Source organism: Scyliorhinus torazame, chromosome 20 (assembly GCF_047496885.1).
Source record: "Scyliorhinus torazame isolate Kashiwa2021f chromosome 20, sScyTor2.1, whole genome shotgun sequence".
NCBI classification, from domain to species: domain Eukaryota; kingdom Metazoa; phylum Chordata; class Chondrichthyes; order Carcharhiniformes; family Scyliorhinidae; genus Scyliorhinus; species Scyliorhinus torazame.
Genome location: NC_092726.1, coordinates 134585801 through 134657889, shown reverse-complemented (window position 1 = coordinate 134657889; position 72089 = coordinate 134585801).

The window sequence follows — 72089 nt, the reverse complement described above, 5'->3', positions numbered from 1 at the left end:
TCCCACCTGTGATCCAGCTGTATCATTACCCAAGACAAACTGTATTCCTGGACAAGATACTTTCTCTATTACTCCTACTACCACTTCACCACTCTTCACTGGACTTTCCAACATTACCTTATACAATTGACTACTCCTCTCACCCTGAATTACACATATTACCACCTTTTCTGGCAACATTCTTCCCAAACTACATAACTCCTCATTTCTTCCTATTAAAGATTGTCTAGCTCCCGTATCTCTTAAATTTGTGAATTCTATACCTCCTCCTCCTGATACACATGAGTAAACTTTACCCACGCAAGTAAATTCTTTCAAGTGACCTGGCATCTCTTTCATCAATCACCTCTTGATCAGGCTGTACAATCTTTTGCACCTCCTTCGCTTCACTTGGGCTTTCCTTTACCACTTTAACAAACACCACTGTCTTATCCTGTTTTACCACATCAGTCTTCCCAGTGCTTTTCTTCAACCACCAACACTGTGACTTAATATGGCTTTGTTTATTACAGTGAAAACATTTGAAACTCTTCATTTCGTTTCCACCCTACTGGATTTCTTTTTTAATCTGAGGTACACTCTCCTTTATATCGCCCATCAGATCACCTTTACTTTTACCACTTGAGTATTTCTCATGTCCCCAGTTTCTCTCTCTCACAGGCTGAAACTGATGTCGGAAACCAAGCTTTGATTTATGAACTAATTCTGCTTTTCTGCTGCTAATCTCTCAGTTTTAACCGTCTGTTCTTCCAGATGAGTCCTCACTACATCAGGAATTGAATTTTTAAATTCCTCCAAAAGTATAATTTCTCCGAGAGCTTCAAACGTTTTGTCTATTTTCAAAGCCCTGATCCACCTATCAAAATTACTCTGTTTGAACCTTTGAAACTCCATGCACGTTTGACCAAATTCTTTCCTTAAAATTCTAAACCTTTGTCTGGAGGCTTCAGGCATTAGTTCATATGCACCCAAGATGGGCATTTTCACCTCAAACGGCCCAGATACCTCCTCCGGTATTGATGCAAACACTTCACTAGCTTTGTTTGATTCAGTAATACCCGCATGTGCTGTGACCATTTTATTTGTACAGCCACCTTCTCAAATGAACTGAAAAAGGCTTCTACCTCCTTCTCTTCAATCCTTGGCAATGCTTGGATATATTTAAATAGATCCCCACAAAACCTCCAACTATGACGCTCTTTCTCACCATCCTCATCACTATCATCCAACTGTACGTTTCCCTTTACGATTGCTAATTTTAACTGAGTATCATGTTTCATGGCCATTTTCTGAAGTTCAACCTCTATCTCTTTAACTTTTTGCCTGATCTGTATCTCCCTTTCTCTTTCTTTTTCCTCTCTATCTCTTTCGTATTCAATCTGCTTTAATTCTTTCTCATGTTCCATTTGTTTAATTTGCAACTGCATTTGTGCCATTTCCAATGAGTCAAACTGTATCTCAGGCAACTTTCCAATGCTTAGCCACCGCAGTAGTTCCCTCATCTTTTCGCATTTTCATAGATTATCATAGATTATCATAGAATTTACAGTGCAGAAGGAGGCCATTCGGCCCTTCGAGTCTGCACCGGCTCTTGGAAAGAGCACCATACCCAAGGTCAACATCTGCAACCTATCCCAGTAACCCCACTCAACACTAAGGGCAATTTTGGACACGAAGAGCAATTTGCCATGGCCAACCCACCTAACCTGCACATCTTTGGACTGTAGGAGGAAACCGGAGCACCCGGAGGAAACCCTCGCACAAACGGGGAGGATGTGCAGGCTCCGCATAGACAGTGACTCAAGCCGGAATCGTACCTAGGACCCTGGAGCTGTGAAGCAATTATGTTATCCACAATGCTACCGTGCTGCCCCATTTAGTCAGGAAATGTTAACTGCAATGTTTTTGCCAAATCTAACAGTCTGCTTTTAGTCTCTGTCCGTAAGGTACTGTGTGTGACCGTCGCCACCCCCAAAGACGCCAGGGCCTCTGAAAGAGCCATTGTCCACAACACACTCCACAAAAAACTAGAATACCACCCTTGATAAGCAACCACAATATGCTCACCCCTCACTGTGTTTAAGTTCACTAAACCAATCCAATAAGCAGACTTTTATTGCGGACGAGCCCCCAATTTGTTTTGCCCCCAAAGTATATCGTGGAGTTCACCTGAACCCACAATTTTACTAATGGTGGTATGGAGAGCACACGGCCCTCGACAGGAGTGGTACAGCAGGAATGGGAAAGTATTTCTTAAAGCTAGACAATGTTTATTCAATGAACTCAAGTTAACCTTTTTAAAACAAACATTGAACATCTGAGCAACCATTAATTCAAATACAACCCCCAAAGAATTCAACACTGAGTAATCCATAAGCTGTCTTTTTAACATCCTGAAGGTTAAGGCACCTTTTACCAGAAGCACCTTCAGTTGACATTCACTACTGAGAACATTTATAATTCTGAATTCACCAAATGATCAAGAGATAGTCTTTTGATGGCAGAGAGAACAGCAGTACACCAGCTTGGTCTGGCGTCAGCTCCAACAATGAAAACGAAACTAAAACACACCCTGCAGAAAGCAGCCAAAAACGAAAGTAAAATGCTGACACAGCCCAGCCCCACCCACTCTCTGGCATCACTGCAGTAATACGCACCCATTTCTTAAAGGTACTCTCACCACATATATTTACAAACACACACATTTATAAACACCCATTTCTTAAAGGTACTCTCAAATTACAATATACTGCCCAGGGACCAGAGTATTTTAATGATAAACTACCCAAGAACCACTGTAAATAATGGTCTCCTGCCCAGGGCTCAGTGTATTATAATAATATACTACCGAGGAACCACGGTAAATAATGATAAACAGCTTAGTGTCCACTGTACCTAATGATAAACTACAAAGGGAAAACTGGAAATAATGGTATCATGCCCAGGGACTTCAGTAAAGAATGACATTCTATCGAGGGAACAATGTAAATACTGATACGCTATCCAGGACCACGCCAACACGTAATATACTGCAGAGGTACACCTACAAATATAGATAGACAATCAAGGAACCACTGTGAATAATGATATACTACACAGGGACCACTGTAAAGAATGATGTACTCCACACAGAACACTGACAATAAAGATATATAACTTAGGAACCACTGTAAATAACGATATACGACCAAGGGAGCACTGTAAATAAATATATACTACCCAGTGAGCACGGTAAATTATGAATATGGTCGACAGAAACCACTGAAAACGATGCTACCCATTTTAGGAACCACTGTAAAAAATTATACATTGCCCAGGCACCACTGTAAACAATGAAATAGTAGCAAGGAACCACTATAAACAATGATATACTGCAAAGGGACCACTGTAAGTAACAATGTACTATCCTGCGACCACTGTAAATAATGGCGGACTATCCAGGGATAAATAATGATATACTGCACAGGGAATAATGTAAATAATGATATAAAATAAAAGGGCCACTGTAAATAATAGTATCCTACACAGGGTCCATTGTAAATAATGATATAATACCCAGGGAAGATTCTAAGTAATATTATACTATACAGGGGACACTGTAAATAATGATATATCATCCAGCAACCACTGTAAAAAGTGAAACACTGCCCAGGGCCACTATGAATAATAATATATAACGCAACGACCTCTGTAAATAATGATATACTGCACAGGGATCACTGTAAATAATGATATACTAACCAGGGACCACTGCAAATAATGGTAAACTACAGAGGGGCCACTGTAAATAATGATATACTACCCAGGGATCACAGTAAATAATGATAGATTGCAAGGGACCGCTGTAAATAGTGATATAATGCCAGGGACCACTGTTAATAATAACATACCACATAGGGACAACTGTAAATAAAAATATATTACTCAAGGACCACTGTAAATAATAGCATACTACCCAGGGTCCCCTGTAAATAATGGCATACTACCTAGGGACCACTGTAAGTCATGAAATTCCACTCTGGGATCGTTGTAAATAATTATGTATTACCCAGGGACCACAGTAAAACATAATATACTGCCCAGGGAACACTGTAAATAATGACATACTGCCCAAGGACCACTGTAAAAAATGATATACTACCGAGGGACCACTATAATTGATATACTACACAGGGACCACTGTAAATAGTGACATGCTGCCAGGGACTAGTGTAAATAATGATATACTGCACAGGGACCACTGTAAATAATGATATTCCACCCAGCAAAAACTGTAAATATTGATATACTACCCAGGGCCACTGTAAATAATGATATACAATCCAGGGACTACTGTGAATAATGAAATTCCACCCTGGGACCGTTGCAAATAATCGTCCACTACATCGGGACCACTGTAAATAATGACGTACTGCACAGGGAACTCTGCAAATAATAATTTACTACCAAGGGACCACTGTAAATAATCATAAACTACCCAGGGACCACTGTAAATAATGATAAATTACCCAGGGACCACTTTAAATAACGATATACGACCAAGGGATCACTGCAAATAATGATATACTAGCCAGTGAGCACAATAAATTATGATATACGACCCAGGGACCACTGTAAATCATGATACACTATTCAGGGACCACTGTAAAATAAGATGACCTCTGCAAAGACCACTGTAAATAATGATATTCCACCCAGCAAAAACTGTAAATATTGATAGACTACCCAGGGCCACTGTAAATAATGATATACAATCCAGGGACTACTGTGAATAATGAAATTCCACCCTGGGACCGTTGTAAATAATAGTGCACTACATCGGGACCACTGTAAATAATGACGTACTGCACAGGGATCTCTGCAAATAATAATTTACTACCAAGGGACCACTGTAAATACTTATATGCGAGTCAGGGACGACTGTCAATAAGGGCTTACCATCCAGAGCCAACTGGAAATAAAGATATACTACCCAGGGACGACTGTAAATGATGACATGCTACACAGGGACAAATGTAAATAATGATATACTATCCAGGGACCTCTGTTAATAGTGACATTTCACCCTAGGACCGATCAAAATAATGATATACTACCCAAGGTCCATTGATAATAATGATGTACTGCATAGGGGTCACTGGAAATAATGAAATTGCACCCTGGGACCGTTGCAAATAATGAGGTACTGCACAGGGACAACTGAAAATAATCACATACTCCCCAGGGACGACTGTAAATAGTGATATACTATCCCGGAACCACTGTAAATAATGATATACTACCCAGAAACAACTGTAAATAATGAAATTCCACCCTGGGACCGTTGTAAATAATGATGTACTACCCAGGGACCGCTGTAAATAATTGGTAACTGCCAAAGGACCACTGTAAATAATGACATTCTACACTGGGACCGTTGTAAATAATATTGTACTGCACAGGGCCCACTGAAAATAATGACATACAACCTAGGGACCACTGTAAATATTGATAAACTACCCACGAACCCCTGTAAATAATGATATTCTACCCAGGGACCACTGTAAATAATGATATATTCCCCAGGGACCACTGTAAATAATGATATACTATCCAGGGACTACTGTAAATATTGCAATTCCACCCTGGGACCGATGTAAATAATGACGTACTACACAGGGAACACTGTAAATGACATTCTGCCCAGCGACCACTGTAAATAATGATATACTATCCAGGAACTACTGTAAATAATGATATACTATCCAGGAACTACTGTAAATATTGCAATTCCACCCTGGGACCGTTGTAAATAATGATGTACTACGCAGGGAACACTGTAAATGACATTCTGCCCAGCGACCACTGTAAATAATGATATACTACACAGGGACCACGGTACAGAATGATATACTATCCAGGGCCAATGTAAATAATGAAATGAAATACCACCCTGGGACCGTTGTAAATAATGATGTACTACCCAGGGACCACTGTAAATAATCATAAACTACCCAGGGATACCTGTAAGTAATGACAAATTACCAAGGGACCACTGTAAATAAAGATGAACTCTCCAGGGACCACTGTAAATAATGAAATTCTCCGCATGGAGCGTTGTAAATATTGATGTACTACACAGGTATCACTGTAAATGATGATATACCGCCCAGGGACCACTGTAAATAATGGTATTCTGTCGAGGGACCACTGTAAACATTGATAAACTACACAGGGATCATTGTAAACAATGACGGTCTTCCCAGGGATCTCTGTAAATAATGATATACTGCACAGAGACCACTGTAAGTAATGATATACTACACAGCAACCACTGTAAATAATGATATACCACCCAGGGACCACTTTATATAATGATATACGACCAAGGGACCACTGCAAATAATGATATACTAGCCAGTGAGCACAGTAAATAATGATGTACTACCCAGGGACCACTGCAAATCATGATACACTATCCAGGGACCACTGTAAATTAAGATGACCTCTCCAAGGACCACTGTAAATAATGAAATTCCACGCTGTGACCGTTGTAAATAATGATATCGACACAGGGTCCAGTGTAAATAATGACATGCTGCCCAGGGACCACGACAAATAATGATATACTACACAGGGACCACTGTAAATAGTTATTTACTGCCCAGGGACCACTGTAAATAATCATATACTACCCAGGGGCCACTGTAAATGATGAAATTCCACACTGGGACAGTTGTAAATAATAATATACTACACAGGGATCACAGTAAATTGTGGCATACTGTCCAGGGACTATTACAAATAATGACATACCACACAGGGACCACTGAGATAAATTGTATACTGACCAGGGACGATTGTAAATAATGATCTTCTACACAGTAACCACTGTAAATATTGATATTCCACCCTGTGACTGTTGTAAATAATGATATACGTCACAGGGAACACTGTCAATAGTGACATACTGCCCAGGTACCACTGCAAATAATGATTTACTACCCAGGGAACATTGTAAAACATTATCTCCCGCCCCGGGACCACTGTAAATAATGATATACCACCCAAGGGCCACTGTAAATAACGATATACAATCCAAGGACCTCTGTGAATAATGAAATTCTACCCTGGTTCCGTTCAAAACTATTATATACTATGCAGGGGCATTGTTTCTGAGGATATACAACCCAGGGACCGCTGTAAATAATGAATTTCCACGCTGGGACCGTTGTAAATAATGATGAACTGCACAGGGACCACTGATAATAATCACATACTGCCCAGGGGCTACAGTAAATAATGATATACTACCCAGGAACCGCTGTAAATAATGATATACTCACCAGGGACCACTGCATTGAACGAAACACTACCGAGGGACCACTGTAAATAATTATATGCTACCCAGAGATAACTGTAAACAATGAAAATCCATCGTGGGACAGTTGTAAAGAATGATGTACTACACAGTGACCACTGTAAACGACACACTGCCAAGCGACACATAAATATTGATATCATACCCAGGAACCACTGTTAATAATGATATAATATCCAGGGACCACATGTAAATAACGATATAATATCCAGGGACCACATGTAAATAATGATATCATACCCAGGAATCACTGTTAATAATGATATAATATCCAAGGACCACTGTAAATAATGACATACTAACTAGGGACCACTATAAATAATGGTATACTATCGAGGGACCACTGTAAATAATGATAGACTACACAGGGACCACTGTAAATAATGACATATTGCCCAGGACCACTGTATATAATGATGTACTACCGAGGGACCAGTGTAAATAATGATATACTACCAAGGGACCACTGTAAATAATGATATACTATCCAGGGCCACTGTAAATAATGAAATGAAATACCACCCTGGGACCGTTGTAAATTATGATGTTCTACCCAGGGAGCACTGTACATAATGATAAACTCGCCAAGGATACGTGTAAATAATGATATACTACCGAGGGACCACTGTAAATAATGATATACTACATAGGGACCAGTGTAAGTAATGACATACTGGCCAGGGACCAGTGTAAATAATTATATGCTGCACAGGGACCACTGTAAATAATGATATACTACCCAGGGGCCACTGTAAATAAAGATATACTATCCAGGGCCACTGTAAATGATCATAAACTGCCAAGAGATACCTGCAAATAATGATAAATTACCCAGGGACCACTGGAAATAAAGATGAACTCCCAGGGACCACTGTAAATAATGACATTCTACGCATGGACCGTTGTAAATAATGATGGACTACACAGGGGCCACTGTAAATAATGATATACCGTCCAGGGACCACTGTAAATAATGATATCCTACCGAGGGACCACTGTAAATAATGACATACCACCCAGGGACCACTTGAAATAATGATATACGGCGAAGGGATCACTGCAAATAATGATATACTAGCCAGTGAGCACAGTAAATAATGAGATACTACCCAGGGACCACTGTAAATCATGATACACTTTCCAGGGACCACTGTAAATTAAGTTGACCTCTCCAAGGACTACTGTAAATAATGATATTCCACCCAGCAAAAACTGTAAATATTGATATACTACCCAGGGCCACTGTAAATAATGATATACAATCCAGGGACGACGGTGAATAATGAAATTCCACCCTGGGACCACTGTAAATAATGACGTACTACACAGGGAACTCTGCAAATTATAATTTACTCCCAAGGGACCACTGTAAATACGTATATGCGAGTCAGGGATGACTGTCAATTAGTGCATACCATCCAGAGACCACTGCAAATAAAGATATACTACACAGGGACAACTGTAAATAATGAGACACTTTCCAGGGACCACTGTAAATATTGAAATTTCACCCTGGCACCGTTGTAAATAATGATGTACTACACAGGAACCACTGAAAATAATGATCCACTGTCCCGGGACCACTGTAAATAATGATATACTGCCCAGGGACCTCTGAAAATAATGACATACTACCGAGGGACCTCTTTAAAAAATGAAATACTATCCAGTGGCCACTGTAAATAATGATACCTAACCAAGGTCACTGTAAATAATGATAATCTAGACTAATGTAAACGATGATATACTGCACAGGTACCATTGTATAAAATTGTATCCTGCTCAGGGACCACTGTAAATAATGATATTCTGCTCAGGAGCCACTGTAAGTAATGACACTCTACCCAGGGCACCTGTAAATAATGATTTACTGCCCATGGACTACTGCAAATTAAGATATACTATCCAGGGACCACTGTAAATAATGATATACTACCCAGGGACCAGTGTATATCCGAATATACTGCACAGGGATCACTGTAAATAATGATATTCTACTCAGGGACCTCTGTAAATAATGATATACTACCCAGGGGCCACTGTAAATAATGATATGCTATCCCGGGACCACTGTAAATAATGATATAATACCCAGTGACCACTTAAGATAATGATGCCTACTCGAGGCCACTGTGAATAATGAGAGAGATGCAGAGAGAGGGGAAAGAAAATAGAGGAACAGAGAGAGAGTTACAGAGCGAGAGGATAAGAGAAAGATACAGAGAGATAGGAAGATACAGAGAGATATAGGTGGAGGGATACAGAAAGAGATACAGGGAGAGTGATTCTGAGAGAGAGTTATGATAGAGTAACAGAGAGAGGGAGGTACAGAAGGAGGGAGAGAGAGACACACAGGAAGAGGTACAGATTGAAAGCACGATACAGAAAGATTGGATTGGACTGAATTTGGTTTGCTTTTTGATTATTGTCACGTGTACCTAGATGGAGTGAAAAGTTCTCAGCTCAACAGGTCATTGAGTACATGGAAAGAAATGAAAAACGATACAGAGAGAGAGATACAGAGAGGGAGAATGGTACGGAGAGGTACAGAGAGAGAGATACAGTGAGGGAGGTACAGAGAGAGACAGATACAGAGCGATACAGAGAAAGCGTTACAGAGAGACATATAGAGCTAGAGATAGGGAGAGCGTTACAGAGTGAAATACGGAGAGCGTTACAGAGAGAAATATGGAGAGAGATACGGAGAGAGATTGGGAGAGAGATATGGAGAGAGATACAGCGAGAGATACGGCGTGAGATACGGCGAGAGGTACAGAGACAGATACAGAGAGAGAGATACAGAGAGAGACAGAGAGAGAGATATAGAGACAGATACAGAGAGAGATACAGAGAGGGATACAGAGAGAGATACAGAGAGAGATGCAGAGAGATATACAGAGAGATATAGCGAGAAATACAGCTAGAGATACAGAGAGACACACAGAGAGACACACAGAGAGACACAGAGAGAGATACAGAGAGAGATACAGAGAGAGATACAGAGAGAGATACAGAGAGATATACAGCGAGAGATACAGCGAGAGATACAGCAAGAGATACAGAGAGAGAGATACAGAGAGAGGGAGAATGGTACGGAGAGATGCAGAGAGATACAGAGAGAGAGATACAGAGAGAGCGATGCAGAGAGAAATAGAGAGAGAAGTAGAGAGAGAGATTGAGAGAGAGAGATGCAGAGAGAGAGAGAGTGACTGAAAGTGATACAGAGAGAGATGCAGAGAAACGGAGAGAGATACTGAGAGAGATACAGAGAGAGATACAGAGAGAGATACAGGGGGAGTACAGCGAGAGATACAGCGAGAGATACAGAGAGAGACAGAGAGAAAGAGGGAGAATGGTACGGAGAGATAAAGAGAGATACAAAGAGAGCGATACAGAAAGAGGGATACAGAGAGAGAGATACAGAGACAGATACAGAGAGAGATACAGAGAGAAAATACAGAGGGAGATACAGAGAGAGATACAGAGAGAGGGAGAAATTCTGAGAGAGATTCTGAGAGAGATACTGCGAGAGATAAAGAGAGAGATACAGAGAGAGATGCGGAGAGAGGGAGAGATTCTGAGAGAGATTCTGAGAGGATACGGAGAGAGATAAAGAGAGAGTTACAGAGAGAGAGATACAGAGAGATAGATACAGAGAGAGAGATACACAGAGAGAGAGAGTGGTACAGAGAGACACAAAGAGAGAGATACAGAGAGAGAGAGAATGGTCCGGAGAGATACAGCTGAATGGGAGCAGTGTCGGAGGGCGGTGGTCCAGTTGGTCCACTGGGCAGGTATATTCTGTAAGGTAAGAGGGGATGGTAGCTGGGCCAGTTGTAATCTCCTCCTGCAGGATGTGGGTGGTGAGGGATATCCCCTGTGTCACAGCTGACTATACCTGCGGGAAGTGCACCCAACTCCAGCTCCTCAAAGACCGTGTTAGGGAAATGGAGCTGAAGCTGGATGAAGTTCGGATAATCCGGGAGGCAGAGGGGTTGATTGAGAAGAGTTACAGGGAGGTAACCACACCCAAGGTACAGGACAAGAATAGCTGGGTGACAGTCAGGGGGAAAAAACAAACAGGCAGTCAGTGCAAATACCCCTCGTGGTCGTTCCCCTTCAAAAAAAGTATACCGTTTTGGATGCTGTTGGCGGGGCGGGGGGGGGGGGGGGGGATGACCTACCGGGGGAAGGCCCTAACGGCCAGGTCTCTGGCATTGAGTCTTGCTCTGGGGCTCAGAAGGGAAGGAGGGAGAAAAGAAAATCAATAGTTGTAGGAGATTCAATGGTTAGGGGAATATATAGGAGATTCTGTGGTCGCGAGCGAGACTCCCGGAAGGTATGTTGCCTCCCGGGTGCCAGGGCCAGGGATCTCTCGGATCGTGTCTTCAGCATCCATAAGGGGGAGGGGGCAGGCAGAAGTCGTGGTGCACATTAGTACCAACGACGTAGGTAGGAAAAGGGGTGTGGAGGTAATAAACGAGTTTAGGGAGTTAGGCTGGAAGTTAAAAGCCAGGACAGACAGAGTTGTCATCTCTGGGTTGTTGCCGATGCCACGTGATAGCGAGGCTAGGAACAGGGAGAGAGTGCTGCTGAACACGTGGCTGCAGGAATGGTGTAGGAGGGAGAGCTTCAGGTATTTGGATAATTGGAGCACATTCTGGGGAAGGTGGGACCTGTACAAGCAGGACGGGTTGCATCTGAACAAGAGGGGCACCAATATCCTGGTAGGGAGGTTTTCTAGTACTCTTCGGAAGGGTTTAAACTAATTTCGAAGGTGAATGGGAACCGGATTTGTAGTCCAGCAACTAATATAGCCGATATTCAGGACGCCAAGGCATGTCATGAGGCAGTGAAGGAGGGAATACTGACAAAGGAAATTACTTGCAGACACGGAGATGCGTTGAAGTGTGTATACTTCAACACAAGAAGCATCAGGAATAAGGTGGGTGAACTTAAGGCATGGACCGGTACTTGGGACTACGATGTGATGGCCATCACGGAAACTTGGATAGAAGAGTGGCAGAAATGGTTGTTGGAGGTAAATCGTTAAAGATGTTTCAATTGGATTTCGACGGGAGCGGTGCGCAAGTGATTTCTGGGAGGTAAATTTCTCCTTTAACAACACTTACCTTCACAGGAGCAGGCCATTGGATTTCGGCGGGAGCAAGTGATTTCTGGGAGGTAAGTTTCTCCATTGAAAACATTTACCTTCACAGGAGCAGGCCATTGGATTTCAGCGGGAGCGGTGCGCAAGTGATTTCTGGGAGGTAAGTTTCTCCTTTGAAAAACACTTCTTTTCTGTTTTATTTTTTTCGACCCGCGGACTTCTGGGAAGAGCCCCCCCCCCCCCCCCCCAACCAATAAATTCTGGTGGAGAGGAAACCCGAGACACTACTCGTGTAGTGTCTCCCACCCACCCTCCTCCTCTAAACTAATAATAAGATCCATTGGTGTGAGGTAAGTACCATATATTATTATTATTAGCATTATTATATTATATTATTCGCATTGCGCAGGTCAAGGAGACACAGCCGGAGTGAGAGAGATACAGACAGTGAGAATTTGGTAGTTTGGTGCAGTAAGGCAACCAGGAAAGGTAAGTGGTTAATCTAATTGTGTTGTTTTTCAGTTAAAAGTGCAGGGTAGGGTCTGATTGGCTGAAGCTGTCCCCACCATAAAATTAAATTAAACTAATTAATTAATTAGTGATTGCTGGCCAGGTGATGTGCTTGAGCTGCTTGATGTGAGAGCTGGCAGATCCCATTACGAGCTGCACCGACCACATCTGCAGTAAGTGTTGGCTGCTCGAAGAGCTCCGGCTCAGAGTTGATGAGCTGGAGTCTGAGCTTCAAACACTGAGGCACATCCGGGAGGGGGAGACTTACCTGGACACTGTGTTTCAGGAGGCAGTCACACCTGTCAGAGTAAGTAGTTTAAATCCTGCTAGTGGCCAGGGACAGCAGGGTGTGACTGCAAGTCAGGCAGGTAAAGGGAACCAGCAGTCAGGAACTCAGGAGCCTCAGCCCTTGACTCTGTCCAACAGGTATGAGGCACTTGCGCCCTGTGTGGATGGCGAACAGGGTTGCAGGAAGAATGAGTCAGCTAACCAAGGCACCATGGTTCAGCAGGCCATTCAAGGGGAGGGAGTAAATAGGCAAGTTGTAGTTGTAGGGGATTCTATTATCAGGGTGATAGATAGTATCCTTTGTGAGCAGGATAAAGAGTCCCGCATGGTATGTTGCCTGCCCGGTGCTAGGGTGTGGGACATCTCTGACCGGCTTGAAAGGATACTGAAGAGGGAGGGGGAGGATCCAGTTGTTGTGGTCATGTCGGTACCAACAACATAGGCAAGTCTAGGAAAGGGGACCTGTTCAGAGATTATAAAGAGCTAGAATTCAAATTAAAAAACAGGACCTCAAGGGTTATAATCTCCGGATTACTGCCCGAGCCACGTGCAAATTGGCATAGGGAGGCAAGAATAAGGGAAGTTAACACGTGGCTGAAAGAGTGGTGTGGGAGTAAGGGGTTCCTTTTCATGGGACACTGGCATCAGTGTTGGGACAGGGGGGACCTATACCGTTGGGATGGTCTCCACCTGAACCGAGCTGGGACCAGTGTTCTGGCGAAAAGAGTAAATAGGGTGGTCAATAGGACTTTAAACTAGAGATTGGGGGGGGGGGGGGGAGGGGAAGTCAGGGAACCAAGAGGTGAAGTAATCAGCGGGGAGCGTAGCTACTTAGGAATTTAAAAAAAACACGAACAGACAAAACTCAAGGGTGGTTACGATTGTCCCCATCCCATAAAATATGACACAGTGTATGGAAAGGCTCAGTAAATCAAGGTCCACCACACTAAGAAAACAAAAAGGGATGGTCAATAGAGAATGAAAGGTGCTATATTTAAATGCGCGCAGTGTACGGAACAAGGTAGATGAGCTTGTGGCCCAGATTGTGACTGGCAGGTATGATGTGGTAGGCATCACAGAGACGTGGTTGCAGGGGGTTCAGGACTGGCATTTAAACATCCAGAGATTCACAACCTATCGAAAAGACAGAGAGGTGGGCAGAGGGGGCGGGGTTGCCTTGTTAATTAGGAATGAAATTAAATCAATAGCACTAAACGACATAGGGTCGGATGATGTGGAGTCTGTGTGGGTAGAGTTGAGGAACCACAAAGGTAAAATAAACATAATTGGAGTTATGTACGGGCCTCCTAACAGTGGTCAGGACCAGGGGCACAAAATGCACCACGAAATAGAAAGTGCATGTCAGAAAGGCAAGGTCACAGTGATCATGGGGGACTTTAACATGCAGGTGGACTAGGTAAATATTACTGCCAGTGGACCCAAGGAAAGGGAATTCATTGAATGTTTACAGGAGGGCTTTTTGGAACAGCTTGTGATGGAGCCCACGAGGGAACAGGCCATTCTGGACTCAGTGTTATGTAATGAGCCAGAGTTGATTAAAGATCTTAAAGTGAGGGAGCACTTAGGAGGCAGTGATCATAATATGGTCGAATTCAATCTCCAATTTGAAAGAAAGAAGGTAGAATCAGATGTAAAGGTGTTACAGTTAAATAAAGGGAACGACAGGGGCATGAGGGAGGAACTGACGAAAATCGACTGGGAGCAGAGCCTAGTGGGAAAGACAGTAGAACAGCAATGGCAGGAGTTTCTGGGAGTAATTGAGGACACAGTACAGAGGTTCATCCCAAAGAAAAGAAAGGTTATCAGAAGGGGGATTAGGCAGCCATGGCTGACAAAGGAAGTTAGGGAATGCATCAAAGCAAAAGAGAAAGCCTATAATGTGGCAAAGAGTAGTGGGAAGTCAGAAGATTGGGAAGGCTACAAAAACAAATAGAGGATAACAAAGAGAGAGATAAGGAAAGAGAGGATCAAATTTGAAGGTAGGCTAGCCAGTAACATTAGGAATGATAGTAAAAGTTTATTTAAATACATTAAAAACAAACGGGAGGCAAAAGTAGACATTGGGCCGCTCCAAAATGACGCTGGTAATTTTATGATCGGAGACAAGGAAATAGCCGAGGAACTGAATAAGTACTTTGCGTCAGTCTTCACAGTAGAAGAAAGGAGTAATATCCCAACAATTCTGGAGAGTCAGGGGACAGAGTTGAATATGGTAGCCATCACAAAGGAGAAAGTGCTAGAGAAACTAAGAGGTCTAAAATTGATAAATCTCCGGGCCCAGATGGGCTACATCCTAGAGTTCTAAACGAGATAGCTGAAGAAATAGTGGAGGCGTTGGTGATGATGTTTCAAAAGTCACTGGAGTCAGGGAAAGTACCACAGGATTGGAAAATCGCTGTTGAAACCCCCTGTTCAAGAAGGGAACAAAGAAAAAGATGGGAAATTATAGGTCAATTAGCCTAACCTCGGTTGTTGGCAAGATTCTAGAATCCATTGTTAAGGATGAGATTTCTAAATTCTTGGAAGTGCAAGGTGGGATTAGGACAAGTCAGCATGGATTTAGTAAGGGGAGGTCGTACCTGACAAACCTGTTAGAGTTCTTTGAAGAGATAACAAATAGGTTAGACCAAGGAGAGCCAATGGATGTTATCTATCTTGACTTCCAAAAGGCCTTTGATAAGGTGCCTCACGGGAGACTGCTGAGTAAAAGAAGGGCCCATGGTATTCGAGGCAAGGTACTAACATGGATTGACGATTGGCTGTCAGGCAGAAGGCAGAAAGTTGGGATAAAAGGTTCTTTTTCGGAATGGCAACCGGTGGCGAATGGTGTCCCGCAGGGTTCAGTGTTGGGGCCACAGCTGTTCTCTTTATATATTAACGATCTAGATGACGGGACTGGGGGCCTTCTGGCTAAGTTTTCCGATGATACAAAGATTGGTGGAGGGGCAGGTAGTATGGAGGAGGTGGGCAGGCTGCGGAAAGATTTAGACAGTTTCGGAGAGTGGTCCAAGAAATGGCTGATGAAATTGAACGTGGGTAAGTGCGAGGTCTTGCACTTTGGAAAAAAGAATAGAGGCGTGGACTATTTTCTTAACGGTGACAAAATTCATAATGCTGAACTGCAAAGGGACTTGGGAGTCCTAGTCCAGGATTCTCTAAAGGTAAACTTGCAGGTTAAGTCCGTAATTAAGAAAGCAAATGCAATGTTGTCATTCATCTCCATTGGCTTGGAATATATAAGCAGGGATGTACTTCTGAAGTTTTATAAAGCATTAGTTAGGCCCCATTTAGAATATTGTGAGCAATTATGGGCCCCACACCTCAGGAAGGACATACTGGCACTGGAGCGGGTCCAGCGGAGATTCACACGAATGATCCAAGGAATGGGAGCCCTAACATACGATGAACGTCTGAGGATCCTGGGATTATATTCATTGGAGTTTAGGAGGTTGAGGGGAGATCTAATAGAAACTTACAAGATAATGAATGGCTTAGATAGGGTGGATGTAGGGAAGTTGTTTCCATTAGCAGGGGAGACTAGGACCCGGGGGCACAGCCTTAGAATAAAAGGGAGTCACTTTAGAACAGAGATGAGAAATTTCTTCAGCCAGAGAGTGGTGGGTCTGTGGAATTCATTGCCACAGAGGGCGGTGGAGGCCGGGACGTTGAGTGTCTTTAAGACAGAAGTTAATAAATTCTTGATTTCTCGAGGAATTAAGGGCTATGGAGAGAGAGCGGGTAAATGGAGTTGAAATCAGCCATGATTGAATGGTGGAGTGGACTCGATGGGCCGTTTTGTAAGGGCCCCGAAGAATCCAGCACGAGTTTTAAGGATACAAAATAATAAAGTTTATTTACTATAACAATATATACATAGCAGTAGCAGTAACTTCCCTTGCTACCTTCTCCTTCCTCCTGGTTCCTGGACTGGCCAGCTTATTTATAGTAGGAGTTTCTCCGCCCCCCCTCATTGGGGAAGTTCATACTCCCATAGGATTGTGGGATAGTCATTAGTCCCCAGCCAATCGTCAGTAGGCAGGTTATAACATCCCTCCCCCCCCAAAGTCCAAGGAATCCACCGTAGGCCCTGGCGAAGGAAGGCGTAGAACTCATTTGGCCGCAGGCCGGATGCCATTTGCACGCGGCGTTGGATCAGGCGGCGTAGAACAAGACGGAGACCGGCGCTTCCATGATGAACGGCGCGGTTGTACATCCACGGCCTGTGGACCCGAGGATTCCCCCTCTGATTCATCCTGTGTCTCCATCTCGGAGTCAGAGTCTGCTGCCTCCGTCATGTCAGCGTCTCTGTCCCCATTCGGTCCCGTCATGACCTGCGCAGGCTTTGAGTGAGGCACCAGTGGAAGATTTGGAGGACTACCTTCCCTTGTTTCTGGTCTTTGCCGCTGTTGAACTGAGCTCCGGGGGCGGGGAATCTTTTGCGGGGATGATCTTCTGGACCGGACGTGGTCTACATGTTTTCGCTGGAGACGACCCTGGGCTTGCACTTGGTACGATATAGGGCCCGTTTGGCGAAAGATCACCCCAGGAACCCATTGGGCACCACCAGCAAAATTCCGCACGAATACTGGGTCACCGGGCGCAAACTGCCGAATCGGACGATGCTGAGACAATCCCGGTCCCTGCCGTTCTTGTGTGCGGCGTACTTTTGCGCCAATGTCCGGGAAGACCATACTAAGGCGGGTGCGAAGTCTCCGGCCCATTAGGAGTTCTGCGGGAGCTACCCCAGTCACTGTATGGGGGGTGGTCCTGTACGTAAACAAAAACCGAGCCAGTCTCGTGTCCATTGATCTGGAAGACTGCTTCTTTAGGCCTCTTTTGAATGTTTGCACTGCACGCTCTGCCAACTCATTTGAAGCCGGGTGGTAAGAGGCAGTGCGGATATGGCGGATGCCGTTCATCTTTGTAAATCTAGCAAACTCCTCACTCGTGAATGGAGTGCCATTATCTGTGACCAGCACCTCGGGGAGGCCATGCGTGCTAAATGATAAACGCATTTTTTCAATTGTTGCGCAGGACGTTGTCCCCTCCACCTTATGCACCTCCAGCCATTAGGACTGGGCGTCAATTAGTAGAAGGAACATGGATCCCTGAAAAGGGCCTGCGAGATCTGCATGTAAGCGTGCCCAAGGCCGCCCTGGCCATTCCCAGTGATGTAGGGGCGCGGCCGGCAGAAGCTTCTGATGCTCCTGGCAAATGGAGCAGTTTTGGGCCACCTTCTCAATGTCGGTGTCGAGGCCTGGCCACCAGACATAACTCCGGGCCAACATTTTCATCTTGGTCACGCCCGGATGCCCATTGTGCAAGTCTGATAATATCAGCTCCTGGCCTTTTTCCGGGACAACCACACGCGTCCCCCACAAGAGGATGCCGTCTTCCACGCTGAACTCTGACAGCTTGGAGGAAAATGCCCGTAACTCGCCTCGGAGCTGTCTATGCTGCCCACCATACAGGACTATGTGCCGAACCTTTGACAGGACTGGCTCCGTCTGGGTCCACTGACGGATCTGTGATGCCGTGACAGGCAAGGTGTCCATTAAATTTAGGGTTGCGACCACCTCACCGGTCGTGGGGGTCGACATGGGGCCTGTCGATAAAGGCAATCGGCTCAGTGCGTCGGCATTTGCTATCTGCGTACCTGGTTTGTGCTCCAGAGAATACTCATATGCAGCAAGCAACAAAGCCCAGCGCTGGATCCGTGCAGAAGCAATGGGCGGTATCGGCTTATCCTCTCTGAAGAGTCCCAGCAGGGGCTTATGATCAGTCACGATAGTGAAATGGCGGCCGTACACATACTGGTGGAAGCGTTTCACCGCGAAAACCACTGCCAGACCCTCCTTCTCGATCTGCGCGTACTTCTTCTCCGCTGCAGTCAATGTGCGGGAGGCGAAAGCTATCGGTCGCTCGGGCCCGTTCTCCATCTTGCGGGACAGGACAGCCCCAATACCATACGGGGATGCATCACATGTGACGAGCAAAGGCTTTCCCGGATCATAGTGGGTTAGTAACCCAGACGACGACAATTGTTGCTTTACCCGCCGGAAAGCGGTTTCTTGCGGCTGACCCCAAACCCAGGTGTGATTTTTCTTTAGCAGCAGGTGTAAGGGAGCCAGCGTAGTTGCCAGATTGGGGAGGAACTTCCCGTAATAGTTTACGAGACCGAGAAAGGAACGAAGATGCGAAGTGTCAGTCGGGGTGGGGGCATGTTGAATTGCACGCACCTTCTCTGCGACGGGGTGCAGGCCCTCGCGGTCCACCCGATAACCTAGGTAGACTACTTCTTTTGCCTGAAATATGCACTTTGTGTGACGTAAACGGACTCCAGCCTCCGAAAGGCGTTTAAGGACAGCCTCCAGATTTTCCAAATGCTCTTGCTCCGGCGTCCCTGTAATCAACACATCATCTAGGTAGACAGCCACACGTGGTAAACCTCTCAAAATGCCCTCCATAACACATTGAAAAATTGCGCAGGCAGAGGATACTCCAAAGGGCAACCGTGTATATTCATACAGGCCCCGGTGTGTGTTAATTGTTACATATGGTCGGGAGGCAGGGTCCAGCTCCAACTGCAGGTAGGCGTGACTCATATCTAATTTTGTGAATGAGAGTCCACCTGCAAGTTTCGCGTAGAGATCCTCTATGCGAGGCATTGGGTATCGGTCGAGTCGGGAAACTGTATTCACTGTAAGTTCATAGTCGCCACACAAGCGAACTGTGGCATCTGGCTTCATTACTGGCACAATTGGTGCTGCCCAGTCAGCAAAACGGACGGGCCTGATAATACCCAAACTCTCCAAACGAGTGAGCTCCCCTTCTACCTTCTCGAGCAAAGCGTAAGGCACTGGGCGCGCCCGGAAATAGCGCGGTGTGGCTCCTGGTTCAACTTGGATACGGGCTACGGCCACTTTTATTTTCCCCAGACCAGGTTGGAATACCTCTGGGTATCGTCCTAGCACCGCAGTCAACCCTCCAGAAACTATTTGGAGGATGTGCTGCCATTGCAACCGCAAATGGCGCAACCAGTCCCGACCCAACAGGCTGGGCCCATGGCCACACACTACAATAAGTGGGAAACGCCCCTCCTGGCATCCATAGACAACAGGGGTCATTGTAGTTCCTGCAATGTCCAGTGGTTCCCCCGTGTAGGTGGCCAACCTGGCCTGTGAGTCAGTTATGTAAGGGTCTGTATACCCTGCTTGATGCGGTCGAATGTCCTCTGGGCGATCACGGAGACTGCTGCGCCAGTATCCAACTCCATCTCCAGCGGGTGGCCATTGACCCGTACTGTCACCTTAATGGGGGCCACACGGGGAGCTGCCACACAATGCAGCTGCAGGCAGTCGTCCTCCGTCTCCACGTCCTCAGGAGTGGTCGCCGCAGGTTCATCCACATGGAAGGTACGGCCTCTGGGCTTGTCCCAGTTACGGCCCCTGGGCTGGTCCCAGTTTCGGTCGGAACGACGGCGCCTCTGGCATCCCCAGGACCGCCGTCCGCGACGGGGTCGGCGCCTACAAGTCTGACACGGACATGGCTCCTCATCCATTGGCTCTGGAGAAGGCTCCCTTCGGGGAGGAATGTCCGATGGCCACTGGCGTCGGTCTGGTCGTTGCCTCGCCCAAGGTACCGGAGGAGTGCGGGGGGACGTTTTTGGGCGGAAAGGGTTTCGCCCCAAGGCATGCACTTCCATTCCCTGTATCTCCTGTACTCCTCGCTCTGCGCTCTCTCGGGACAAGACTATTTGTATTGCCTGTTGAAAAGTCAATGTTGGCTCCGCTAAAAACTTTCACTGGGTGGCCACATTGTTAATTCCGCAAACCAAACGGTCGCGTAACATTTCTGACAAGGTCTCACCATAGTCACAGTATTCCGCAATCCCGCTTAGCCTGGATAAAAAATCGGCAAGGGATTCTCCAGGGGTCCTCTCAGCGGTATTAAACCGGTAACGCTGGACTATCGTGGACGGTGTTGGGTGAAAGTGTTGCCCCACTATATTCACAAGTTCGTCAAACGTTTTGGTGCCCGGCGCAGCTGGGTACGTAAGGCTCCTAATCACCCCAAACGTATGCGGTCCGCAGGCGGTGAGCAATATGACCACCTGGCGCTCGTTTTCAGTGATATTGTTTGCCCGGAAATAGTAACGCATCCGTTGCGTGCACTGGTTCCAGCTTTCCAGCGCAGCATCAAAAACATCCAAACGTCCATACAGAGGCATAGTATAATAGAAAACAACTTCCAACCTGTATCCAACAAAAATCCAGGGAGGTGGGTTCAGCAGTGTAGACAGCTATTCACTTTAACCCTCATCGCCAGTTTTGTAAGGGCCCCGAAGAATCCAGCACGAGTTTTAAGGATACAAAATAATAAAGTTTATTGACTATAACAATATATACATAGCAGTAGCAGTAACTTCCCTTGCTACCTTCTCCTTCCTCCTGGTTCCTGGACTGGCCAGATTATTTATAGTAGGAGTTTCTCCGCCCCCCTCATTGGGGAAGTTCATACTCCCATAGGATTGTGGGATAGTCATTAGTCCCCAGCCAATCGTCAGTAGGCAGGTTATAACAGGCCGAATGGCCTTACTTCCGCTCCTATGTCTTATGGTCTTATGGTCTTAATAATATTAGGGAGGGTGGTAAAAGAGCTGGGGGGTGGCATTGTTAATTAGAGATAGTATAACAGCTGCAGAAAGGCAGTTCAAGGAGTATCGGGCAGCACGGTAGCATTGTGGATAGCACAATTGCTTCACAGCTCCAGTGTCCCAGGTTCGATTCCGGCTTGGGTTACTGTCTGTGCGGAGTCTGCACATCCTCCCCGTGTGTACATGGGTTTCCTCCGGGTGCTCCGGTTTCCTCCCACAGTCCAAAGATGCGCAGGTTAGGTGGATTGGCCATGATAAATTGCCCTTAGTGTCCAAAATTGCCCGTAGTGTTGGGTGGGGTTACTGGGTTATGGGGATAGGGTGGAGGTGTTGACCTTGGGTAGGGTGCTCTTTCCATGAGCCGGTGCAGACTCGATGGGGCGAATGATCTCCTCCTGCACTGTACATTCTATTAAAATTATATCTGCCTACTGGGGTAGTATGGTTTGAAGTCAGAAATAGGAAAGGAGCAGTCACCTTGTTAGGATTTTTCTATACTGTGGAGGAACAGATTGGGAAACAGATTTTGGAAAGGTGCAGAAGTCACAGGGTAATAGTCATGGGTGATTTCAACTTCCTCAAACATTGAGTGGAAACTCTTTCGATCAAATAATTTGGATGGGGTGGTGTTAGTGCAGTGTGTCCAGGAAGATTTTCTAACACAGTATGTAGATTGTCCGACCAGAGGGGAGGCAATATTGGATTTGGTACTTGGTAATGAACCAGGGAACGTGATAGATTTGTTCGTGGGGGAGCATTTTGGAGATAGTGACCACAATTCTGTGACTTTCACTTTAGTAATGGAGAGGGATAGGTGCGTGTAACACGGCAAGATTTACAATTAGGGAAAGAGTAAATACGATGTTGTCAGACAAGAATTGAAGTGCATCAGTTGGGAACATAGGCTGTCAGGGAAGGACACACGTGAAATGTGGAATGTGTTCAAGGAACTGGTACTACGTGTCCTTGACATATATGTCCCTGTCAGGCAGGGAGGAGATGGTCGAGTGAGGGAACGATGGTTGACAAGAGAGGTTTAATGTCTTGTTAAGAGGAAAAAGGACACTTATGGAAGGCTGAGGAAACAAGGTTCAGACAGGACGCTGGAGGGATACAAGATAGCCAGGAGGGAAATGAAGAAAGGGATTAGGAGAGCTAAGAGAGGGCATGAACAATCTTTGGCGGGTAGGATCAAGGAAAACCCCAAGGCCTTTTACACATCTGTGAGAAATATGAGAATGACTAGAGCGAGGGTAGGTCCGATCAAGGACAGTAGCGGAAGATTGTGTATTGAGTCTGAAGAGAGAGGAGAGGTCTTGAACGAGTACTTTTCTTCTGTATTTACAAATGAGAGGGGCCATATTGTTGGAGAGGACAGTGTGAACCAGACTGGTAAGCTCGAGGAAATACTTGTTAGGATGGAAGATGTGTAGGGCATTTAGAAAAAGTTGAGGATAGACAAGTCCCCCGGGCCTGACGGGATATATCCAAGGATTCTATGTGAAGCAAGAGATGAAATTGCAGCGCCGTTGGAAATGAACTTTTCATCCTCACTGTCAACAGGGGTGGTACCAGGGGATTGGAGAGTGGCGAATGTCGTACCCCTGTTCAAAAAAGGGACTAGGGATAACCCTGGGAATTACAGGCCAGTTAGTCTTACTTCGGTGGTAGGCAAAGTAATGGAAAGGGTACTGAAGGATATGATTTCTGAGCATCTGCAAAGACACTGCTTGATTAGGGATAGTCAGCACGGATTTGTGAGGGGAGGGTCTTGCCTTACAAGTCTTATTGAATTCTTTGAGGAGGTGACCAAGCATGTGGATGAATGTAAAGCAGTGGATGTAGTGTACATGGATTTTAGTAAGGCATTTGATAAGGTTCCCCATGTTAGGCTTATGCAGAAAGTAAGGAGCGTAGGAAAGTGGGAAATTTGGCCAGTTGGATAACGAACTGGCTAACCAATAGAAGTCAGAGAGTGGTGGTGGACGGCAAATATTCAGACTGGATCCCAGTTACCAGTGGTGTACCGCAGGAATCAGTTCTGTGTCCTCTGCTGTTTGTGATTTTCATTAATGGCTTGGATGAGGTAGTCGAAGGATGGGTTAGCGTTCATTAACAGAGGGATTGAATTTTTGAACCGCGAGGTGAAGATGCAGCTGTACAAAACTTTGGTAAGGCCACATTTGGATTACCGTGTACAGTTCTGGTCGCCTAATTTTAGGAAGGATGTTGAAGCTTTGGAAAAGGTGCATAGGAGATTTACCAGGATGTTGCCTGGAATGCAGAGTAGGTCTTACGAGGAAAGGTTGAGGGTGCTAGGCCTTTTCTCATTGGAACGGAGAAGGATGAGGGGCGACATGATAGAGGTTTATAAGATGATCAGGGGAATAGATAGAGTAGACAGTCAGAGACTTTTTCCCAGGGTGGAACGAACCATTACAAGGGGACATAAATTTAAGGTGAATGGTGGAAGATATAGGGGGGGATGTCAGAAGTAGGTTCTTTACCCAGAGAGTAGTGGGGGCATGGAATGCACTACCTGTGGAAGTAGTTGTGTCGGAAACATTAGGGACCTTCAAGCAGCTATTGGATAAGTACATGGATTACGGTAGAATGATATAGTGTAGATTAATTTGTTCTTACAGGCGGCAGGGTTGCATTGTGGCTAGCACAATTGTTTCACAGCTCCAGGGTCCCGGGTTCGATTCCGGCTTGGGTCACTGTCTGTGCGGAGTCAGCACATCCTCCCCGTGTCTGCGTGGGTTTCCTCCGGGTGCTCCGGTTTCCTCCCACAGTCCAAAGATGTGCAGGTTAGGTGGATTGGCCATGGTAAATTGCCCTTAGTGTCCAAAATTGGCAGAAGTGTTGGGTGTAGGTGTTGGCCTTGGGTAGGGTGCTCTTTCCAAGAGCCGGTGCAGACTTGATGGGCCGAATGGCCTCCTTCTGCAATGTAAATTCTATGATAATCTATGATTAATCTCGGACAAACGTTCGGCACGACATCGCGTGCCGAAGGGCATGTTCTGTGCTGTATTTTTCTATGTTCTATGTTCTGTACAGAGAGAGAGAGTGAGAGAGATACAGAGATACAGAGAGAGATACATAGAGAGAGAGATACAGAGAAGGAGATACAGAGAGAGATATATAGAGAGAGAAATACAGAGATATACAGAGAGAGAAAGATACAGAGAGAGAGATACAGGGAGAGAGATACAGAGAGAGAGTTAGACACAGTCATAGAGATGCACACAGAGAGGAAGAGGGAGATGCAGAGAGAATGATACGGAGAGAGATACAGAAATGCAGAGAGAAGTACAGGGAGAGATACAGTGAGAGATACGGAGAGAGATACGAGAGAGTTACAGAGAGATATGCACAGAGATATGCACAGAGTGATGCTGAGAGAGGGGAATAGAGCGATATTCAGAGAGAGGTGTAGAGAGATATAGCGGGGGGGATACAGAGAGAGACACAGGGAGAAAGAGTTAAATAAAGTCAGAGAGATACACACAGAGAGGTCGAGAAATGCAGATCAAATGATACGGAGAGACATACAGAGAGAGGTACAGAGAGAGAGATGCAGTCACAGAGATGCACACAGAGAGGTAGAGAGATGCAGAGCGAATGATACGGAGAGAGATACAGAGATACACAGAGGGGGAGAATGGTACGGACAGATACAGAGGGAGAGAGATACTGACTGAAAGATACAGAGATGCAGTCTTAGACATGCACACAGAGAGGTACAAAGAACAACAAAGAACAAAGAAATGTACAGCACAGGAACAGGCCCTTCGGCCCTCCAAGCCCGTGCTGACCACGCTGCCCGACTAAACTACAATCTTCTACACTTCCTGGGTCCGTATCCCTCTATTCCCATCCTATTCATGTATTTGTCAAGATGCCCCTTAAATGTCACTATCGTCCCTGCTTCCACCACATCCTCCGGTAGCGAGTTCCAGGCACCCACTACCCTCTGCGTAAAAAACTTGCCTCGTACATCTACTCGAAACCTTGCCCCTCTCACCTTAAAACTATGCCCCCTAGTAATTGACCCCTCTACCCTGGGGAAAAGCCTCTGACTATCCACTCTGTCTATGCCCCTCATAATTTTGTATACCTCTATCAAGTCTCCCCTCAACCTCCTTCGTTCCAGTGAGAACAAACCGAGTTTATTAAACCGCCCCTCATAGCTAATGCCCTCCATACCAGGCAACATTCTGGTAAATCTCTTCTGCACCCTCTCTAAAGCCTCCACATCCTTCTGGTAGTGTGGCGACCAGAATTGAACACTATACTCCAAGTGTGGCCTAACTAAGGTTCTATACAGCTGCAACATGACTTGCCAATTCTTATAATCAATGCCCCGGCCAATGAAGGCAAGCATGCCGTATACCTTCTTGACTACCTTCGCCACCTGCGTTGCCCCTTTCAATGACCTGCGGACCTGTACTCCTGGATCTCTTTGACTTTCAATACTCTTGAGGGTTCTACCATTCACTGTATATTCCCTACCTGCATTAGACCTTCCAAAATGCATTACCTCACATTTGTCCGGATTAAACTCCATCTGCCATCTCTCCGCCCAAGTCTCCAAACAATCTAAATCCTGCTTTATCCTCCGACAGTCCTCATCGCTATCCGCAATTCCACCAACCTTTGTGTCGTCTGCAAACTTACTAATCAGACCAGTTACATTTTCCTCCAAATCATTTATATATACTGCAAAGAGCAAAGGTCCCAGCACTGATCCCTGTGGAACACCACTGGCCACAGCCCTCCAATGAGAAAAGCATCCTTCCATTGCTACTCTCTGCCTTCTATGGCCTAGCCAGTTCTGTATCCACCTTGCCAGCTCACCCCTGATCCCGTGTGACTTCACCTTTTGTACTAGTCTACCATGAGGGATCTTGTCAAAGGCCTTACTGAAGCCCATATAGACAACATCCACTGCCCTACCTGCATCAATCATCTTAGTGACCTCCTCGAAAAACTCTATCAAGTTAGTGAGACACGACCTCCCCTTCACAAAACCGTGCTGCCTCTCACTAATACGTCCATTTGCTTCCAAATGGGAGTAGATCCTGTCTCGAAGAATTCTCTCCAGTAATTTCCCTACCACTGAAGTAAGGCTCACCGGCCTATAGTTCCCGGGATTATCCTTGCTACCCTTCTTAAACAGAGGAACAACATTGGCTATTCTCCAGTCCTCCGGGACATCCCCTGAAGACAGCGAGGGTCCAAAGATTTCTGTCAAGGCCTCAGCAATTTCCTCTCCAGCCTCCTTCAGTATCCTGGGGGAGATCCCATCAGGCCCTGGGGAGTTATCTACCTTAATATTTTTTAAGACATCCAACACCTAGTCTTTTTGGATCTCAATGTGACCCAGGCTATCTACACACCCTTCTCCAGACTCAACATCCACCAATTTCTTCTCTTTGGTGAATACTGATGCAAAGTATTCATTTAGTACCTCGCCCATTTCCTCTGGCTCCACACATAGATTCCCTTGCCTATCCTTCAGTGGGCCAACCCTTTCCCTGGCTACCCTTTTGCTTTTTATGTACGTGTAAAAAGCCTTGGGATTTTCCTTAACCCTATTTGCCAATGACTTTTCGTGACCCCTTCTAGCCCTCCTGACTCCTTGCTTAAGTTCCTTCCCACTTTCCTTATATTCCACGCAGGCTTCGTCTGTCCCAGCCTTTTAGCCCTGACAAATGCCTCCTTTTTCTTTTTGACGAGGCCTACAATATCTCCCGTCATCCAAGGTTCCCGAAAATTGCCGTATTTATCCTTCTTCCTCACAGGAACATGCCGGTCCTGAATTCCTTTCAACTGCCACTTGAAAGCCTCCCACATGTCATATGTTGATTTGCCCTCAAACATCCGCCCCCAATCTATGTTCTTCAGTTCCCGCCTAATATTGTTATAATGAGCCTTCCCCCAATTTAGCACATTCATCCTAGGACCACTCTTATCCTTGTCCACCAGTACTTTAAAACTTACTGTATTGTGGTCACTGTTACCGAAATGCTCCCCTACTGAAACATCTACCACCTGGCCGGGCTCATTCCCCCATACCAGGTCCAGTACCGCCCCTTCCCTAGTTGGACTGTCCGCATATTGTTTTAAGAAGCCCTCCTGGATGCTCCTTACAAACTCCGCCCCGTCTAAGCACCTGGCACTAAGTGAGTCCAAGTCATTATTGGGGAAGTTGAAGTCTCCCATCACCACAACCCTGTTGTTTTTACTCTTTTCCAAAATCTGTCTACCTATCTGCTCCTCTATCTCCCGCTGGCTGTTGGGAGGCCTGTAGTAAACCCCCAACATTGTGACTGCACCCTTCTTATTCCTGATCTCTACCCATATAGCCTGACTGCCCTCTGAGGTGTCCTCTCGCAGTACAGCTGTGATATTCTCCCGAACCAGTAGCGCAACTCCGCCTCCCCTTTTACACCCCCCTCTATCCCGCCTGAAACATCTAAATCCTGGCACGTTTAGCTGCCAATCCTGCCCTTCCCTCAACCAGGTCTCTGTAATGGCAACAACATCATAGTTCCAAGTACTAATCCAAGCTCTAAGTTCATCTGCCTTACCCGTAATACATCTTGCATTAAAACATACGCACTTCAGGCCACCAGAACCGCTGTGTTCAGCAACTTCTCCCTGTCTGCTCTTCCTCAGAGCCGCACTGTCCCTATTCCCTAGTTCTCCCTCAATGCTCTCACCTTCTGACCTTTTGCTCCCGTGCCCACCCCCCTGCCATACTAGTTTAAACCCTCCCGTGTGACACTAGCAAACCTCACGGCCAGGATATTTATGCCTCTCCGGTTTAGATGTAACCCGTCCTTCTTATACAGGTCACACCTGCCCCGGAAGAGCTCCCAGTGGTCCAGATAATGGAAACCCTCCCTCCTACACCAGCTGTTTAGCCACGTGTTTAGCTGCTCTATCTTCCTATTTCTAGCCTCACTGGCACGTGGCACAGGGAGTAATCCCGAGATTACAACCCTCGAGGTCCTGTCTTTTAACTTTCTGCCTAGCTCCCTGAACTCCTGCTGCAGGACCTCATGCCCCTTCCTGCCTATGTCGTTAGTACCAATACGTACAACGACCTCTGCCTGTTTGCCCTCCCCCTTCAGGATGCCCTCTACCCGTTCGGAGACATCCTGTACCCTGGCACCAGGGAGGCAACATACCATCCTGAAGTCTCTTTTACGTCCACAGAAGCGCCTATCTGTGCCCCTGACTATAGAGTCCCCAATTACTATTACTCTTCTGCGCTTTGACCCTCCCTTCTGAACATCAGAGCCAGCCGTGGTGCCACTGCTCTGGCTGCTGCTGTTTTCCCCTGATAGGCTACCCCCCCGACAGTATCCAAAGGGGTATATCTGTTCGAGAGGGGGACAACAGGGGATTCCTGCACTGACTGCCTGCCCTTTCTGGTGGTCACCCATTTCTCTGCCTGCACCTTGGGTGTGACCACATTTACATAACATATTGGTGCCTCAATTTGTCTGTGAGTGTGTGTGAGTGTATGTATTACTGTCTGTGTGCATGAGTGTGTGTATTTGTGTTGCTGTGTGCCTGTGAGTGTGTGTATTAGTGTCTCTGTGTCTGAGTGTGTGTACTACTTTCTAAGTGTGTGTGAGAGTGTGTGTATTAGTGTCCCTGTGGCTGTCACTGTGTGTATTACTGTCTATGTGTTTGAGAGAGTGGGAATTCGTGTCTGTGTGTGTATATTACTGTCAACCTGTATGAGTGAATGTTTATTATTTTCTCTATGTCTCTGACTGTGTGTATTCGAGTCTGTATATGTCTGTGTGTGTGTGTATTAGAGGCTCTGCGTGAGTGTGAGTGTGTGTTAGTGTCTCTGTGTGTCTGTGAATGTGTTAGTGCCTCTGTTTGTCTGCGAGTATATTCGTGTCTCTTTGTTTCTGTGAGTATATGAATTAGTGTTGTTATCGGCCAGGGTTTAGAGAACCCCAAAGTGTATCATGGAGTTCCCCAGGCCCACAATTTTAGTAGATTGTGGTATGGGGAACACAAAGCCACTCTACAGGTGTGGTTGAGCAGAAATTAAAAAGTATTTTTCAAAGCAAAACAATGTTTATTCTATGAAGTCGATTTAACCTTTTTAAAACATACAGTGAACAACTTAGCAACCATGAACTCAAATTCAACCCCCAAAGAATAAAACACGAAGTAATCCGTAAGATGTCCTTTTAACATCCAGAAGACTTAAGCAACACATTTTAATAGAAGCACATTAGGTTCACATTCATTACTTTGGAACTTTTATAATTCTGAATTCACCAAATGGTCCACAGATATTCATTTCATGGCAGAGAGAACAGCAGCGCACCTTCTCTGTCTGGCTTCAGCTCCATCACTGAAAACAAAACTAAATACACACCCTGCAGCAAAGAGCCTAAAACGAAAGTAAAAATCTGACAGACAGTCCAGCTCCACAAATTCTCTGACATCCCTGCATTAATGAACACCCATTTCTTGAAGGCACTCTCACTACAGATATTATATTCACACCCATTTATAAACACCCATTTCTTACAGGTACTCTCACATGACAGTCTCTCTGTGCGTCCGTGAGTGTGCGTATTAGTGACTGTCTGTGCGTGTGATTAAGTGCATTAGGGTCTACATGTGTCTGCGAGTGTGTAGTTAGTGCATCTATGTGTGCGTGAGTTGCGTATTAGTGTCTGTGTATGTCTGTGTGTGCGTGCATTAGTGTATCTGTGTGTTGCTGTGTGTGTTTGTGTGTTTGTGCATTCGTACCTGCCTGTGTCTTTGAGTGGGTGCATTCGGGTCTGTGTATGTGTGTGTATTAGTGTCAGTGTATGATTATGAGTGCGTGCATTAGTGCCAGTATGTATCTGTGAGTGCGTGTATTAATGTCTATGTGTGTGTGAGTGTGTGTATTAGTGTCTGTATGTGTGTATGTGGGTCGGTATTAGTGTATCTATGTGTTAGTGAGTGTCTGTATTAGTGTATTTGTGTGTGTATGTGAGTTTATGTATTAGAGTCTCTCTCTGTATCTTTGAGTGTGTGTATTACTATTTGTATGTGTGAGTATGTGTATTAGTGTCTCTGTGTGTGTGTGACTTTGTGTATTAATGTGTCTGCGTGTCAGTGAGTGTGTGTATTAGTGTCTGTGTGTGAGTGGGAGTATTAGTGCCTCTGTCTGTCTGTGTGCGTGTGTATCAGTGTCTCTGCGTGTCTTTGAGTTTGTGCATTAGTGTCTCTGTGTGTCTGTGTGTGTGTATTAGTGTCTGCGTGTGTGAGTGTGTGCATTAGTGTATTTATTAGTGTCTCTGTGTGTCAGTGACTGTCTGTGTTCGCGTCTTGGAGACTGTGTGTATATTTCTTTCTCTGCGTGTCTGTAAGTGTGCTTATTAGATTTTCTGTGAGACTGCGAGTGTGTGTTTTAGTCCATTTGTGTGTCTGCGAGTGTGTGTATCAGTCTCTCTTCTTGTCTGCGAATGTGTGTATTGGAGTCTCTGTGTGTGAGTGTGTGTATTAGTCTCGCTGTGTGTCTGTGAGTGTGTGTTAGTCTTTATGTGTGTCTGCGAATGTGAATTAGCGTCTCTGTAAGTGTGTGTATTAGTGTTGTTATGGCCAGGTTTTATAGAACACCAAAGTGTATCATGCAGTCCCCATGACCCACAACTTTTAGTAGATTGTGGTATGGGGAGCACACGGCCCACTCCACAGGTGTGGCACAGCAGCAATGGAAAATTATTTTTCAAAGCGAAACAATGTTTATTCTATGAACTCAAGTTATCCTTTTTAAAACATACAGTGAACAACTTCGCAACCATTCATTCAAATTCAACTCCCAAAGATACAACACTAAGTAATCAATAAGCTGTCATTTTGACATCCAGAAAACTTAAGAAACACTTTTTACCAGAAGCACATTAGGTTTACATTTATTACTGAGACCATTTATAATTCTGAATTCACCAAATGATCAAGAGATAGTATTTTCATGTCGCAGAGATCAACGCTACACCTGCTCTGTCTGGCTTCAGCTCCAACAATGAAAACAAATCTAAAACATACCGTGTAGCAAACAGCCTAAAACGAAAGTAAAAAGAAGACAGACAGCCCAGCTCTACTCACACTCTGACATCATTGCATTAATAAACACCCATTTCTTAAAGATACTCTCACTACCGATATTTATACACATACCCATTTATAAACACCCATTTCTTAAAGGTACTCTCACATGACAGTATCTCTGTGTGTCTGCGAGTGTGCGTATTAGTGACTGTCTGTGTGTATGGTTAAGTGCATTAGAGTCTCCCTATGTCTGTGAGTGTGTATTAGTGCCTGTATTTGTGTGAATTAATGTCACCATGTGTCTGTGGGTTTGATTATTTGCGTATGTGAGAGCGTGAATTAGTGTCTGTGTGTGTGTGAGTGTGTGCATTAGTGTCTCTTTGTGTGTCAGTGAGTATGTGTATTACAGTATGTGTGTTTCTGTGTGTATTAATGTATCTGTGAGAGTTTGTGTGATGTGTGCATTAGTGCCTGGGTGTATGTGAGTGCAGTAGTACCAGTGTGCGTGAGTGTCTCTATTAGTGTGCGTGAGTGTGTGTATTAGTGTATCTGTCTGTCTGTGAGCTGTGTGCTAGTCTCTGTGTGAGTGTGTGTATTTGTGTCGCTCTATGTGTGTTTTTTTAGTGTCTGTGTGTCTCTGAGTGTGTGGATTAGTGATTCCGTGTGTGTGCGAATGTGTGTATTAGTGTTTCTGTGTGAGTGTGTGTATGTGTGTCTGTGACTGTGTGTATTACTGTATTTGTATATGTCTGTCACTGTGTATTATTGTCTTTGTGTGTGCATGTGAGTGTGTGTATCATTGTCTCTGTTTCTGTGACTGTGTGCGTTAGTCTCTCGGTGTGTCTGAAAGTGTGTGAATTTGTGTTTGTGTGTGAATGTATGTATTAGTGGCTATGCGTGTTTCTGTGAGTGTGTGTATTAGTGTATCTGTGTGTCTGTGAGTGTGTGTGTTTGTGCCTGGGTGAGTGTTTGTATTTCTGTCCCATGTGAGTAGCATTGTATCTGTGTGTGTCTGTGTGTGTTTAAGTGTCTCTGTGTATCTACGTGTGTACATTAGTGCATGTCTGTGTCAGTGAGTGTGTGTATTAGTGCATTTGTGAGTCTGTGATTGTGTGTATTACTGTCCCTATGTGTGTATCATTGTATCTGTGTGTGTCTGTCTGTGTGTTTTAGTTTCACTGTCTATGTAAATGTGTGTATTAGTATTTGTGTGTCAGTGAGTGTGTGCATTGTGTCTCTGTATGTCTGTGAGTGTGTGTATTAGTGTATGTGTGAGTGGGTGTATTATTGTCCCTGTGTGTCTGTGTGTGTTTATTAATGTCTCTGCCTGTGTCTTTGAGCGTGCCTTTTACTACCTGTGTGTGTTACTGTGTGTATTAGTGTCTCCATGTGTTGTGTGAGTGTGTGGATTAGTGTGTCTGAGTGTCAGTGAGTGTGTGTATTCGTGAATGTGTGTCAGTGGGTGTATTAGTGTCTCAGTTTTTCTGTGTGTGTATCAGTGACTGTGAGTGTGCCTTCGAGTTTGTGCATGAGTGGATGTCTGTGTCTGCGTGTGTGTATTAGTGTCTGTGTGGGGCAGCCCGGTGGCGCAGTGGGTGAGCCGTGTTGCCTCATGGCACCGAGGTCCCAGGTTCGATCCCGGCTCTGAGTCACTGTCCGTGTGGAGTTTGCACATTCTCCCCGTGTTTCCGTGGGTTTCGCCCGCACAACCCAAAAGAGGTGCATGGTAGGTGGATTGGTCACGCTAAACTGCCCCTTAATTGGAAAAACTGAATTGGGTACACGAAATTAAAAAAAAAAAACAGTGTCTGTGTGTGAGTATGTGTCTGTGTTTGTGTGAGTGTGTGTATTAGTGTCTTTTTGTGTGTCTCTGAGTGTGTTTATTCGTGTCTCTGTGTGTCAGTGAGTGCCTGTATAAGGTCTGGGACAGTGTGTATATATTCGTGTCTCTGTGTGTCTGTGACTCTGTGTATTAGTCTCTCTGTGTGTCCGCGAGTGTGTATTAGTGTCTCTGTGAGTGTGTGTATAAATGTTGTTATGGGCCAGGGTTTAGATGACCTGGAGTGCCCCTGACGCACAATTTCACAGATTGTGGTATGGGGAGCACACGGCCCACTCTACAGGTGTGGTTGAGCAGAAATTAAAAAGTAATTTTCAAAGCAAAACAATGTTTATTCGATGAACTCGATTTAATCTTTTTAAAACATACAGTGAACAACTTAGCAAGCATTAATTCACATTCAACCCCCAAAGAATACTACACTAAGTAATCCGTAAGATGTCCTTTTAACATATAGAAGACTTAAGCAACACCTTTTACCAGAAGAACATTAGGTTCTCATTCACTACTGATAACTTTTATAATTCTGAATTCACCAAATGATCAAGATATATTATTTTCATGGCAGAGAGATCAACAGCACACCCGCTCTGTTTGGCTTCAGCTCCAACACAGAAAACAAACCTAGAACACACCCTGCAGCAAACAGGCGAAAACGAAAGTAAAACGCTGACAGACAGTCCAGCTCCACAAATTCTCTGACATCACTGCATTAATAAACACACATTTATTGAAGGCACTCTCACTACAGATATTATATACACACCCATTTCTAAACACCAATTTCTTACAGGTACTCTCACATGACAGTCTCTCTCTATGTCGGCGAGTGTGCGTATTAATGACTGTCTGTGTGTGTGATTAAGTGCATTAGAGTCTCCGTGTGTCTGTGAGTGTGCATTAGTGTCCGTGTGTGTGAATTGGAGTTTCCATGTGTCTCTGGGTATTGGTGTACCTGTGAGTGTTTGTGAAATGTGTACATTAGTGCCTGTGTTTGTGTGTGTGAGTTCAGCAGTGCCTGTGTGTGTGAGTGACTCTATTAGTGTGTGTGAGCGTGTGCATTCGTGTATCTGTTTGTCTGTGAGCTTGTGCCAGTGTCTGTGTGTGTGTGAGTGTGGGTATCCGTCTCGCTGTGCATGAGTGTGTGTATTAGTGTCTGTGTGTGAATTAGAGTCTCCATGTGTCTCTGCGTGTGTGTATTTGTGTCTGTGAGAGTGTGAATTAGTGTCTCTGTGTGTGCGTGTGAGCATTAGTGTCTCTTTGTGTGTCAGTGTGTGTATTCGAGTATGTGTGTCTGTGTTTATGAGTGTATTAGTGTATCTGTGAGTGTTTGTGAGATGTGTGCAGTAGTGCCTGTGCATATGTGTGTGAGTGCAGTAGTGCCTGTGTGTGAGTGCCTCTATTAGTGTGTGAGTGTGTGTATTAGTGTATCTGTCTGGCTGTGAGCTGTTTGATAGTGCCTGTGTGTGTGTGAGTGTGTGTATTCGTGTTGCTGTGTGTCAGTGTGTGTATTAGTGGCTGTGCGTGTCTCTGAGCGCGTGTATTAGTGTCTCTGTGTGATTGTGTGTTTGTGTGTCTGTGAGTGTATGTATTACTGTCTTTGAATGTGTCAGTGGCCGTGTATTATTGTCTTTGAGCCTTTCGATGAGTGTGTGTATCATTGTCTGTGTTTCTGTGACTGTGTGCATTAGTCTCTGTGTATGTCTGAAAGTGTGTGAATATGAGTCATTGTGTGACTATTTGTGTGTGAATGTATGTATTAGTGTCTCTGTGTGTCTGCGAGTGTGTGTGTTTGTGCCTGGATGTGATTGTGTGTATTACTGTTCCATGTGTGTATCATTGTCTCTGTGTGTGTCTCTGTCTGTGTATTTAAATGTCTGTGTATGTAAGTGTGTGCATTAGTGCCTCTGTGTGTCAGTGAGTGTGTGTATTAGTGCCTCCATGTGTGCGTGTGAGTGTGTGAATTAGTGCCTGTGTGTGAGTTTTTATTTTACTGTTTCTGTCTGTGTGTGAGTGTGTGTATTATTGCCTCAGTATTTGTGAATGTGTGCATTAGAGTCTCCGTGTGTCTGTGAGTGTGTATATTACTGTCTCTATGTGTCAGTGAGTGTGTATATTAGTGTCTGCGTGTGTGTATTAGAGTCTGTGCGTGTTTGTGATTGTGTGAATTAGTGTTTGTGTGTGAGAGTGCGTCTCTTAGTGTGTGTGTGTCTGTGACTTTGTATTAGTGTATCTGCGTGTCAGTGAGTGTGTGCACTAGTATCTCTGTTTTTCATTGAATGTGTGTATTAGTGTCTGCGTCACTGTGAGTGTGTGTATTAGTGCCTCTGTGTGTGCGTGAGTTGCGAATTAGTATCTGTGTATGTCTGTGTGTGCGTGCATTAATGCATCTGTGTGTGGCTGTGTTTGTTTATGAGTTTGTGTATTCGTGCCTCTGTGTCTTTGAGTATTTGTATTAGTTTATCTGTGTGTGTGTGAGTGTTTGTATTACTGTCTGTGAGTATGTCTGTGAGTGTGTGTATCACTGTCTCTGTGCGAGTGAGTGTGTATCCGTGTATATGTGTGTCTGTGAGTGTGAATTAGTGTCTCTGTGTGTGTGCCAGTGAGTGTGTGCATCAGTGTCTATTTGTGAATATGTAAGTATGTGTATTTGTGTCTTTGTCTGTGAGTGTGTGTATTATTCTCTGTGTGTCTATGTGTGTATTAGTGTCTCTGTTTTTGTGAGAGTTTGTATTCGTGTATGTGTGTGTCAGTGGATGGGTGTATTAGTGTCTGTTTGTGCGAGTGTGTGCATTAGTGTCAGTGTGTGTTTGTGAGTGTGTAAGTGTGCGTATTACTGTCTGTGTGTGTCTGTGAGTGGGTATATACATGGCTGTGTGTGAGAGTGTGCGTATTAGTGTATTTGTGAGTGTGTGTACGTATTAGTGTCTCGATGTAGGTCTGTGAGTTGGTGTATTATTGTCTGTGTGAGTCAGTGAATGTGTGTATTAGTGTATCTGTGTGTGAGTGTGTGTATTAGAGTCTCAGTGTGTCTGTGAGTGTGCATTAGTATATGTGTGTGAGTGTGGTATTATTGTCTATGTGCCTGTGAGTGTGTTCATCTGTGTCTCTCTGTATGTGAGGGTGTGTATTAATGTCAGTGTGTGTCTGTGTATATAGTTCTGTCTCTTTGAGTCAGTGAGTGTGTATTCGTGTCTGTGTGTGTGTTCTTGTCTGTGTGAGTGTGTGTATTAATGTCTGTGTATGCATTAGTTAGTCTGAGTATATCTCACTGTGCGTGTGTGTATTACTGTCTCTGTCAGTGAGTGTGTGTATCAGTGTCTGTTGTGTGAGTGAGTGCATTAGTGCCAGTGTGTTTGTGAGTGTGTATTAGTGCATGTGTGTGTCAGTGAGTGGGTGTATTAGTGTCTGTTTGTGCACGTGTGTGCATTAGTGTCAGTGTGTGTGAGTGTGCGTATCACTGTCTGTGTGTGTCTGTGAGTGGGTGTATACATGGCTGTGTGTGAGAGTGTGCGTATTAGTGTCTTTGTGAGTGTGTGTGTGTATTAGTATCTCTGGGTAGGTCTGTGAGTTGGTTTATTAGCGTCTGTGTGAGTCAGTGACTGTGTGTATTAGTGTATCTGTGTGTGAGTGTGTGTATTAGAGTCTCAGTGTGTCTGTGAGTGTGTATTAGTATATGTGTGTGAGTGTGGTATTATTGTCTCTGTGCCTGTGAGTGTGTTCATTTGTGTCTCTCTGTGTGTGAGGGTGTGTATTAATGTCAGTGTGTGTCTGTGTACATAGTTCTGTCTCTATGGGTCAGTGAGTGTGTATTAGTGTCTGTGTGTGTTCGTGTCTGTGGTAAGTCTGTGAGTGTGTGTATTAGTGTTTGTGTGTATGCATTAGTTAGTGTGTGTATTTCTCACTGTGCGTGTGTGTATTATTGTCTCTGTGTCAGTGAGAGTGTGTATTAGTGTCTGTTTGTGTGAGTGTGTGTATTAGTGTCAGTGTGTCTGTGAGTGTGTGTATTAGTGCATATGTGTGTCTGTGAGTGTGCATATTAATGTATCTGTGTGTGTATTACTGTCTATTTGTGTGAGTGAGTGTGTGTATTTATTGTCTCTGTTTAGGTGTATGACTGTGTGTGTATTAGTGTATCTGTGTGTGCGAAATTGTGTGCATTGGTGACTTTGTGTGTTTGAGTGAGTGTGTGCATTAGTGTCTGTTTGTGCGAGTGTGTGTATTAGTGTTAGTGTGTATGTGATTGTGCGTATCTATGTGCGTGTCTGTGAGTGTGTATATTCATGTCTGTGTGTGTGACTATGTGTATTAATATCTTTGTGAGTGTGTGTGCGTATTAGTATCTCTGTATAGGTCTGTGAGTGTGTCTATTAGTTTCTGTGTGTTTATATTCGTGTCTCTGTGTGTCTGTGAGTGTGTGTATTCGTGTATGTGTGAGTCAGTGATTGTGTGTATCAGTGTATCTCTGTATGTAAGTGTGTGTATTAGTGTTGCTGTGTAACTGTGCGAGTGTATTCGTGTCTGTGTGTGAGTGCGTGTATTATTGTCTCTGCGTGTCTTTGAGTGTGTGTATTAGTGTCGCTGTTTCCGTGAGTGTTTGTATCAGTGTCTCCGTGTGTCTGTGAGTATGTGTATTCGTGTCTGTGTGTGTGAGTGTGTGTATTAGTGTCCTGTTTCGGCATGCGGGTATGTGTACTCGTGTCTCTGTTTAAGCATGTGAGTTAGTGTGCATTAGTGTATCCGTGTGTGATTGTGTGCTTTGGTGTCTTTGTGTGTGTGATTGAGTGTGTGCATTAGTGTCTACCTGTGTGTATGTGAATGCGTGTATTTGTGTTTGTGTGTGTCTGTAAGTGTGTGTATTACTGCCTGTGTGTCCATGTGTGTATTAGTGTATCTGTTTCTGTGAGTGTTTGCAGTAGTGTATGTTTGTCAATTTGTATCAGTGCATCTGCGTGTCAGTGATTGTGCGTATTAGTGTCTCTGTGTGTCTTTGAGTGTGTGTATTAGTGTCTCTGTGAGTGTTTGTATTAGTGCATCTGTATCAGTGAGTGTGTGTATTAGTGTTTGTTTGTGTCAATGTGTGCATTTGTGTCTGTGTGTGTGTGTGTATTAGTGTCTCTGTGTGTGGCAGAATGTGTCTCTTAATATATATGTATTTGACTTCGTCAACACCACGTCGACAATACTTGTAATGCTTTTCCCAGGCTGATGTATAATTTCATTGTGTATTTCCCTTCCTCACAGTGAACCTCATCACAATTGTGATCCTGAAGAGAAGAAACTGTGGGCTGTCCAAATGTGTGACTTGTTACCTGTTGGCCATGGCCGTGGGGGATCTACTGGTCGTTATTCTCGACCTGATATTGAGACACATTCCCATAGTTTTTAATAGACAGTTTTATTTCCTGTGGGACATCCCCGTGTGTAATATCCACGCCGCCCTGCTTTATGCTGCTACTGACTGTTCTGTCTGGTTCACCGTCACTTTCACCTTCGATCGATTTGTGGCCATTTGTTGCCCGAAGCTGAAAAGTAAATGTTGCAGCGAGAAAACGGCGGCTGTGGTTCTGGGAACAGTGACTGTGCTGAGCTGTTTGAAGGACATTTTCTGGGTTTTTATGTTCTCAGGTCTGTATCGGATGGCAAACGACCCCTGGTTTTGTGATGTCACAGAGGGTGTTCAGAACTCTCCCGTCTGGGGACCAATCGAGTTCCTCCACAACATTCTAACCCCGGGTGTTCCATTCGCCCTGATTCTGCTGCTCAATGTTCTCACCGTCAGACACATTGTCCTGAGCAAAAGGGCCCGCAGGAGACTCCGGGCTCACAGCAGTGGGGACAGTCCCAGAGACCCAGAGATGGAGAGTCGGAGCAAATCCATCATTTTACTCTTCATTATCTCCGCCAATTTCATCCTGTTATGGTCAACGTTAATGATTTATTCTATATGGAGCCGGATGATGTATCTGGGGTATAAAGATGTATGGCTAGAGAATTATGTTCGGGAATTGGGCTTCATGTTGCAACTCCTGAGTTGCTGCACAAACACTGCGATTTACGCCGTGACACAGACTCAGTTCAGACAACAGTTGAAGAATGTGCTGAAAGTTCCGTTTAGATCAATTCTTCAATTCATTAAATGCTGAGAGGAAACCCCACCCACACGGCATCTCTCTCCTCCCACTGCCGGTCAAACGGACCCTCCCCAGCCAGCCTCACCCTGATTTACCATTCTGCATTAACCAGCAAGGTTTCCCATTTGTGTTACCATTGGAGATGGTCTCCGACCACTTTGAGTTTTGTGTGTGCATGTGCGTGGCAGGCTGACTCGGGAGTGCGGGAGCAAGAGGTTACTCCAGGAGGAGCAGCAGCGACCGCAGATAGAACTGTAGCGCCCTGGGAATCGGGAGGATCAGGAGTGGGAACACCAGCAGCTACAATGGGGAAAAGACTGGAAAAGATCTCAAATGAAATAAATTCAGTGGCACAATCATTTTTTAAATGTTTTCAAAATTATTGAAACCTCCAACTTCATGAAATATATAAACTCCCCTTTTAAGACATTAAAAATATTCAAAGAACTAATTACTGACATTCTGAATAATAGGGCAGCATTACCTCGGCCCACTCACCTGCTCCATATCCGTAACCCCAAGTAACCTCCAATAACCCTCCTAATCCTACATAACCCCCCCCCTCCCCCCCCACTGAGCTGTGGGGACTCTATCAGCCGTTGCATAAACGTTCGGCCTGGAAGCGGAGGAACCCAGCAGGGTTCGATCGGGAAGTTTCTCACCGTATTGTAAATGAATCTAAGCAGTGTGTCCTTACTGAAGGGATGTTCCTCCATTCGACCTGCTGTTTAGCGTGGAATTATTTTGGAACAATTACTTTCCCACTTTAAAAATAGTTCTTCAAAAACATTTGCTTCCGCTGCCAAATCCGTCATTGGCGATCAGGTGGGTCTGTGTGATCGCCCCCATGGCCGATTAGCTGGGTGAGTGGAGCTCCACCCATGGCCAATCAGCTGGGTGGATGGAGCTCTCCCCATGTTCGATCAGCTGGGTCTGTGTGATTTTCCGATGGTCCATCAGCTGGGTCTGTTTCAATCCCCCCCCCCCCCCATGGCGGATCAGATGATTCTGTGTGATTGCCGCCATCGGTGATAAGGTGGTTCTGTGTGATTCAACCATGACCGATCAGCTGGGTGTGTGTGCCTCCATTCCATGGTCGATTCGCTGTGTTTTTGTGCCTCACCCTATGGCCGATCAGCTGGGTGAGTGACTCCTCCAAGGCCGATCAGCTGGGTGATTGAGCCTCCCCCCGTGGCCGATCAGTTGGGTGATTGCGCCTGCCCACATGGCTGATCAGCTGGATGAATGTGTCTCCCCTAAATCGCCGAGAGATTTAGTTTTTAAAAGGTCACTCTCAAAACCTTATTGTTATTAACCTGCCCTGCGACGACAGGATCTTAGGCCACTTCACACACAGGGTGGTGAGGATGGTCCAGGGATATGTGTGTGTCAGGTGCAGTGTGGGAGGGAGATTGCAGCACGTGTGAGGGTGTGGGTCCGCAAGGAGCTGGCGCGGGGTGGAGCGCAGGACGGTAGTGCCTCATTTGGTTAGGTTCAGATTTATGCTGCAGAGGGATCTTGCTATGCACGACCTGGCCCCTGGCCTTTGCCCGCACAGCAACAATGACCACAACATTTTTTTAAAAATAGCTCACGGACTTCAAAATGGATTGAAAGGTCTCGAATTTTAAAGTTTTAAACTTGAATGATTGGAAATGAGGCAGTTAATGAACACTTTCCATAAGGCCATAAACATAGGAGCAGAATTAGGCCACTCGGCCCATCGAGTCTGCTCCGCCATTCAATCATGGCTGATATTTTCTTATCCCGATTCTTCTGCCCTAATCCCATATGCCCTGATTAACCAAGAACCTATCTATATCTGTCTTGAAGACACTCAGTGATTTGGCCTCCACAGCCTTCTGCGGCAAAGAGTTCCACAGATTCACCACCCTCTGGCAGAAGAAATTCCTCCTCATCTCTATTTTAAAGGATCGTCCCTTTACTCTGAGATTGTGACATCTGGTTCGAGTTTTTCCGACAAGTGGAAACATCCTCTCCATGTCCACTCTATACAGGCCTCGCAGTATCCTGTAAGTTCCAAGTGGAATGAAGAGATATTCACCCGTGATCACATTGCCGCTTGTGGTCATCACTATTCCTGCCGTCAGTTTGTATGTTACAACAATGGTGCACAAAGAGAGAGTGAGAGAGGAAAATCATCACAAACTCTGACCTCAATTTTGAAAGCGTCACAATTGTTCACAGAACAACATAGAACATAGAGTACAGAAGGAGGTCATTCGGCCCATCGAGTCTGCACCAACCCACTTAAGCTCTCACTTCCACCCTATTCCCGTAACTCAGTAACCCCTCCGAATCATTTTTGGTCACAAAGGGCAATTTAGCATGCCCAATCCACCTAACCTGCACTTTGGACTGTTGGGGGAAACCAGAGCACCCGGAGGAAACCCACGCAGACAAATGGATAACGTGCAGACTCCGCACAGACAGTGACCTCAGCCGGGAATCGAACCTGGGGCCCTGGCGCTGTGAAGCCACAGTGATACCTACTGTGCTACCGTGCTGCCCGCTAACGGGAATCTCGCTGTGAAAAGGTTGCGTCCAGAATAACCTAAATTAGCACAGTGTGGTCACTTGAGAAATTCTTTCATTGACAGTAAAGTAATCTTCATATCCCAGAATTAATGTCCTTTAGCTTAAAGTGGGTAGAATTCTGTAAAAAAAAAAAGCTTGTGTTTTGGGCCGAGACTGAAAAGTGAGGGTGAAATGACATTCACAGGGCGCCATTTGAATTCTGTTCAAACAAAGAATAAAGAACAATACAGAACAATTCCCGTAACAGCCTCCCCGAACAGGCGCCGGGATGTGGCGACGGGGCTTTTCACAGGAACGTCATTGAAGCCTACTTGTGACAATAAGCAATTTTCATTTTATTTCATTTCACAGGAACAGGCCCTTCGGCCCTCCAAGCCTGTCCCGACCGTGGTACCTGCCTAAACTAAAACCGTCTACACTTACGGAGTCTGTATCCATCCATTCCCACCCTATTCATATATTTGTCTAGATGCCGCTATCGCACCTGCTCCCACCACCTCCCCAGGCAGCACGCTCCATATATTTACCAACCTCTGTGTAGAAATATCTTGCCTCGCACAACTGTTCTAAACTTTTCCCCACGCACTTTATACCTATGCCCCCTAAAACTTGACTATTCTCCACTGGGAAAGAGCATCTGACTATCCACTCTGTCCATGCCACTCATAATCTTTTCAACGTCTATCAGGTCACCTCTCAACCTCCGTCGTTCCAGTGAGAACAGAACGAGTTTATCGAACCTCTCTTGATAGCCAATGCCCTCCAAACCAGGCAACATCCCAGTAAACCACTTATGTATCCTCTCTAAAGCATGCACATCCTTATGGTGTGTGGCGGCCAGAATTGTACAAAATATTCAAAATGAGGCCAAATTAAGGCCCTGTACAGCTGCAACATGACTTGCCAATGTTTTTTTAAAAGCACCGACTGATGACGGCCAGCATGCCCTGTGCGTTCTTGCCCAGCGTATCCACATGTGTTGCCACTTTCAGCAATCGGTGGACATGCACGCCCACATCTTTCATACGTTTCAGTACTCGCCAGGATTCTACCATTTATTGTGTAATTCCTACATGCAGTGGACCTCCCAAAGTGCATGACGTCACATGTTCCCGGATTAATCTCCATCTGCCATTGCAACAACCAAGATTCCAACCACGTGATATCCTGCTGCATCCTCTGACAATCCTCTTCACTATCCGCACCTCCACCAATTTGTGTGTCATCTGCGACTTACTAATCAGACCAGCTATATTTTCTTCCAAATCATTTATCTACACCATGAACAACAATGGTCCCACAACTGATCACTGTGGAACTCCGCTCGTCACAGCCTTCCATTCAAAAAAGCACCCTTCTACTCCTACCCTCTGTCTTCTGTACCCAAGCCAGTTCTATATCCAACCTGCCAGGTCTCCTCTGATCCTATGTAACTACGCCTTTTGTACCAGTCTACAAAGAACAAAGAACAACGAAAAGTACAGTGCGGGGACAGACACTTGGGCCCTCCAAGCCTGTGCCGACCATGCTGCTTGTCCAAACTAAAATCTTCTGCACTCCCGGGGTCCGTATCCCTCTATTCCCATCCTATTCCTGTATTTGTCAAGATGCCCCTCTAATGTCACTATCGTCCCTGCGTCCATCACCTCCTCCGGTAGCGAGTTCCAGGCACCCACTACCCTCTGTGTAAAAACATTTCCTCTACATCTCCTCTAAACCTTGCCCCTCGCACATTAAACCTATGCCGCCTAGTAATTGACCCCTCTACACTGGGGAAACGCCTCTGACATTCCACTCTGTCTATGCCCCTCATAATGTTGTAGACCTCTATCAGGTCGCCCCTCAACATCCTTCGTTCCAGTGAGAACAAACCGAGTTTATTCAACTCTCCTCATAGCTAATGCCCTCCATACCAATAAACATCCTGGTAAATCTCTTATGCACCGTCTCAAAAACCTCCACCTCCTTCTGGTAGTGTGGCGACCAGAAATGAACACTATACTCCAAGTGTGGCCTAACTAATCTGCTTTACAGCTGCAACATGACTTGCCAATTCTGATACTCAATGCCCGGCCAATGGAGGCAAGCATGCCGTATGCCTTCTTGACTACCTTCTCCACCTGTGTTGTCCCTTTTAGTGACCTGTGGACCTATACACCTAAATCTCTCTGACTGACAATACGCTTGAGGGTTCTACCATTCACTGTATATTCCCTACCTGCATTGGACCTTGCAAAAGGCATTCCCTGACATTTGTCTGGATTAAACTCCATCTACCAACTCCCCGCCCAAGTCTCAAAACGATCTAAATCCTGCTGTATCCTCTGACAGTCCTCATCGCTACCCGCAGTTCCACCAACGTTTGTGTCGTCTGCAAAATTACTAATCAGACCAGTTACATTTTCCTCCAAATCATTTATGTATACTACGAACAGCAAAGGTCCCAGGACTGATCCACGCGGAACATCACTAGTCTCAGCCCTCCAATCAGAAAAGGACCCTCCCATTGCTCCTCTCTGCATCTACCATGAGGAACCTTGTCTAAGGCTTTACTGATGTCCATGTATACAACATCAACTGCCTTCTCCTCATCTATCATCTATGTTACTTCATCGAAAAACTCGATCAAATTAGTGAGGAATAACCTCCCCTCCCACTATTCAATGGTAATCAGGGAGAAAGTTCACCACTGGTTGGAGTCATGTCAGGGACAAAGATGGTTTTGGTGGTTGGACTCAGGCGTCTCAGCTCCCGTACCAGCCTCACCGAACAATCGCCGGTATGTGGCGACTAGGAGCTTTTCACACTAACTTCATTTGAAGCCTACTTGTGACAATAGGCGATTTTCATTTCATTTTTCACATAGCTGCAGGAGTTCCAGAGTGTAGAGTCCAAGGCCCAACCATCTCTGCTGCTGCATCAAAGGCGTTCGTTCCAACATAACGTCAACAGAGCTGACATTCGCTGTTTGTTGCACAGTGTTCAGCACAATTCTCCATTCCTGAAACAATCCACATGCAAATGCAGCAAAACCTGGAGAAAATCCAGGCATCGGCTAAAACGTGGGAATTAACATTTGTGCATAAAAAATGCCACGCAAGGGCCACCTCCAAAAGAGAACATCAACCTATCGCCCCATGACATTCAATGGTATTTACCATTACTGAATCCTCCACTATCAACAACCTGGAGGTTAGCATTTGTCCCTCGACCCAGGTGAACCACAATCTGAAGTCCGTTTGTCCGATGATTATACCACATTGGGAACAGTGTCCTCAATTCTAGTGTCTGTCTCCCTCGGTTGGAAATCACGCAGAGCGCCGCATTGGTGGTCCCGATATCCTCTAGTTAGACCACACTCGTTGGATTGTGCACAGTTTAGTCTCTGCATTCCTCTTTAGACCAGAGTTGGAGTGCTTAAGGCAAGGCGACACTGAGAGTGCTGTGCACAGTTCTGGACCCTGAATTCCTCGGTGTGACCATACTTTGTATATCGTGCACAGTTTAAGACTCCTCATCCCACGTTTAGACCACACTTGGGGAACAATTCACACTACTGATCTCGGTATCCCTCGGATAAACCATACTTGGTTGACCGGGCACTGTCCTGTTCTCTGTATCCCTCGGTTAGAACACACTTGGAGAACGTTGCACAGTCCTTGTCTCTGTATCCCTCAGTTAGAACACACAATGCATTATTCCAGTTTCCGTAACCTTTATCGAATCTGCACTCGGAGAACTGAGCACAGTTCTGGTCCCGGTGTCACTCCATTTGAGCACATTTGGAAACTTTTCGGAAATATATGATTTGTGTGTGTTGAGAAAAGATAGGATGGTGTTGCGGGCGGCTTACTTCACACTGGCGTAATGCATAAACTGTTTGAATTTTGGAGCGGACCCAAGTGTGGAGAGGTCTTCCTGGGTTCTTTCCTGCTAACAGCGAGATTCAGGAGAAAGCAGGGATTCAGCAGCAGCTTCCATAGGAATTCCAGAACCGAGCAATCATCTGTATGAGATCAATGAGGAGTGGCAAAATCATTAACGAGGGAGAAATATACTCATCAGACAGCAGGTTGCAATGGAAGGACTGGCAGGACCTGTGGACCTCTAAAAGCTTTCCAATTCCTCTCATAATGACGCTCCAGGAAGTGATGACACTATCATCTGGTCAGGAGCGACAGGGGAAGGACGGAAGCCGTCTCACCGTGTTCAGCAAAAACATCTCCTCTAGTGGAATATGGAATCCGGAGTCTGAAGAGCTGCGACAAATGTAGCCAGAATATTCAACAGTCTTCCAACGTGCAATGACTGTTGTTTTCCACTGTGCAAATATACCAGCTGTTAACAATTATTTTTGGCAGTCCCCAACAGACGTACAAAGAGTGGAATATAAAAAGTTGAGAAATGAAAAATGAAATTAATAATGAAATGAAAATCGCTTATTGTCATAAGTAGGCATCAAATGAAGTTACTGTGAACAGCTCCTAGTCGCCACATTCCGGCGCCTGTTCGGTGAGGCTGGTACAGGAATTTAACCCACGCTGCTGGCCTGCCTTGGTCTACTTTCAAAGCCAGTTGCTTAGCCGTGTGCGAAACCAGCCCTAAATGGAGGAGCTGATGATGTGTTCCCCAAATTCGAACAACAATCTGCCTTACTGTCAAGTGGAACTCTGCTAGTAACGCCAGCTAACGGAATATAACTGAATTATTGAAGACGGTTTATTTCGGGAAAGTATGGAGGCTATCTCAGAGATCACCTTTGTGTTTGATAATACCCGGGCCTCTTGGACGGATCTGATGCAAAAATTGGTCCAAAAGAAAATGTGATTACTGATCATAATGACGCGATGTTTGCTTGTTTACCAAATGACATGATATACATTGTATAGAATGCAAATTTTATAGAATCTTAAGAACTGTTTAAAGTTGGAAAGTATTGAGATATGAAAGCATCTGTGTATATTGATGGTTAATTATTTTGCAGGAGGGAGGTGTTGCAATAGGGAAATGTTGGACTATCAGTTCCGGAAATTGGGTCGAAGCTGCAGTGGCCATTTAGGGGTTACCAGACTGAGGGTAAAAATGTTACAATTGTATCGAAGGTACACGCCCACAACTCGCCTCAGTTACATTGTCTCACGCAGACGTGCCCTTGTTGGTGGGAACGGACACGATGCCCCTTTTCTGCCGGGTGATTCACTCAAGATTCCTCGTCCTCCTGGACACCCTGATCTGATTCGCGTTTAGCGCAGTAAAGAGTCTGATTCTCTCTGAAGTACGAGAATTGCAGGTTAATTGCATACTCATAGCTTGCCCCTGTTTATTTGTGCAAAGGGGAGTGGGCAATCAAGCGGCCAGATAGCGATGATGAGGTCAAGGCTGGACAGCCAGTACAGACCATTCTATGTGTGGCTGGGTGAAGCTCAGGGAAATAAATCAATCCTGTTTGAACAGGTGGGAAGAGAAGGTTTGGGAAAGTGACAGGCAGAAGTCCGATGAACTGGTACTGAGAAAGACTATCGAAAAGGGGTCTGATGGAGCTGCACAAACAGCAGTAACATGTTCTGTGAATGCAAATAGAACTGTTCCTTGCCCACCTAAGTGGAGTTTCGAGCTGTCTGTTCATGGCACGTGCTGTTTCGTGGCTAATCGCATATTCGGCTTAAGATATAACATGCAAGCTTTTCTTGTTAGGATTGAAGTTTACATATTGTTTAACTTTACTTCAAATAACGTTTTATTCAAACAAATAACCAAACCCTATTTGTTATGCCACCACGCCTGGAGCGAAACACGGCCATTCTGGTCCAGTATCTGAGCCACTGTTGAGCTCTGACGAGTCGGCTTGAACAGTAGGATGTAGCTGAAATCACACAGGCCGTTTTCCAACAGAAGACTCGCCGTTGTCTGATCTCCTGACAGTGAATGCCCGTTGGACTGGAATGAGCCTGTAGTGAACTAAAACAGGAATTGACCGAGGCCCCACTCGGACAAGTGCCGGATCCAGAATCCCCTTTAGCCAGTGAAGTAGAAGCGACGGGCGATACTATGTCTGCCGTTCTATCACAGGAAAGGCACGGGGGAATGGAACTGGCTGGCTCTGCTTCACCACTCACGTGTCCGGGAGAACTCATTTTTTGGGGTGCAAACGCAACCTCACGGCTGTTTCTTGGCCTGTCCAAAATTATTCCTGTATTATTAAACTCACTCCACTAAGTAGTGCCAGATGGACGAAAACAATATGTAATTATTGGTCAGAATTGCATAGCCGGATGGACCTCATGTTACAAGGGAAGGACGTGTCTGTTGAAACGACTAAAACACCCACGTTCCCTGCAGAGAGCATCAGTTCCAGCGGGGAACTGCTGGGGGCAGCACGGTAGCATTGTGGATAGCACAATTGCTTCACAGCTCCAGGGTCCCAGGTTCGATACCCGGCTTGGGACACTGTCTGTGCGGATTCTGCACATCCTCCCCGTGTGTGCGTGGGTTTTCTCCGGATGCTCCGGTTTCCTCCCACAGTCCAAAGACGTGCAGGTTAGGTGGATTGGCCATGATAAATTGCCCTTAGTGTCCAAAATTGCCCTTAGTGTTGGGTGGGGTTACTGGGTTGTGGGGTTATGGGGATAGAGTGGAGGTGTTGACCTTGGGTAGGGTGCTCTTTCCAAGAGCCAGTGCAGACTCGATGGGCCGAATGGCCTCCTTCTGCACTGTAAATTCTATGATCTATGATACTGTATACAAGCAAAGTACTGCGGCTGCTGGAATCTGAAACGAAAGAGAAAATGCTGGAAAATGCTGGAAGCAAGTCTAGCAGCATCTGTAGGGAGAGAAAAGAACCAACGTTTCGAGTCCGATGACTCTTTGTCTAAGCTTTCTCTCCCGACAGATGGTGCCAGACCTGCTGAGATTTTCCAGCATTTTCTCTTTCACACGAATACTGTAGTGATCTTTGTGTGTGCATGTACACAAGGGGTAAATGAGTAATCAGCAGCACCAGATGAACACTAGAGGGCCGACCCAACAGGCGTATAAAAGGCAGTCACACTGGGTCTTCGGCAGTTGCTCTCTCTCTCCGGTGCACTGTGATCAGGGCAATATCAGAATTTTTCAGCTCGTTAGTGGAGTTGTGTATCGTCACTGTTGTTAGATCATGTTAACCTTATCACTAGTATCAAAGTTAAAGTAAATAACTCATGCACTTGGTGTTTTAGTTACTCAATAAACCTTTGTTGTTTCTCGATGAGTTTGAGTCTTCTTCATCGAGATTCCGAATACCTCACCATCAACCAAGGATTGAGTAGCACGAGTTACCTACCACACCGGTAACAAGACATGGTACCAGGCGTGTTGGCTTTAAAAGAGCTAGTTAGATAAGGTTACACATCAAGGGAAGAAACATTCGGATAGATATTGGAAAACGGCAGTCTTTGCAGCACTCGGATCTCTCGGGCAAGAAAAAAATAGCGGTAAGATGGAGTCACTTCCAGCACCACAGCAACTCAGAACCTCTCGTAATCTCCAGTATACTTGGAAAATATTCCTTCAACAATTTAATCTATTTATGGAAATTAAGGACATGGCCACTGTGGCATATTCTAAAACAAAATGCCTATCTCTTATCTGCGGTAGGGGAACAGGCCATGGAGATATATAATTCATTCACTTACACGGACATTCGACAACCACTGCAAATATGCGGTGAATGAGACATTTGAAAGCTTTAAATTCACCAGGCTGCTACAAAAACAAGGAGACTCGTTCAGCAGTTTTGTCACTGACTTAAAGCTGATGGCCATATCCTGCAATTATGAAAACCTCCGTGACTCCCACATCAGAGACCAAATTGTCAGTGGCATCTCTGATGAGGGACTCAGAAAGTCTCTCCTAAAATACAGAAATCTGACCTTTGAAATTACCATTTAATTACTGAAGCACAGTATGAACAATTTACTCACCGGGAACAAGGCCTCCACAACGTGGTTGGATCCTTCAAAATGGTACCCAAGCTTCTAGAAGGCGTTCCTCCACCGGCAATCCCGCGCGCGCGAACCTGGAAGTGGCAATCAAACATGCGCAGTTCGCCCGAAGATTGGAACCGGATAACAAATGCACAAGCGAGGCGGGGCAGCGTGATGACGTGTCTTCACTGCGACAAGCCCATTTGAAAGGGCAATGTCCGGCTTTTGGCAAGCAGTGCAAGAGGTGTCGAAGATACAACCACTATGCCACTAAAGGTAGACCTGTGCTTCACATGACGTCCACAGGACAAAAACTGAGGCCCTGTGACGATAGGAACGTTGCACCAATGGAACACAAACCAACCTACGGTGATTACTTAGCAGAGCATGATGACCAAGCCTGTGACTACTCATGCGGTGTGGACACGGTTGAGTCAACTGAGAAACCTCATCCGAAATGTCCGAAAGTAAGCAACAAGAGTTTTACAGTTACAAAACACAAAATAATATTCTCCAGCGACAGAATGTAGTCCGTGCCTCCACCCACAATTAAAGATTACCGCCACACCACCCTGGAACAAGCAGCTTGCAACACACAAAGAGGAGAGCACAATGACAAATCCAGAGCAAAAGATTTGTTCATTGACGATGATTACTCAGGAGATGAGTTCCTCATTGGACAAATAGAGCACCATGGCACATCCTCAGTAGAAGAGATGATTTGCTCGCTGAAAAATTCTACACAGCCATGGATGACTTCATCGGATCTGATGATTATTGCAACAGCAGCATGGGTGCCAAGTTCAATATGAGTCTAATGGTAGAGAAATTCCAGTACCATGACGACATGCCAGATCGTCGATACAATGTATGACAGCCACTTGTCAAAGATACAAGAAGAAGGCGACGCCACGCAGAGAGCACAGATGGACGCCACAGAGAGGGTGATACCAGCATCCACAGCGAGCTCGTTGACAGACTCCAGAATGGACGCAAATAAAGACTCCGGAGTGACAACAATGCACGTGGAAGTCTATAACGGGCTATCCGTCTTATATGAGCAATCAGCAGCAGGCTATGAAAATCCATGTCATCAACATGCAAAAAACAGTGACAAAGTGATAACACTCCACATCCAGCGTGTGCAGGGTCACAGCGAGACTGGCAGATCTCAGGTCGTCTGTACGGAAGCACAGAGTAGGTCTACTCTTGGTCCAGTGAGACCACGTCATTTGTAATCTTGAAAATATTGACTCCAGAAGAGGAGCACCAAGAAACCAAAGGCGATTCAAATGAAACGGAAATAACTCCTGAAGAGGAGCATAACGAGATCACAGATGAATCCAATATACCGGAAATGTCTCCAGAACAGGAGCACCAAGGAAGGACAGAAGGGCAATCAAATTCACCACAAATGACTAATGTCACCAACATCAATGCAACATCAGATCATTCTCACAACTCTAAAAACAAAACGCTCAACGAAACATTGGCTAACAAAAAGGGGACTGACATAAAATACCTTTGAGTATGACTCGAATAATACAGATGGGACAGTCAGCAAGCAAAACTGTAACAACAACACCAACAAGACCAACAACGGTATCAACAACGACAGAAGCCACTGGTATGGACAAGGCTTTTCAGAACCCCAAAATGTATCATGGAGTTCCACCAAGCTCACCTTTTAATGGACTTGTTGCTTTTCCGAGCACACGTCTTTTTCCCTACGGGTTACAATTATGGACACGTGGGTTTTTAAACAAAAAACACTGTTCAATCCATGAACTAAACATGGAACTAAAATTAATTAAACATTGGATCTCTTAACACCCCTTACTTCAAAGATAACTCAGAAATTATTGCAACAGTAGATACTTCATTAAAATGTTCCTTCAAACTTCCAAGAGACGTAACACCGTTCAACAGAATCACATCAGGTTAAAGGACATATATATTTTGTAGAATGGCATAGACTGTCGGAAACTGGCTTTCTACTTTTAAACTGCTCTCAGCAAAACCAGCCAGGCACTTTTAAACTGCTCTCAGCAAAACCAGCCAGGTACTTTTAAACTGCTCTCAGCAAAACCAGCCAGGCACTTTTAAACTACTCTCAGCAAAATCAGCCAGGCACGTTAAAACTGCTCTCAGCAAACCCAGCCAGGCACTTTTAAACTGCTCTCAGCAAAACCAGCCAGGCACTTTTAAACTGCCCTCAGCAAAACCAGCCAGGCACTTTTAAACTGCTCTCAGCAAAACCAGCCAGGCACTTTTAAACTGCTCTCAGCAAAACCAGCCAGGCACTTTTAAACTGCTCTCAGGTAAACCAGCCAGGCACTTTTAAACTGCTCTCAGCAAAACCAGCCAGGCACTTTTAAACTGCTCTCAGCAAAACCAGCCAGGCACTTTTAAACTGCTCTCAGGTAAACCAGCCAGGCACTTTTAAACTGCTCTCAGCAAAACCAGCCAGGCACGTTTAAACTGCTCTCAGCAAATCCAGCCAGACTCTTTTAAACTGCTCTCAGCAAAATCAGCCAGGCACTTTTAAACTGCTCTCAGCAAAACCAGCCAGGCACTTTTAAACTGCTCTCATCAAAACCAGCCAGGCACTTTTAAAATGCTCTCAGCAAAACCAGCCAGGCACTTTTAAACTGCTCTCAGCAAAACCAGACAGGCACTTTTAAACTGCTCTCAGCAAAACCAGCCAGGCACTTTTAAACTGCTCTCAGCAAAACCAGACAGGCACTTTTAAACTGCTCTCAGCAAAACCAGCCAGGCACTTTTAAACTGCTCTCAGCTAAACCAGCCAGGCACTTTTTAAGCTGCAAAACCAAATTGCAAACTTGCAGCTCTCTGGAAACACACAGACTGCTTTTAAACTGAAACTAAAAACCTGCAAAATGGCTGAACTGACCTGAGCCCCACCCACTCTCTGACATCACTGTTTTCCTAAAGGTACATTGCTTACACATTCTTTTCTTAAAGGTACCCTCACATGACATCTACCCCCAAGAAAAAAAAATAAACCATCAACTTCAAGATGGTTTCATTTTTCACTTTTGCACCATCCATTAAGAAATGTACACAGTAAATATACCTTTTCGTCTTTAAAAAAACCCACAGGAGCATTGGTGATCACAGCTTTCAGGCAGTCAAATGCCTGTTGAAAGTCGGCTGTCCATTGAAATTATTTCCGTTTCTTCAGCAATTCCATCCGTGGAGTAATCACGCCACAAAGATTTTGCACAACTGTTTGATCAAATTCATTCATGCAAGGAGATCGCATTATTTCCATTCGTCTTGAGGGTAACGGAAACACCGCAAATAAATGTATTCGGCCTTCTCCAGATTCACTTTCGCCTAGGTTATCACCAAATCCGCCTCCTGAAGTCGACCGAAGAACTCCATACGATGTTTTAAATGTTCTCTCCATGTCTGGAAATTGGAAATAAAAGCAGATTGTCCCACTTTCTCAATGCAATCCTTCAATGGTGGGACAGGATAAGAGTCCGTTCTTTAACTGCATTCACCTTTCTATAGTCCACACACAATTGTTGGGTACCGTCTGGTCTAGGTACCATCACTATGGGCGAGCTCCATTAGCTGCAACCCACTTCAATTATGCCATTTGTAATCATACTCCCAATCTCTCTGTTAACCTGTGCCAATTTTAAAGGATTAAGTCTATATGAATGTTGTTTGATAGGAACAGCATTTCCCACATCTACATCATGTATAGCCATTTTAGTAGCTCCCAATTTATCTCTACAAACTTGCCCATGTGATATAAATAACTCTTTCAGGTCAGTTCGTTTTTCCTCTGGAAGGTAACTTAACAATTCATCCCAATGTTTAAGAACATCCTCGTTTTCCAATTTAATTTGAGTTATGTCAAACTCACAGTCATCTGGATTTGGCTCGTCACTTTGAGTTAGAATCATTAAAACCTCCTTTTTCTCTCCTTCCCTTTCAAAGTACCTTTAAGGCATATTCACATGACACACTCAGTGAGTCTTCCTTCTATCTGGTGTGTTTACCACATAATTAACTTAATTGCCTTTCAATCTGATACGGTCTATAAAACCTAGCTTTTAAAGGCTCCCCTATCACTGGTAACAACACTAAAATGTTATCCCCACTGGCAAAACTACGAACTTTGGATTTCTTGTCCGCTACCCGTTTCATCATATTTTGTGCAACTTTTAAATGCTGTCCAGCCAATTCGCCTTCTCTATTTTCTCGTTCCCTAAAATTTGACACGTAATCCAATTGTGTAATTTCCGATTTCTCACCCACCAATTTTTCCTTAATCAATTTAAGTGGCCCTCTTACCTCATGACCAGAAATTAGTTCAAAATGACTAAATTTGGTTGACTCATTAGGTGCATCCCAACTTGCAAACAATGGAATTCCTTCATCCCAATACTCTGGATAATCTTGACAATACGCCCTCAACATTGTCGTTTATGTCTGATGCCATATTCCTGACGCCCCCTGCGATTCTGGATGGTACGCAGTTGATTTAAATTGTTTTATTCCGAAGCTATCCATAACTTATTTGAATAACATTGAAGTAAAATTCGTTCCTCGATCGATTGAATTTCTGTGGGTAGTCGATATCTCGTAAAGAATTCAAGTAACTCGTCCACAATCAAAACTTCAAAACAAGTGTGCCGTTTTGGATAATGTTGGGGGGGGGGGGGGGGAGGGGGGGGTGACCTACTGGGGGAAGGCCATAGCGGCCAGGTCTCTGGCACTGAGTCTTGCTCTGGGGCTCAGAAGGGAAGGGGGGAGAATAGAAAAGCAATAGTTGTAGGAGATTCAATGGTTAGGGGGATAGATCGGAGATTCTGTGGTCGCGAGCGAGACTCTCGGAAGGTATGTTGCCTCCCTGGTGTCAGGGCCAGGGATGTCTCGGATCGTGTCTTCAGCATCCTTAAGGGGGAGGGGGAGCAGCCAGAAGTCGTGGTGCACATTGGTACCACGACGTAGGTAGGAAAAGGGGTGTGGAGGTAATAAACGAGTTTAGGGAGTTAGGCTGGAAGTTAAAAGCCAGGACAGACAGAGTTGTCATCTCTGGTTTGTTGCCGGTGCCACGTGATAGCGAGGCTAGGAATAGGGAGAGAGTGCAGCTCAACACGTGGCTGCAGGAATGGTGCAGGAATTAGGGCTTCAGGTATTTGGATAATTGGAGCGCATTCTGGGGAAGGTGGGACCTGTACAAGCAGGACGGGTTGCATCTGAACCAGAGGGGCACCAATATCCTGGGAGGGAGGTTTTCTAGTACTCTTCGGGAGGGTTTAAACTAATTTGGCAGGAGAATGGGAACCGGATTTGTAGTCCAGCTACTAAGATAGCCGATATGCAGGACGCCAAAGCGTGTAATGAGGCAGTGAGACAGGGAACACTGACAACGGAGAGTACTTGCAGGCACGGAGATGGGTTGAAGTGTGTATACTTGTTAGGAAGGAAGATGTGTTGGGCATTTTGAAAAACTTGAGGATAGACATGTCCCCCGGGCATGACGGGATATATCCAAGCATTCTATGGGAAGCATGAGATGAAATTGCAGAGCCGTTGGAAATAATCTTTTCGTACTCACTGTCAACAGGGGTGGTAACAGAGGATTGGAGAGTGGCGAATGTCGTACTCCTGTTCAAAAAAGGGACTAGGGATAACCCTGGGAATTACAGGCCAGTTAGTCTTACTTCGCTGGTAGGCAAAGTTAAGGAAAGGGTACTGAAGAATTAGATTTCTGAGCATCTGGCAAGACACTGCTTGATTGGGGATAGTCAGCGCGGATTTGTGAGGGGTAGGTCTTGCCTTACCAGTCTTATTTAATTCTTTGAGGAGGTGACCAAACATGTGGATGAAGGTAAGCAGTGGATGTAGTGTACATGGATTTTAGTACGGCATTTGATAAGGTTCCCCATGGTAGGCTTCTGCATAAAGTAAGGAGTCATGGGGCAGTGGAAAATATGGCCAGTTGGATAACGAACTGGCGAACCGATACAAGTCAGAGAGTGGTGGTGGATGGCAAATATTAAGCCTGGATCCCAGTTACCAGTGGCGTACCGCAGGGATCAGTTATGGGTCCTCTGCTGTTTGTGATTTTCATTAATGACTTGGATGAGGGAGTTGAAGGGTGGGTCAGTAGATTTGCAGACGGTACGAAGATTGGTGGAGTTGTGGATAGTGAGGAGGGCTGTTGTCGACTGCAAAGAGACATAGATATGATGCAGAGCTGGGCTGAGAAGTGGCAGATGGAGTTTAACCCTGAAAAGTGTGAGGTTGTCCATTTTCGAAGGACAGATATGAATACGGAATACAGGGTTAACGGTAGAGTTCTTGGCAATGTGGAGGAGCAGAGAGATCTTGGGGTCTATGTTCATACATCTTTGAAAGTTGCCACTCAAGTGGATAGAGCTGTGAGGAAGGCCTATGGTGTGCTAGCGTTCATTAAACGTAAGGATTGAATTTAAGAGCCGTGAGGTGATGATGCAGCTGTACAAAACATTGGGAAGGCGACATTTGGAGTACTGTGTACAGTTCTGGTCGCATCATTTTAGGAAGGATGTGGAAGCTTTGGAAAAGGTGCAAAGGAGATTTACCAGGATGTTGCATGGAATGGAGAGTAGGTCTTACGAGGAAAGGTTGAAGGTGCTAAGTGTTTTCTCATTCGAACGGAGAAGGATGAGGGGCGACTTGATAGAGGTTTATAACATAATCAGGGGAATAGATAGAGTAAACAGTCAGAGACCTTTTCCCCGGGTGGAACAAAGCATTACAAGGGGACATACATTTAAGGTGAATGGTGGAATATATAGGGGGGATGTCAGAGGTAGGTTCTTTACCCAGAGAGTACTGGGGGCATGGAATGCACTGACTGTGGAAGTAGTTGAGTCTGAAATATTAGGAACCTTTAAGCAGCTATTGGATAGGTACATGGATTATGGTAAAATGATATAGTGTAGATGTTTTTGTTCTTAAGGGCAGCACGGTAGCATTGTGGATAGCACAATTGCTTCACAGCTCCAGGGTCCCAGGTTCGATTCCGGCTTGGGTCACTGTCTGTGCGGAGTCTGCACATCCTCCCCGTGTCTGCGTGGGTTTCCTCTGGGGGCACCGGTTTCCTCCCACGGTCCGAAGATGCGCAGGTTAGGTGGATTGGCCATGATAAATTGCCGTTAATGTCCAAAATTGCCCTTAGTGTTGGGCGGAGGTGTTGACTTTGGGTAGAGTGCTCTTTCCAAGAGCCGTTTCACACTCGATGGGCCGAAAGGTCTCCTTCTGCACTGTAAATTCAATGATAATCTATGATTAATCTAGGACAAAGGTTCGGCACAACAGGGCCTGTTCTGTGCTCTATTTCTCTATGTTCTATGTTCTAATCCTTTTAGCTGTTATATTACGTACTGGAATGGCCTCTGGAAACCTAGTAGACACATCCATTACAGTCAAAAGATATTGATTCCCACTTTTTGTTTTATGAAGATTGTTTTACACAATCGATTAGGACCATTGTAAAAGGTTCCTCAAATGCAGGAATGGGTATTAAGGGCGCTGGTTTTATCACTGCTTGAGGTTTCCCTATCACTTGACATGTGTGACATGATTGACAAAATTTAACTACATCTTTATTTAGTCCAGGCCAATAAAAATATTTCTGTATTTTAGCTTGAGTTTTCCTTATTCCCAAATGACCTTCCACTGGTACCTCATGTGCAACTTGCAACACCTCCTTTGTATAAATTACCGGCAATACTACTTGATGAATTTCTGCCCACTTTTCATCATCCTACATATGTAAAGGTCTCCATTTTCTCATCAAGACATCATTTTTACGGTCATAACACTTTGGTATCCTCTCAGATTCCTCTTCCGTATATGCTTTCTGCAATCCGTTTTATTTCTACATCTTTCTGTTGTGACTCCGCCAATTTTCCTGAATTAAAAATATCCGCCTCATCCTCCACCTGTTCTTGTTTTTTTTTCAACTATATGATCAAAAATCGTTTCTGATAATTGCACTTCAACTTGAACTTCACTCTTTGATTTCTCCTCTTGTCTTAACCTGTGACTTTGCGACCTTGTTACTACACAATCCTGAAAAATCTTAGGATATTCGACCTTCAACACTTCAGTTGACTGATTTTCCAATGGCTTATCAACACAGTGGGCATCACACTCACCTGCGATCCAGCTATATCGTTACCCAAGATTAACTTTATTCCTGGACAAGATAGTTTATCTATTACTCCTACTACCGCTTCACCACTCTTCACTGGACTTTCCGACCTTACATAGAACATAGAACATAGAACAATACAGCGCAGTACAGGCCCTTCGGCCCACGATGTTGCACCGAAACAAAAGCCATCTAACCTACACTATGCCATTATCATCCATATGTTTATCCAATAAACTTTTAAATGCCCTCAATGTTGGCGAGTTCACTACTGTAGCAGGTAGGGCATTCCACGGCCTCACTACTCTTTGCGTAAAGAACCTACCTCTGACCTCTGTCCTATATCTATTACCCCTCAGTTTAAAGTTATGTCCCCTCGTGCCAGCCATATCCATCCGCGGGAGAAGGCTCTCACTGTCCACCCTATCCAACCCCCTGATCATTTTGTATGCCTCTATTAAGTCTCCTCTTAACCTTCTTCTCTCCAACGAAAACAACCTCAAGTCCGTCAGCCTTTCCTCATAAGATTTTCCCTCCATAACAGGCAACATCCTGGTAAATCTCCTCTGCACCCGCTCCAAAGCCTCCACGTCCTTCCTATAATGCGGTGACCAGAACTGTACGCAATACTCCAAATGCGGCCGGACCAGAGTTCTGTACAGCTGCAACATGACCTCCCGACTCCGGAACTCAATCCCTCTACCAATAAAGGCCAACACTCCATAGGCCTTCTTCACAACCCTATCAACCTGGGTGGCAACTTTCAGGGATCTATGTACATGGACACCTAGAACCCTCTGCTCAGCCATATGAGATCCCTCTTCCATTACCTTATGTAATGGAAGTCTACTCCCCGACCCTGAATTCCAACCTTACCTTATATAATGGAATGCTACTCCACTTACCCTGAATTCCACATATCACAACCTTTTCTGGCAGCATTCTTCCCAAACTACATAATTCCTCATCTATTACCATTAAAGATTGACTAGCCCCTGTATCTCTTAAAATTGCGACATCTTTACCTGCTCCTCCTGATACACATGAGTAACTTTACCCACACAATTAAATTCTTTAAAGACATCTGGCACCTTCTTAACAATTACTTGTTGAACAGGTTGTACAATCGTTTGCACCTCCTTCGCTTCCCTTGGGCTTTCCTTTACACTTTAACAAACCCCACTGTCTTACCCTGTTTTACCACATCAGCCTTCCCAGCGTTTTCTTTTCAACCACCAACACTGTGACGTTACATGACCTAGTTTATTACAGTGAAAACATTTGAAACTTTTCATTTCTTTTCCACCCTCCTGGATTTCTTTGTTAATCTGAGGTACACTCTCTTTATTGTCTACCATCAGATCAGCTTTACCTTTACCACTTGCGTATGTCTCATGTTCCCAGTTTCTATCCCCCACCAGCTGAAACTGATGTCGGAAACCAATCTTTGATTTATGAACTAATTCATAATGATCTGCCATTTCCGCTGCTAATCTCGCAATTTTAACCCTCTGTTCTTCCACATGAGTTCTCAATGCATCAGGAATTGAATTTTTAAACTCTTCCAAAAGTATAATTTCATGAGAGCTTCAAACGTTTGGTCTATTTTCAAAGCCCTTCTCCACGTATCACAATTACTCTGTTTGAGCCTTTCAAACTCCATGGATGTTTGATCAAATTATTTCCTTAAATTTCTAAACCTTTGTCTGTAAGCTTCAGGCACTAGCTCATATGCACTTAAGATGGATTTCTTCACCTCCTCATACGTTCCAGATACCTCCTCCGGTAGTGATGCAAACACTTCACTAGCCCTACCTACCAGCTTTATTTGTATCAGTAACACCCACGTGTCCTGTGGCCATTTCGTTTGTTTAGCTACCTTCTCAAAAAAATGAAAAAGGCTTCCACTTCTTTCTCGTCAAACCTTGGCAATGCTTGGTCATATTTAAGTAGATTCCCACCAAGCCTTCGACTATGAAGCTCTTTCTCACTCTCCTCATCACTATCATCCAACTGTACGTTTCCCTTTATGTCTGCCAATTTTAACTGTTTGTCATGTTTCATGGCCATTTTCCGAAGTTCAAACTCCCTCTCTTCATCTTTCTGTTTTGCTCGGGCTATTCGTTCTTTTCTCCTTTCTTCGCTCTCCTTTTCTTCTTCCTCTCTCTCTCTCGTTCTCTTTTTTTCCTCTCTCTCACTTTCTCGTATTCCAGCCTCTATAATTATTTCTGATGTTCCATTTGTTTAATTTGCAACTAACTTTTTGCCATTTCCCATGAGTCAAACTCTATCTGAGGCAACTTTAAATGCTTAACCATCGGCATAATTACCTCATCTTTTCGCATTTTATCATTTAAGGTTAACTGCAATGTTTTTGCCAAATCAACAGTCTGCGTTTCGTTTTCGACCGTAAAGCACTACGTGTGACATTACGTCTGAGCATCTAAAAGAGTCATTTTTCACAACACTCTCCCCACTTAACCTAAAATACCACACCGGAAATCAACAATCCTTCACTGTATTTAAGTTCACAAAACCTAATCCAATCGATAGACTTTTATCCCGCTTGAGCCCCCAATTGTTATGGGCGATGCTTCTCAGAACCACAAAATGTATCATGGAGTTCAACCAACCTCATGCTTTAATGGATTTGTTTCTTTTCCGAGCACTCGGCTTTTTCCCTTGGTGTGGGATTACAATTATGGACTTTTAAGCACAACATACTGTTTATTCCATGAACTCAACGAAACATCTTAAATAAACATTGGATCTCTTAACACCCCTTACTTCAAAGATAACTCAGAAATTATTGCAACAGTAAATACTTCCTTAAAATGTTCCTTCAAACTTCCAAGAGACGTAACACCTTTCAACAGTATCACACCAGGTTAACGGACATATAAATATATATTGTAGAATGGCAGAGACTGTCGCAAACTGGCTTTTTACTTTTAAACTGCTCTGAGCTAAACCAGCCAGGCACTTTTAAACTGCCCTCAGCAAAACCAAACTGCAAGCCTTGCAGTTCTCTGGCAACACACAGGCACTGCTTTTAAACTGAAACTAAAAACCTGCAAAATGGCTGACCTGAGCTAAGTTCCACCGACGCTATGACATCACTGTTTACTTAAAAGTAAATTGCTTAAACATCCAGTTCTTAAAGGTACCCTTACATGACACCACAAGTACAACAACAATGAAACATCGACCTCTACATCATATGACAACTCCACCCATAAATGACAATGTACCAGCACAGTTCCAAATGGTGCTAAGTCTACAAACATTACATTCCATAACAATAAATCTCTCGATTTCATAACTGCACCACAGCAACCAGCCAACCCAGCTTTGAAGAACGGGGACCTACGGAGTCAATCCCGCAAGCACAAAAAAAAGTACCCGGCCTGACCACAAGCTGCTTCGACCATTCGAACACCTCATGATGACTTGCTGGTCACTTACACACATGAACACTGACGATGTTCTCAACGAAATGACGACATCAACTTTGCCACCTCGGCGACAGAAGAAGAAAGCAACCCAACCCAAATTCATAAACTTTGGACTCACAAATGTTCTTGTTAACATTGATCTCTTTAAACACTGATTAGCGTTGTACTGTCATCATTGCCATCACAGATTGTACACAGCGTTATTTGTCTTACCTATCTCCAGTTAACTGCATTACGTATATTTGTTCAATCTTCTTTACAACATACAGAAAATATTTAACACGAGAAAGAGGGGGGATGTAGTGATTTCTGTATGTGCATGTTCACAAGGGGTTAATGTGCAATCAGCAGCACCACATGATGACTAGAGGGCAGGACCAACGTGGGTATAAAAGCCAGGCACATTGGGTCTTGGGCAGTTGCTCTCTCTCTCGGGTACACTGTGATCAGGGCAATATCAGAATAGTTCAGATAGTTAGTGGAGTCACGTATAGTTACTGTAGGTAGATCTTGTTTACCTAATCACTAGTATCAAAGTTAAAGTAAAGAACTCATGCACTGATTGTTTTAGCTACTCAATAGCCCTTTGTTGTTACTGGACGAGCTCGAGTCTTGTTCATCGAGATTCAGAATACCTCACCATCAACCAAGGATTGAGGAGCACGAGTTTCCTACCACGCAGGTAACAAGTCAAATACCAGCTGTGGCAGCAGCCGGTCCCAAGGGAATGTTTGTGCTGAAACGAAAGGGAGAAGCAGGGGTTCTCCAAAAGGCGGAGCACAACCCAGTGAACAACCGGCAGACATAAAAATCACAATTTTTCTTTGTGGACGGCTCATCGATGGCTGAGGACAGAGTGATAAAAGTGGTATTTCGCAATTATAGGGAAACAATGAAACACAGGTACAGGAAGAACTAATATTGGACTTAGCCGGAACCATGAGCCTTCAGAGAGCTGAAGTAGCAGCAGTAGAAATATACCCGGAATATTTAGCTGCAACACTTGACATTTATCCAGGAGCATATGTGTATGAAATAGCCTGACTGTGTTGATGAGGATGAGCCAGTCAATGTGCATTAATTGAATTTTAAGAAGGCTTTGCAAAAAGTCCCACATAAGACATTCCAGTGTAAAAGTAAAGCGCAGTCGAGTAGGGTAATGTATTGATGGTTAGAAAACTGATTGGCATACAGAAAACAAAGAGCAGGAATTACTGGGTATTTTACAGATGGCAGGCAGTGGTTCCTGGGGTTTCAGAGGGAGCCGTGCTGGGGCCCCGGATAGTCACACTATATATTAATGAGTTAGATGAGAGAACGAAATGTAACATCTCAAAATTTACAGATGACTCAAAGTTGAGTTGACTTGTGAGCTGCCCGGGTTCCTGCAGTGTGATTCGGAGTTGGCAAATGAATGGTAGATGTAGTGTAATTTGGATAATTGTGAGGCGGTATGGTAGCACAGTGGTTAGCCCTGTTGCTTCACAGCGCCATGGTCCCAGGTTCGATTCCCGGCTTGGGAGACTGCCTGTGCGGTGTCTACACGTTCTCCCCGTGTCTGCGTGGATTTCCTCCGGTTTCCTCCCACAAGTCCCGAAAGACGTGCTGTTAGGTGAATTGGACATTCTGAATTCTCCCTCAGTGCGTGTGGCGACCAGGGGATTTTCGCAGTAACGTTATTGCCGTGTTAATGTAAGCCCACTTGCAGTTGTGACAATGATAACGATTATGGTTATTCATTATTATTATTTTTCCTGTGATAGCAAAATCGGGCGGCGGATTATTAGCTGAAATGAGCATAAATTAGGAGAAAGGAATGTGCAACTCGACCTGGCTGTCATCGTATACCAGTCGCTCAAGGTAAATATGCAGGTACAACAGGCAGTAAGAAGGGAAATTGTATTTTGACCTTCATAGCGAGAGGATTCGACGACAGGGGTAGGGATGTCGGCCTTCAATTATAGAGTGAGATCACACCTGGAATATTGGGAGCAGTTTTGTTCTCCTTATCTACGGAAGGATCGCCTTGTTCGAGAGCGAGTGCAGTGGAGGTTTCCAGACTGATGGCATGGCTGGACTGACGTATGCGGAGAGGTTGATTCGATTAGAAACATATTGGCTGGCGTCCAGAAGAATCAGGAGGGACCTCATAGATACCGATAATATTCTATCAGGACAAGACAGGGTGGATGCAGGAAGGGTGTTCGCGATGGTGGCTGTGTCTATATTCGGGGACACAGTCTGAGGCTACGTGGTAGACCATTTAGGACAGAGATGAGCAGGGACGTTTCACCCAGAGGTGAGGCTGTGGCATTCGGAACGACAGGAAGTAGCTGAGGCAAAATCATTGTATGAGTTCAAGAAGAAGTTCGAGGTAGCACTTGGAGCGAAGGGGGTGAACGGGTTTGGGCGAAGGGCGGTTAGGATGTTGAGTTGGCTGATTAGCCATGGTCAGAACGAATAGTGTAGAAGGGTCGAAAGGTCAAATGGCCTCTACTCCCTCCTGTTTTCTATCTTTCTATGTTTGACAGACATGGAAGCTGGAGGATGTGTGTCTGCTGATGGAAAGACACTCCCCTAAGCCACATTATTATAATATATAATCCAGATAGTCCAAGGAAAACAATATGGTGTAATTATGGTAAAGGCTCACCCCCATCCTCCCCAACAGACATTATAAACACAGGTGAGTTCGGGTGGCACGGTGGCGCAGCTGTGGTCACTGGGCCTAGGGACCCAGGTTCTACTCCCACCTTGGGTGACTGGCTGGATGTTCCGTGTGTGCGCATGGGTTTCCTCCAGATGCTCGAGTTTTCTCTTACAGTCACATCGATGTGCAAGTTAGGGTAATTGACCACGGTAAATTATCCCTCATTGGACAGAGATATGCAGGTTAGGTGGGGTAACAGAGACTGAGTGCGGTGTCGCTCTGTGTACAGTGCTCTTCCAGAGGTTCCGAGCAGATTCGATCAGTTACATGGCCTCCTTCCCCACTGTAAGTATTCTAAGAAACGGACCAGGGAAGGCATTCCTATGAAATCCCAAATAACGAGGAAATAGCGCTCTTCGTGTATGTGAGAGTAAATATGAGGATCATATTCCATGCCAAAGTCAAGATAATGATTTGAAACAGATTAGAGAAGGATCAGACCCATTCCCATTATCATATAGGAAGTGGATAAACAAGCGTGATGTCAAGGACGGAGGACTTGTTAAAGAGGGCCGATACATGCTTCCAACCCCAGATTGCCACCATGGATTGTGCAATGTCATGGCGTTCCGCGTAATCCATGACTAGAAACTACTGCGGAAATTATTAAGAATTTATCTTTTTGGCGAAATTTGTGTGAAGATATCAAACATTATGTTGAAAATTGCTTGATATGTGCCGAAAAGAATCACGATCGATGTGCTCAAAATTGGGATCTCAGACAAACCAGGCCTGTAGATGGACCCTGGACGAATTTACAAATTGATTATGTGGGACCTTTGCCCCCATGTAAGTCGGGTACAAATATATCATATTAATTATTCAATGAATGAGTAGAAACTTTTCCCACAATAGCCAAAAGCACAAAGTTGACTGCTGATACACTGGTACAACAGGTATTCACCCAGTGGAATAACCCAAAGTGGAGAATCCGTCACTGCCCAGTTTATGCCCAATGGCATCACCATATCGGACTAAACCAAAAACAAAATGACAGTGCGTACCACCCACCGTCCAATGAAATTGCGGAATGATTGGATAGAACCCTGAAAACCAGGATCGGGAAAACAGTACAACAAAATGACAACACAGGGAATGTAGTGTTGCGTTTTGTTCCAATGTTAGTACCTGGTTTCTTGTCCGAAGCCAATGGATTCACTCCCCATGCCTTGGTGACAGCGCGTTCCAGAAAAGGACGACAGACCCTCATGGGACTGGACTTTTTGGAAGCGGATTTGTCAGCTTTCAGGCACTAGAAAGAAGTACAGCAGATATTGAGCAATGTGCAAGCAGCACACATATCTATAGATATGTCCGGAATAGCCGAATGACTAGGGTAAGAGTAGGGCCAGTCAAGCACAGTCGTGGGAAGTTGTGCTTGGAGTCCGAGGAGATAGGAGAGGTGCTAAATGAATATTTTTCATCAGTATTCACACAGGAAAAAGACAATGTTGTCGAGAAGAATACTGAGATTCAGGCCACTAGACTAGAATAGCTTCAGGTTCATAAGGAGGAGGTGTTAGCAATTCTGGAATGTGTGAAAATAGATACGTCCACTGGGCCGGATGGGATTTATCCTAACATTCTCTGGGAAGCTAGGGAGGAGATTGCTGAGCCTTGGCTTTGATCTTTAAGTCATCTTTGTCTACAGGAATAGTGCCAGAAGACTGGACGATAGCAAATGTTGTCCCCTTGTTCAAGAAGGGGAGTAGAGACAACCCCGGTAACTATAGACCAGTGAGCATTACTTCTGAAGTGGGCAAAATCTTGGAAAGGTTTATAAGAGATAGGATGGATAATCATCGGGAAAGGAATAATTTGATTAGAGATAGTCAACACGGTTTTGTGAAGGGTAGGCCGTGCCTCACAAACCTTATTGAGTTCTATGAGAAGGTAACCAAACCGGTGGATGAGGATAAAACAGTTGATGTGGTGTATATGGATTTCAGTAAAGCGTTTGATAAGGTTCCCCACGGTAGGCTACTGCAGAAAATACGGAGGCATGGGATTCAGGGTGATTTAGCAGTTTGGATCAGAAATTGGTGAGCTGGAGGAAGACAAAGGGTGGTGGTTGATGGGAAATGTTCAGACTGGAGTCCAGTTACTAGTGGTGTACCACAAGGATCTGTTTTGGGGCCACTGCTGTTTGTCATTTTTATAAATGACCTGGAGGAGGGCGTAGAAGGATGGGTGAGTAAATTTGCAGATGACACTAAAGTCGGTGTTGTGGACAGTGCGGAAGGATGTTACAAGTTACAGAGGGACACACATAAGCCGCAGAGCTGGGCTGAGAGGTGGCAAATGGAGTTTAATGCAGAAAGGTGTGAGGTGATTCATTTTGGAAGGAATAACAGGAAGACAGAGTACTGGGCTAATGGTAAGAATCTTGGCAGTGTGGATGAGCAGAGAGATCTCGGTGACAATGTACATAGAGCCCTGAACGTTGCCACCCAGGTTGAGAGGGTTGTTAAGAAGGTGTACGGTGTGTTAGCTTTTATTGGTAGAGGGATTGAGTTTCGGAGACATGAGGTCATGTTGCAGCTGTACAAAACTCTGGTGCAGCCGCATTTGGAGTATTGCGTGCAATTCTGGTCGCCGCATTATGGGAAGGATGTGGAAGCATTGGAAAGGGTGGAGAGGAGATTTACCAGGATGTTGCCTGGTATGGAGTGAAGATCTTATGAGGGAAGGCTGAGGGACTTGAGGCTGTTTTCCAGAAGACCATAAGACATAGGAGTGGAAGTAAGGCCATTCGGCCCATCGAGTGCACTCCACCATTCAATCATGGCTGATTTCAACTCCATTTACCCGCTCTCTCTCCATAGCCTTTAATTCCTCGAGAAATCAAGAATTTATCAACTTCTAATAAGATCATAAGAAAGTTTTCGTTGGAGAGAAGAAGGTTAAGAGGTGATTTAATTGAGGCATAAAAGATGATCAGAGGATTGGATAGTGTGGACAGTGAGAGCGTTTTTCCTCAGATGGTGATGTCTAGCACGAGGGGACATAGCTTTAAATTGAAGGGAGATAGATATAAGACAAATGTCAGAGGTAGGTTCTTTACTCAGCGAGTAGTAAGGGCGTAGAATGTCCTGCCTGCAACAGTAGTGGACGTGCCACCACTAAGAGCATTCAAATGGTCATTGGATAGACATATGGATGATAAGGGAATACAGTAGAAGGGCTTTAGTGTGGTTTCACAGGTCGGCGCAACATCGAGGGCCGAAGGGCCTGTACTGCGCTGCAATGTTCTATGTTCTACACATGACTGCGGCTGTTGATGGGCTAGAAATAGAACAAAAAGTGTTTGGCATACTTTGATGGTGAAGTTTTACCAGTAGATTACGAGGTGTGACAAAATGTCATGATGCAGGTACACAAACGTGGATGATATATATCCGCAAAATACGAAGGCCGTTCCTCAATTGTGGATAAAGTAAGCCCGCCTGTCTGGAAGGTTGTTTCAGAAACCGGGTTAAGCGGATCGTACCATGTCAATCAGTTTAAAGCGTATGGTGCACAGGCAGGTCGCCGTTCACACGTGGGGCTGGTTTAACACAGTGGACTAAACAGCTGGCTTGCAATGCAGAACAAGACTAGCAGCGCGGGTTCAATTCCCGTACCAGCCTCCCCGAACAGGCGCCGGAATGTGGTGACTAGGGGCTTTTCACAGTACCTCCATTGAAGCCCACTTGTGACAATAAGCGATTGTTATTATTATTATATAGGATGCTGGAGAGGCGCAAGTGAACGCTCGCCCTGAGGTGTCTGCTTCAGTACCAGTTATTCCACACGAGGTCCGACGGGCACCAGTAGTTGGATCAGCTCCGGGTAACCACCAAATAACAAAGAACGCGAGGCACATAGGGGGAAATGGACAGGCATGTTCCAGGATTTTGACCCAGCGAAATTGAAGGAACGGCGATATATTTCTGAAATCGACTCGGAGCAGCCGACCAGGTACGAGCAGCTGCCCGAGTCGCAGGCCAGGGAATCCCCCTACAGCCGCTGCCAGAGACCGGGGAAACGTCCTAGAAGCCTGAGCCTTCACTCTACTGGCTCCCAGAGACCTGGAAAACAACACAGAAGCCGGGACCACCACTATGCTGCCCTCCAACGACTAGACCAGCATCGCAGCAGCTGCATCCCTCCCCCCTCCACCCCCCAGCTCCCAACCCCACTGACCCAGAGAGCTGCGACCCCCTGCAGGCCCCAAGCACTCCTTCCACCCCCCCGCCACCCCCCTCTACAGTCGCCCCACACTCCTAAAACTCAACTCCCACAGCCTAACAATCACTAATACTGCTCTTTTAAATTTACTTGCAGGCCTAGAGGTCGCCGTCCTCTGAAGGAAGACAGCGATCTGGAAAGGACGCTGCGGACCCCAACAAACGGACCTGGCCATCGCCTCATCCGCAACCGCGATCCCAGAGACGCCATCCACTTACCGGCCTTCGCCCCAGAGCAAGGTCTGGGCATCCACCGACCTGTGAAGACAAACCGCAGCCCGATGGCGAGCTGGAACGCTCGGCCGAGCAGACCAACTTACCGCCGCAGGAACCGCAAGCAAGGCCACAAATCCTCCATCCACACACCGACCACAGTGAATAACCTCATTGGACACAACTATTCGCTGAACACTGCATACTCTCACCGTCTCCCAGGCTCGAAAAGAAGCAGTCACTTCAGGAAGCGGGGAGAACGCACAGGTCTGCAGGGGAGAGTGAAACAACACGGCCCGAAAGCCCCTCTGCCCAGCTCACTCCCAGCTAATGTCCAATCTCCAGAAAACAAGCCAGACGAACTTCAAGCCAGACTCACTTTTCAAACAGAACTGAGGGACTTCTGTGTGCTCTGTTTCACGGAGACATGGCTCACTCCTGCTTCACCGGACTGTGGCCTACAACCAGAGGGCTTCTCGATCCACCGAATGGACCGTACGGCGCCCTCAGGCAAGACAAGTGGAGGTGGGGGTCTGCCTCCTAATCAACACCTCCTGGTGCCGAGGTGTAGCAACACTGGCGAGTTTCTGCTCCCCGGACCTGGAATACCTGACGCTAAAATGCCTACCATACTTCCTTCCGCGGGAGTTCAGCTCCGTTATCCTGACGGCAGATTACATCCCACCCCATGCAAATGTGAAAATCGCACTGAACTAAATATTCAGCACCACAAATAGCCTTGAAACGAAACATCCCGAAGCCTTGTTCATTGTAGCTGGGGACTTCAATCAGGCCAAGCTCAGTGGCGTACGACCAAGTTACCACCAACACGTCACCTGTCCACCAGAGGCCCAAACTTCCTGGACCACTGCTACACAAATATCAAACATGCCTACCGCTCTATCGTCCGCCCACACTTTGGCAAATCTGGCCACAAGGCTGTACTCCTGCTCCCGACTTATTTGCAAAAACTGAAGCGGCAGAATTCGTCAAAGAAAGTCGTGCATTGTTGGTCTGAGGAATCGGATGATCTCCTGCGGGACTGCTTAGAGTCAGTGGACTGGTCAGTATTTAAAAACTCTGCGACTAGGCTGAACCAGAACGCCACTACAGTAACTGACTTCATTAGTAAGTATCTAGGAGACTATGTGCAACAGAAGCAAATCCGCGTGTTTCCCAACCGGAAACCCTGGATGAACAGGGATATCCTCTGCTTACTGAAGTTTAGGTCTGAGGTGTTCAAGTCAGGCGACCCTGACCTCAACAAGAAAGCCAGATATGATCTAAAGAAATCCATCAACGATGCCAAAAGACAGTCCCGGACCAAGCTCGAGTCCCAGACTAGCCACACGGACCCCGCTGTATATGGCAAGGTCTGCAAGACATAACAGGCTACAAGATGAAGGCATGTAAAATCGACGGCTCCAACGCACCCCTCCCTGATGAGCTCAACGCATTCTATGCCCGATTTGAGCACGAGGTCAGCGAGAGCGAGCCCTCCACCCCAGAAGCCTCGGATGAACTTGTATCTGAGATCACCACTGCAGACATCAGAGCAGCCTTCTCAAAGGTCAACCCCAGGAAAGCCACTGGCCCGGATGGGGTACCCGGACGAGCACTCCGGTCTTGCGCGAATCAGCTGGCGGGAGTATTTGCAGACATCTTCAACCTCTCTCGACAACAATCTGCGGTTCCTATCTGCTTCAAGAAGACGACGTTCATCCCTGTATCAAAAGAAAAGTCAAGCAGCGTGCCTTAATGGCTGTCGTCCAGTGGCTCTGACATCCATCATCATGAAGTGCTCTGAAAGGTTAGTCGTGGCTTGAATCAACTCCACCCTCCCAGATTGCCTTGATCCCTGGAACAACTGGATAACAAAGACACCTATGTCAGACTCCTATTTATCGACGACAGCTCAGCCTTCAACACCATCATTCCGACGAAACTCATCTCCAAATCCGTGGCCTGGGCCTCGGCTCCTCCCTCTGCGACTGGATCCTGAACCTTCTAACCCACAGACCACAATCAGTAAAGATAGGCAACTACATCTCCTCCACGATCATCCTCAACACCGGTGGCCAACAGGCTGTGTCCTCAGCCCCCTACTATACTCCTTATACACCTATGACTGTGTGACTAAATACCCCTGCAACTCGATCTTTAAATTTGTTGATGACACCATCGTAGTGGGTCGGATTTCAGACAAAGACGAGACAGAGTATCGGAATGAGGTAGAGAATCTGGTGAACTGGTGCGATGACAATAATCTCTCCCTCAATGTCAACAAAACGAAGGAGATAATCATCGACGTCAGGAAGCGTAGTGGAGAACATGCCCCTGTCTACATTAATGGGAACGAAGTAGAAAGTGTCGAGAGCTTCAACTTTTTAGGTGTACAGATCACCAACAGCCTGTCTGCTCCCCACGGCGACACAATAGATAAGAAAGCCCACCAACGACACTACTTTCTCAGAAGACTGAGGAAATTTGGCATGTCAGCTACGACCCACACCAACTTCTACAGATACCCCATGGAAAGCATTCTTTCTGGTTGTATCACAGCTTGGTATGGAGCCTGCTCTGCCCAAGACAGCAGGAAACTACAAAAGGTCGTGAATGTAGCCCAGTCCATCACGCAAACCGGCCTCCCATCCATTGACTATCTACAATTCCCGCTGCTTCAGAAAGGCAGCCAGCATAATTAAGTACCCCACGCACCCCGGACATACTCTTTTCCACCTCCTCCCGTCAGGAAAAAGATAACAAAGT